The sequence below is a fragment of the Lolium perenne genome, chromosome 1 (assembly GCF_019359855.2).
Source record: "Lolium perenne isolate Kyuss_39 chromosome 1, Kyuss_2.0, whole genome shotgun sequence".
NCBI lineage: Eukaryota > Viridiplantae > Streptophyta > Magnoliopsida > Poales > Poaceae > Lolium > Lolium perenne.
In genome coordinates this window covers 141,835,769-141,900,386 of record NC_067244.2, presented here as the reverse complement: position 1 = coordinate 141,900,386, position 64,618 = coordinate 141,835,769, and the positions used below count along the sequence as shown (strand labels likewise).

The following is a 64,618-nucleotide window of genomic DNA, read 5'->3' as shown; positions in this document are numbered from 1 at the left end:
GAGCTTATCGAAGCTACAAAAAACGGGGTGAGGCTGGTCTTATCCACCGGCCTGACAGAGTAGCAAGAGCAAAGTCAATGGACGTACGTGGCAAGGCCAATCCCTGCGATCGGCCCCAAAAAATAAAAGCAATGATCTCACCTCAAGCATGTCACGTAGTCGTAGTAGGGAGATTCCCTCCCGTAGTAGAGCACAAATAAGTTGTAGACCTTTATTGAGCAATGCAATCGAAAAGGGGGCCGATCCCAGCAATCGGCCCAAATTATCTTCACCATACGTTTTACCTGCGTTCAGCATCGATCTAGCAGGCGACGGAAAGCTAGGATACGGATTTACATCGGCTGATGAGCTAGAAGAAATTGATATTGGTCCTGGGGATAAGCCACGACCCACATTTATCAGCAAAAAGTTAGATCCGCATCTGAGGGGCCTGATGATAGCTTTGTTGAAAGAATACCCAGATTGTTTTGCCTGGGATTACACAGAGATGCCCGGTTTAGACAGGAGCATCATTGAACATCGGCTCCCTCTTAAGAAAGGATTTCGGCCGTTCTAGCAGCGAGCACGACAGATGAAAGCCGAAATTCTACAAGAAGTCAAGAAAGAGATCGAGAAAATGTTGAACGCCGGTTTCATCAGGCCATGCAGGTACGCTGAGTGGATTTCTAGTATCGTACCTGTAGAGAAAAAGGACGGCCGATGGGGCGTCGCCATAGATTTTCGGGATCTCAATAGAGCCACTCCAAAGGATGAGTATCCGATGCCGGTAGCAGAAACATTGATCAATGCAGCTGCTGGTCATAAGGTTTTAAGTTTCATGGATGGCAATGCCGGTTACAACCAAATTTTTATGGCTCCGTAAGATATACACAAGACTGCATTCAGAGTACCAGGTTCGGTGGGCTTGTTTGAATATGTAGTCATGACATTTGGACTGAAAAATGCCGGCGCAACGTACGAAAGAGCCATGAATTATATCTTTCACGATCTGATCGGCAAGTTGGTGGAGATTTACATCGATGACGTGGTAGTCAAGTCTGTGTCAGTAGAGGGACACTTGGAAGATCTGCGACGCATCCTGGATCGAACTAGAAAGTTCGGGCTAAGAATGAATCCAAAGAAGTGTGCTTTTGGTGTAACGGCCGGTCAATTCTTGGGTTTCTTGGTTCATGAACGCGGAATTGAGATCGGCCTGAAGAGTCTGGAGGCAGTGCGAACAATGAAGCCACCTACCACGAAGAAGTAACTCCAGTGTCTCATCGGCAAAATCAACTTCGTCAGAAGGTTCATCTCTAATCTGTCAGGGCGAATCGAGCCGTTCATGGGACTGGTGAAAATTAAATCTGATGAGGAGTTTCGCTGGGGGGCAGAGCAACAGCGAGCATTTGACGAGATTAAAGAGTATCTAACGAAGCCACCTGTGTTGGTTCCGCCCCAGCAAGACAGACCATTCTATATTTACTTGTCAATAGCTGACACTTCCATCGCCTCAGTGGTGGTGCAACTTTATGATGGTCTGGAGAGGGTCGCTTTCTACCTCAGCAGAAGGATGTTGGATGCAGAAACTAGGTACCCTGAGATCGAGAAGTTGTGCCTCTGCCTATTTTTTACCTGCACCAAGCTCTGTCACATCTTGCTGTGAGCGGAAATTGTCATCATATGCAAATCAGACGTCATCAAACATATGCTGTCAGCTCCTGTGTTGAAAGGCTGACTCGGTAAGTGGATGTTTGCATTATCGGAATTTGATCTCCGGTATCAGCCTGCGAAAGCGGTCAAGGGACAAGCGTTGGCCGATCTTATTGCTGAACGAATCAACACTGATATAGCAACACTGTCTGTGCGTGCATGGGCCATGTTTTTCGATGGATCGGCTTGTGATGATGGTTGCGGCATCGACATTCTGCTCGTGTCGCCCCGGGGGCAACATATTCCTTCTCCATCAGGCTACCTACCCCTTGCACCAACAATGTCGCTGAGTATGAAGCAATACGCAAGGGAATGGAGTTGCTTTTGGAAGCCGGGGCAGAAGCAGTGGAACTTTTTGGAGACTCAAAGTTGGTGATTTCCCAGCTCACGGAAGAAAACAAATGCGAGAGCGAGTCGCTATTCCCATTATGGATGCAATGCCGTGAGCTGATGACACAATTTAGGTACATAAACTTCAGTTGGATCCCGAGGTCGCAAAATACCTAGGCCAACGATCTCGCACAGATGGCGTCAGGCTACAAGGACGTAGCAGGTGGAGCCGATGTCTGTGCAGCGCTCTGGAACCGGATGACTGGAGAGCCGATATCTTCAATTACTTGAAAGATCCGGCTCGGGGGGCACCTAAACGGATAAGGTACAAGGCCGTGAAGTATGTCCTTATAGGTGATGACATGTTCTACAGGACTCTGGAGGGGTTACTTCTGAAATGTCTGGGATCAGCCGAGTCAAATCGGCTCTTACACGAGGTACACGAAGGCGCATGTGGAACTCACCAATCGGCTCATAAGATGAAATGGTTGATCAGGCGATCGGGGTTTTATTGGCCCACCATGCTTGAGGATTGCTTTAAGTACTATAAAGGGTGTCAAGCGTGTCAGATGTTTGGGAAGATTCAGACGGTACCCGCATCAGCAATGAACCCCATCATCAAGCCTTGGCCATTTCGAGGTTGGGGCATGGATATGATCGGCAAAATCAATCCTCCATTGAGCAAAGGCCATAATTGGATTTTGGCCATTACGGATTATTTCACTAAATGGGTCGAAGCCGTCCCTATGAAGTCAGTGGCATCACAAGATGTCATCAATTTCGTGAAGGAACATGTCATTCATAGATTCGGGATTCCCCAGACTATCACGACCGATGGAGGTTCGGTCTTCATTTCTCGCGAGTTTAGAAAGTTTTGCGAGGACATGGGAATTAAGTTGATCCGATCATCTCCATACTATGCTCAAGCAAATGGGCAAGCTGAAGCGTCCAACCAGAGCCTTATCAAGCTGATTAAGAGGAAAGTCGACGAGCACCCTAGACGTTGGCACGAGGTTTTGTAAGAGGCTTTGTGGGCTTATCGCATGTCATGTCATGGAGCGATAAAAACCTCGCCATACCTTCTGGTCTATGGACAAGAAGCCGTATTGCCCTGGGAAATTACGGCTGGGTCGAGACGCGTTACGTTTCAGAATGATCTCACAACTGAAGAATATGCGGCCCTGATGAGTGATAGCATTGAGGATCTAACGGAACTTAGACTTTGGTCGCTGGAGAAAATTAAAGAGAACAAAGCCAAGGTGGCTCGCGCATATAATAAGAAGGTGAGACCAAAGGAGTTCCACGTTGGTGATCTGGTATGGGAAGCGGTATTGCCATTGGGGACTAAGGATGCAGTATATGGTAAATGGTCTCCAAATTGGCACGAGCCGTACAGGGTCGACCAAGTTTTAAAGGGCAACGCATACATGCTTGAAGAGCTGGGTGGTGTGAAGTTCCCAGTGGCTGTCAATGGTCAGCATCTCAAGAAATATTTCCCAAGTATGTGGGATGATGGAAAGTGAAGTATGGGGGCCGACGCATGAAATCGGCCGGTAAGAAATGAATATATAAAGTAGAGCCGATGCATAGACATCGACTTTAGGAAAAAATATACAAAGCAGCAGGACATAAAGTACAGCCGATGCAAGACATCGACTTTAGATTAAAAAAGCCGATGTGCAACCATCGACTCTAGAAGTACAAGCAGTTATCAGGTTACGTGGACAGGCTCTATGGAAGGAATGCCTCGAAGGCACGGAGGGCGTCAGCACGGACACGATCCACCTCGGCAATCTCGGCCTCATCATCTTCGTCCTTGCCCGTCACTAGCTGCTTGTGCAGGTCACGTATTTCTGCCAGATCAGCTTTCAGTTGAGCTTTGAGGCCTTCTGCTTCTTCTTGGGAGCGGGCAATAAGAGCTTCCTTATCAGAAATAAGTTGTTTGGTCGCCCGGACCCTCTCTTCAAGGTCCTCCAATTCCTTCCGCAAGGTCTCAAGTTCGGCGGTGCTGACAGAGGTGTCAGTTTTGGCATCCAAGGCCGCCTTTTTCTCGTTGAGCCGCTGACATTTGTCTGCAATATCAGCTTTCAACGGAAGTTGGGCGTGGCGTAGGTCAATTCTCTGACGAGCTAACTTCACCCTCGACCTGTAGGCAGATAGAGTCACAACTGGCCAAAGTTTCACCTGCAACGTTACTGGGAGGTGGTGCTGGATATCTTCAAGAACACTCTTCACTTCCTCAGGGTCTTCGACCAACGTCTCGATCGGGGAAGAAAGCAGGGCTTTGAGGCGCTGAAATTGACTTTGGACGGCGTTGGGTCGTGGTTCATCGCGTGCCGAAGAAGGAGCGGGTTCGACGGATTCAGGATCGAACGTTAGTAAGCCCAAGAGGTCGCAACCCTGGCAAACATAAGCAGCGTCAGTATGCAGCGAAAGGGAAGAGCAAGCCAAACGAAAGGAGTATACCTCTCCTGAGACCAGAGAGACTGCCGATGATGAGGCAATCGGCTCTTGTATTTCTGCTGGGGGCTTAGCCAAACTGGCGACCTTGTCAACAGCACTTATAGGGGTTGCTAGATCTAGGTTGGTGGTGGGCATCAGTACCTCCTCGACTTCCCCACTAGAAGTGTCATCAGTCTGCAAAGGAGATGGTTAGCCGGTGCGAGCAGCAACAGATTATGGAGAAATACATTTGAGGAAGATGAGCCGGGGAGAGTATGGAGGGTAATTACATTTGAGGCCTCTTGGTTTGATGAAGGGGCTTGCGGTTCCTTTCGAGCCCTCTTGATGCATCGGCTCTTTGTGCGTTGACTGCTCTGTCCCGCTCTGACTGGAGCTTGGGGGGCAACAGGTTCAGGAACTGGCCGTTTCCTGGAAGCCGATGGTGGCAAATCTGGCTGGCTCTGCATGGTGATTCTCCCAGAGTTGCCTGAGCTCGATTCTCCTCAGCTGGATTGTGTTGCCTCGCTGGAGTTGTCTTCGGTGGAGGCCTATAGAAGAAGAGTTAGTAAGCACAAATATGTTTGCAGAAGCCCATAAGGATAGATGAAACCAGTCAGTGCATAGGTCAACGTACGTGCAAGATCTCTTGATCTGGAGAAGGGTTCCGGCGCTTCAAAGTCTTCCTGGCGGCTACTTTCCTCACTGCCGTTCTCGCCTTGGTTGGGGCTCGGGGGGCAGCTGTAGCTGGAGAGACTCTGCTCTTGGAAGACGATTTTGGTGAAATCGGCTGGCTCTGCATCACGACCTTTTTCAAGGGTGGCGAGCTTTTGCAGAAGAGGACCACCGGAGCTGGTGGGAGGAATTCAAAGGGGGATCCGTCCTCATGTGTAGGTGCTGGACCATCTTGTTGCTGCAAGGAGACAGGGCAAGGTTATAAAGATCATTGCAAGCCACTTCAAGAAAATTGGCAAGTGGTAGTACCTGTTCTGCGGAGATATCATGTTCAGCATCGAGTTGTCTCAGCAACGGTCCCAGAGCTCTCCTGAAGGCATGAGTTTTCCACATGGACCACCAAGTCTCAAAACCGTCGGTTGATGAGGTGAAAGAGAGGTTATTGGGGATAGGGATGGCTAGAGCGTCAAAGAAAGAATAACACCTCTGACCGGTGAGGACATCGGGCAAATTAGCTCTGCTCTCTGTCAAGTGGTGGAGGAAGAAGTGAGGAGACACCTGCCCAAGACCAAACTGCCGGGCTGTTACGACCAGCTGGTAGGACTCATAACCAGGTTTGATTATCCTGTTTGATGTGCTCATGCCAACTGGAAGGAAGCAGGGACGTATCATGATGGAATACAATTGCCGGGTGCTGGTGTCATCGGCAAAGCTATCTAGCCTGAAGGAGACTGGATTTTCAAAATTTTCAGACTCCGTGTAAGGGAAGAAGAGAGGATTGTCCAGGCCTTGGAAGAAAATCCTGAACCACTTTGATGCTTCTTTGGGTATCAGTTTGCTACCTGGAAGGCTATACAAGGCTTGACCGTAGCTAGTGCATCGGATTTGCTTCCCGTTAGCATCTGGAAAGGTGCAATTGGCCAAAAGGGGGAAGTCTGGGATATGATTTTGGAAATACAGCTGAGCCCATAGCTGAATAAACCACCAGGGACCTCCTGTTTTGACTGTCTGTTGGGAAGACAATTTGACAGACATTAGTTGGAGATATCTATAAACCTCTCCAAGGAACAGTTTGCCGATGCCAAGCTGGGTGCCTTTGGCAAGTTCATAGGCCAAGGGAAGATAATTCTTGGTCGGAGCAAGTGAAGGGCCACAAAATATAAAGTGTTCCAACCAGAAATTCAGGAAAGCCGTGTGTTCTTTCTCTGTCACAGGACCTTTGTTTTTCATGTGGTGTCGAAGGTAAGCACTCCAGTTTGTGCACTCTGTTTTGGAAGAGAGTTTGAAAGGAACCCTTGGCAGCATAAAAGCAGAGGGGCTGGGGGATGTGATGTCCAGGCCAGTGATCATTACCACATCTAGCAGAGTTGGTGTCATGGGACCATGGCCAAACATGAAGCAGTTTAGGGCATCAGACCAGAAGTAGCCGATGGTTTTTAGAAGATTTTCATGCTTCTCAAGGGGAGACAATGATAAAGACAGAGCATCGGCTATTCCTGTGGTTTCCCATTTGGATTGATGGGTTTTGGATACTCTATTGTACCAGGAAATCCAGTCTTCAGGAGGGTTAGGCCAGGCTCGTAAGCAGTCAGCCCAAGAAGTTAGATCTAAGTTCTGGTTCACGAAGGGAATCCTATTGGCCTGGCAAGAAATCAGATGGGCAGGACTCTCGACAGTCCGGGGGCCAAGACAAAGAGATTTTGGAAGAGAAGGATGCGGCAACAGGATGTCTGATACCTAAAATTAATGATGAAATAAGGCATTAATTCAGGTGTTTACTATTAATTCTAACACTAGGTTCGGATGGCGAGGGGCAGTTAAAGATTACCTTCAGACCAGAGACTGTTGCGTTGGTGTTGGATGATTCCGCCATCTGATTTGCTGGTGAACATGAATCTGCGCGGTTGGAGATCTGGATTTCGCGTCGCCGCGAGTTGAATCTGTCGATGAGCAATTGGGGATCTGAATTTGGTCCTTCAGACGAGGGTCGCAGGTTACCGTTTGAAGTCTGGCCCTATTGGTGTTTTATGGTCAAAGACTGATGCGTTGCCATCGGCTCGTTGCGTGTTGACCTACTTTGACAATCGGTGATGCGTTGTTATCGGCTCTTCGCGTGTTGACTTACTTTGACAATCGGAAAAATTAACATAAAGCATTCTTCATTGATAAAGAGGGTTTTTTACAAGAAGAGCCGATTGCTCACAAAAGGAAGATCTACTACCTAATGTGCTACTACTAGCCCTATTCTAGTAGTCCCTAGTCTAGGGGCCGGCGCCGTCGTCGCCGTCGCTGCCCTCGTCGTCGCCGTCGTAGCTGCCATCGGCGCTGCTACCGGCGACGTCCTCGTCGCTGCTGTCGAAGCCACTGGCGAGGGCTTCTTCGTCTTTGTCGTCGTCCTCGTCGTCGTCCTCTGACCCAGCGTGGAAGCGCTTCGCCGGCGGGTACTCGTCGGAGGAGGTGTCGTCCCCCGCTTCGTCCTCCTCGTCGGAGGAGATGTCCTCGCCCCAGCAGAAGGCGTCGTCGGCGCTCTCCTCCTCCAGCTCCCCGTCGATGAGGAAATGGAGGTTGTCTTCCCCGTCGGTCAAGGATTCGTCATCCACTGACCAAACGGAGAAATCCCAGTCTGCCTCGTCCCAATGCGGTGGGGCGAGGGCCTCGTATGCCACTATCGGGTCATACTCCGGCGTCGGCTCACGGGAGGGGGAAGATTGGAAGGAAAGACCCGAGGAGGCGGAGGAGGAGTCCGAATCCATGGCTGCAAAGAAGGAGGGTTTTCGATTGCTAATGTGGAGCAAGAGGATGAGGAGGTGAACTGCTTGGGTGCGGTTAAATAAAGGGGATATAGTGGAGGATGATTCAATGCCGTGGCGGTTTCCGAGGGTGCGAGGCCAAAACTGTCAAATCGTGCAGTGCGGAGAAGTTGAGAAGGCAAGGTATCATGATGAAAGGGCACTGTAGCGGTTCTGCTCTGCAACGCGTAACCTGATGAAGAAAAACAGAGTGGTTTTGGAATTATTATTGCCAAAACCAGGGGGCATGTGTTATCACCAGATTTTAGCCGCACTGGGAGTTGGGCCGTGATCGAGATGAGCTTAGAAGATATGCGCACGAAGTGTTTATGAATCGGCCTCCTACGAGAATTTGGGCTAGGTTGCCCGTGTATCTGTATATTATGGTAGATTACGTTTCAGTTAAAATTAAGAGATAGAGTTTAGCTCGTATACAACTAGATTTATTCCAAAGATAGAAAGTCCACGGACTATAAATATGTACCTAGGGTTATTGAGGAAAAGGGACGATCACGTTCACAAAAAACACAATCTAGGCGCATCGCCACCCCTTGTTTCGAGGGTTTCTTCCGGGTAAGCGCCATGCTACCTAGATCGCATCTTGCGATCTAGGTAGTATCAGTTTATTCGTTGTTTTGTGTTGCTCGTACTGAAGCTTTGTTGATGGCGAGTAACACCGTTATCTTGGATGTGTTGCGGCTAGCATCAATACTTTTACATGTTTGCTTAGCTAGGCTACCTCTACATATCTAGCTGCCTTTGCACCTATCTTAGGTGTAAAGGCAGCAGCTTGCTTGGTCTTTATTTAGTAGATCTGATCTGTTATGGTTGTTCCTTGATCTCCAAGGATTAGTTTGATATCCGCATGATTAGGCCTTGCAAACGGGTTGAATGATCCAGTAGTGCGTAAGGTATGGTTTGCCGATCCTAGAGGAGTTGTTCCGGAAATTGACTCTGTGTTGGTTTTTAGGCCTTTTCTAAGACTAGCTTGCCATTATCTTCTGTGTCTGCCAGGCTCAACTACGTGTAGGACGTTCCAATTATGTGGTGAAAACCCTAGACTGTCGTAGAATTTAACTTAATTTTGATAAAGCAGGACCCCCATGTTATTGTAGATCCAATACGAACCATGGGTCGATCGGCTCCTTGAGCCGATTCACAGGGCAACCTGAGAGCCGATCGAGGCTCGGATTTAATGTTTACGTGTCTGCCATGCAGGAAACTAATTGAAGCAATCCATCACCTTCCTGACCAGGTATAGGTCAGGTGGCATGCCCTCGCAACAGCCAGGACGTGTGCCGGAGTTTTGCGGGCCGTTGCCCGAGGGACCAGGGCCCACCAGCAGTTCTAGGAGCCTCCCGGCTCTTCGTGTTGCTCGTCGCTGCTCGCCGGTGGGTTTTGGCAGGCAACACCTTGTTATTAATAACATCCAATGTTCATGATTATGAAACTAATCATCTATTAATCAACAAGCTAGTTAAGAGGCTATACTAGGGACTCATTGTTGTTTACATAACACACATGTACTAATGTTTCGGTTAATACAATTATAGCATGGTATATAAACATTTATCATAAACACAAAGATATATAATAACCACTTTTATTATTGCCTCTTGGGCATATCTCCAACAGTCTCCCACTTGCACTAGAGTCAATAATCTAGATTACATTGTAAGGTACCTAACACCCATGGCATTCTGGTGTTGGTCATGCTTTGCCCTAGGGAGAGCTTTAGTTAACGGATCTGCTACATTTAGATCAGTGTGTACTTTGCAAATCTTTACTTCTCCATCTTCGATGTACTCGCGAATCGAATGATAACGCAGCTTGATATGCTTCAGCCTCTTGTGTGACCTTGGTTCTTGTGCATTGGCGATGGCACCCATGTTGTCACAGTAGATGACTAATGGGTCCAATGCACTAGGAACCACACCGAGCTCTACAATGAACCTCTTCATCCATACCGCTTCTGATGAAGCCTCTGAAGCCGCTATGTATTCTGATTCTGTTGAAGACTTCGCCACCGTGCACTGCTTCGAGCTTGCCCAGCTTACTGCAGCACCATTCAATATAAACACGTACCCAGATTGTGACTTAGAGTCATCAGGATCAATGTTCCAACTTGCATCGGTGTAACTGGTTACAACGAGCTCTTGGTCACCTCCATAACAAAGAAACATATCCTTAGTTCTTTTCAAGTACTTTAGGATATTCTTGACCGCTGTCCAGTGTTCCATTCCTGGATCACTTTGATATCTGCTAGTCAAACTGATAGCATGTGCTATATCCGGTCTAGTACATAGCATGGCATACATGATAGAGCCTACTGCCGAGGCATAGGGGATCTGACTCATCCTTTCTCTTTCTTCTGCCGTAGCCGGTCCTTGAGTCTTACTCAAGACCTTGCCTGGTAACATAGGTAAGAATCCTTTCTTACTTTCTTCCATTCTAAACTTCTTTAGAATCTTGTCCAGGTATGTACTTTGTGATAGCCCTATTAGGCGTCTTGATCTATCTCTATAAATCTTGATGCCTAATATATACGATGCTTCACCAAGGTCTTTCATTGAAAAACTATTATTCAAATAACCTTTTACATCGTTTAATAGTTCTATATCATTCCCAATCAATAATATGTCATCTACATATAATATCAGGAATGCTACAGAGCTCCCACTCACTTTCTTGTAAATACAGGCCTCTCCATGACACTGTATAAACCCGAAGTCTTTGATCACCTTATCAAAGCATCGGTTCCAACTTCTCGATGCTTGCTTCAGTCCATAAATTGAACGCTGAAGTTTGCATACTTTGTCAGCATTTTTAGGATCGACAAAACCTTTGGGTTGTACCATATACAACTCTTCCTCAATGTCTCCATTAAGGAACGCCGTTTTGACATCCATCTGCCAAATCTCATAATCGAAAAATGCAGCTATTGCTAACAAAATCCTCACAGATTTTAGCTTCGCTACAAGTGAGAAAGTCTCATCGTAGTCAACACCTTGAATTTGTCGGAAACCCTTTGCGACAAGTCGAGCTTTATAGACAGTAATATTACCATCAGCATCTGTTTTTCTCTTGAAGATCCATTTATTCTCGACAGCCTTTCGGCTATCAGGTAAGTTTACCAAAGTCCACACTTTGTTATCATACATGGATCCCATTTCGGATTTCATGGCTTCTTGCCATTTGTTGGAATCTGGGCTCATCATCGCTTCTTCATACGTTGCAGGGTCCTCATCATTGTTATCCACAATCATGACATTTAGACAAGGATCATACCAATCAGGAGTGGCACGTTCCCTTGTCGATCTGCGAGGTTCAGTAGCTATCTCGTTTGAAGTTTCATGATCATTATCATTAGCTTCCTCTGTTGTCGGTGTAGGCGGCACAGGAACAACTTCTGGTACTGCGCTAATCTGATCAACTATTGAAGATTCATCAATCTCATCGAGTTCTACTTTTCTTCCAGTCACTTCTTTAGTGAGAAATTCTTTCTCAAGAAAGGTTCCGTTCTTAGCAACAAAGATTTTGCCTTCGGATCTGTGATAGAAAGTGTACCCTATAGTTTCCTTAGGGTATCCTATGAAGACGCATTTCTCCGCTTTGGGTTCTAGCTTGTCCGGTTGTAACTTCTTTACATAGGCTTCACAACCCCAAACTTTAAGGAACGACAGCTTAGGTTTCTTATTAAACCATAATTCATACGGTGTCGTTTCAACGGATTTTGATGGTGCTCTATTTAAAGTGAATGCGGCTGTCTCTAATGCATAACTCCAAAATGATAACGGAAAATCAGTAAGAGACATCATAGAACGAACCATATCTAAGAGAGTTCGATTACGACATTCGGACACACCGTTTCGTTGTGGTGTTCCCGGCAGTGTCAATTGTGAAAGTATTCCGCATTTCTTTAAATGCATGCCAAACTCATAACTCAGATATTCACCTCCACGATCAGATCGTAGAAATTTAATCTTCTTATTACGTTGATTTTCTACTTCACTTTGGAATTCCTTAAACTTCTCGAAAGTTTCGGATTTATGTTTCATGAAATAGATATACCCATATCTACTCAGATCATCTGTGAAGGCTAGAACATAACGATAATCACCGCGCGAGGCTACACTCATTGGTCCACACACATCGGTATGTATGATTTCCAATAAGTCTGTAGCTCGCTCCATAATACCAGAGAATGGAGTCTTAGTCATTTTTCCCATTAGACATGCTTCGCATCTATCAAGTGACTCAAAGTCAAGTGATTCAAGTAATCCATCGGTATGGAGTTTCTTCATGCGTTTTACTCCAATATGACCAAGACGACAGTGCCACATATAAGTAGAATTATCATTCAATTTAATTTGCTTAGCATCAATGTTATGAATATGTGTATCACTACTATCGAGATCTAACAGAAATAAACCATTCTTTTCAGGTGCTCGACCATAAAAGATATTATTCATAAAAATAGAACAACCATTATTCTCAGACTTGAATGAATAACCGTCTTGCATTAAACAAGATCCAGATATAATGTTCATGCTCAACGCAGGTACAAAATAACAATTATTGAGGTTTAAAACTAATCCCGAAGGTAGATGTAGAGGAAGTGTGCCGACAGCGATCACATCGACTTTGGATCCATTTCCAACGCGCATCGTCACTTCATCCTTTAGTAGTCTTCGTTTATTCTTTAGTTCCTGTTTCGAGTTACAAATATGAGCAACCGAACCAGTATCAAATACCCAGGTACTAGTACGAGAACCAGTAAGATAAACATCTATAACATGTATATCAGATATACCTTCTTTCTTCTTCTTGACAAGGCCGCTCTTCAGATCCGCCAAATACTTGGAGCAATTACACTTCCAGTGTCCCTTCTCCTTGCGATAATAGCACTCAAGATCGTGCTTAGGGCCAGTCTTAGGTTTCACAGGAGGCGTGGCAGCTTTCTTACCACCCTTCTTGAATTTTCCTTTAGACTTGCCCTGTTTCTTGAAACTGGTGGTCTTGTTGACCATCAACACTTGGTGCTCTTTCTTGATCTCAATCTCAGCAGCTTTAAGCATGGAGAAGAGTTCAGGTAACTCTTTGTTCATGTTCTGAATATTCTAGTTCATCACAAAGTTCTTGTAACTAGGTGGCAGTGATTGAAGGATACGATTAATCCCCAGTCTGTTAGGAATAACTATTTCCAAGTCACTGAGTTTCTTCGCATGCCCGGTCATAACGAGCATGTGCTCACTAACGGAGGTACCTTCTTCCATCATGCAACTGAAGAAGTGTTTCGATGCTTCATAGCATTCCACGGCCGCATGAGTTTCAAAAATAGTCTTCAACTCTTTTATCAACTCATGTGGATCGTGGTGCTCAAAACGTTTTTGAAGATCGACTTCCAGACTGCATAGGATGGCACACTGAACTTGAGAGTACCGAGTTTTCCGAGTCGCGTAAACATTCTTTACTTCATCGGTTTCAGTTTCTGCAGGAGGGTCACCTAGCGGTGCATCAAGCACATATTGCAGATTTCCGCCAGCGAGGAAAATCCTCACATGACGGAACCAGTCGGTGAAATTGCTACCGTTGCTCTTAAGCTTTTCTTTCTCTAGGAACTGGTTAAAATTGATTGGGGACTGATAACCCACAAGTATAGGGGATCGCAGCAGTCTTCACGGGTAGTAAAACCCAATTTATTGATTCGACACAAGGGGAGACAAAGAATACTTGAAAGCCTTAACAGCGGAGTTGTCAATTCAGCTGCACCTGGAAACAGACTTGCTCGCAAGAGTTTATCAGTAGTAACAGTTTTATAGCAGTAGCAGTAGTAGAATAACAGCAGCAGAGTAACAAAGACAGCAGTAGTAATTATAGTAAACATCAGGATTAAAATACTGTAGGCACGGGGACGGATAATGGGCGTTGCATGGATGAGAGAAACTCATGTAACAATCATAGCAGGGCATTTGCAGATAATAATAAAACGGTGTCGAAGTACAAAGCAATCAATAGGCATGTGTTCCAATTATAGTCGTACGTGCTCACAATGAGAAACTTGCACAACATCTTTTGTCCTACCAGCCGGTGGCAGCCGGGCCTCAAGGGAATCTACTGGATATTAAGGTACTCCTTTTAATAGAGTACCGGAGCAAAGCATTAACACTCCGTGAACACATGTGATCCTCACGTCACTACCATCCCCTCCGGTTGTCCCGATTTCTATCACTTCGGGGCCATTGGTTCCGGACAGCGACATGTGTATACAACTTGCAGGTAAGATCATAAACAATAAATATCACGATGAAACAATAACATGTTCAGATCTGAGATCATGGCACTCGGGCCCTAGTGACAAGCATTAAGCATAACAAGTTGCAACAATATCATCAAAGTACCAATTACGGACACTAGGCACTATGCCCTAACAATCTAATGCTATTACATGACCAATCTCATCCAATCCCTACCATCCCCTTCAGCCTACAGTGGGGGAATTACTCACACATGGATGGGGGAAACATTGCTGGTTGATGGAGAGGCGTCGGTGGTGATGGCGGTGATGATCTCCTCCAATTCCCCGTCCCGGCGGAGTGCCAGAACGGAGACTTCTGGCTCCCGAGACGGAGTTTCGCGATGTGGCGGCGTTCTGGAGGGTTTCTGGCGACTTCGACTTCTCCCCGTGCGTTTTTAGGTCGAAGGCAATAAGTAGTCCGAAGGAGGGCGTCGGAGGCCGACCGAGGGGGCCACACCACATGGCCGCGCGGGCCCCCCTGGGCCGCGCCGCCCTATGGTGTGGGGCCCTCGGGCCTCCACCTGACTTGTCCTTCTGGCTCCGTTAGTATTCTGGGAAAATAGGGCCTTCTGCATAAATTCCGAGGATTTTCCTGAAAGTTGGATTTCTGCACAAAAACGAGACACCAGAGCAGTTCTGTTGAAAACAGCGTTAGTCCGTGTTAGTTGCATCCAAAATACACAAATTAGAGGCAAAACAATAGCAAAAGTGTTCGGGAAAGTAGATACGTTTTGGACGTATCAACTCCCCCCAAGCTTAGCTTATTGCTTGTCCTCAAGCAATTCAGTTAACAACTGAGCGATAAAAGAACTTTCACGGACACGTTTGTTCATATGATGTAAATATTCTCATGCTATGGCTAACACTTAGGTAGTTCATAATAAGATACATGCAAATAAGATCATCTAACAGCCATGTCAATCATGGAGAGGTACCAACAATTAATAATAAGCATCATGAATCATGTCTATAAGCAGGATTGCAATGTTCATAAAAGAGTATGATAAAGTGGTATCTCGCTTGCCTGTATTTGAATAGCAAAACATAAATGCTCAGGCACCTCTGAGGTTCATAGAAAGACTAGAAATAGAGATTGTCAAAGATAAAAGCATCAAAATTATACCACAATCAATAATATTTTGAGACAAGCATATTGTACTAAGAATGACAGATGTGCTCTCAAGAAAGTGCTCAAAGAAAGGATGGAGACACCACATAAAAATAAAAGATTGACCCTTCGCAGAGGGAAGCAGGGATTAACATGCGCTAGAGCTTTTCATTTTTAAAGCAGGAGTAAAATTATTTTGAGAGGTGTTTGTTGTTGTCAACGAATGGTAATGGGTACACCAACTACCTTGCCAACCAGACTTTCAAGAGCGGCTCCCATGAAGGACGTTATCTCTACCAGCAAGGTAGATCACCCCTCTTCTCTTTTGTTTACACACGTATTTTAGTTTTATTATGGGTGACACTCCCCCCCAACCTTTGCTTACACAAGCCATGGCTAACCGAATCCTCGGGTGCCTTCCATCAATCACATACCATGGAGGAGTGTCTATTTGCAAAATTAAGTTGCTTACTGATGAATCAGAGCAAAACATGTGAAGAGAATTATTAATGAAGTTTGATTAATCGGGGCTGGGAACCCCATTGCCAGCTCTTTTTGCAAAATTATTGGATAAGCGGATGTGCCACTAGTCCATAATGAAAGTCCGTCAAGAGTAAATGACAAGGTTGAAAGTTAAACACCACATACTTTCTCATGAGCTATAAAACATTAACACAAATTGAGAAGCATTTTGAAGGTTTTAAAGGTAGCGCATGAGAATTTACTTGGAATGGTTTGAAATGCCATGCATAGGTATTTATGGTGGACACTTTGGAACAACTTGGTTTTCAGGTGTTTGGAAGCACGAGCGGTGTTCCCGCTCAGTACAAGTGAAGGCTAGCAATAGACTGGGGAGCGACAAATCAAGAGAGCAATAACTGTCATAATCATGCTTGTGGCAAAATAAATTAACTGAGGCATAAAAGTGATACAAGAACTCTGAAGCAAATTAAATCATCGAGGCTTACTTGACTTTTGTTCAGTCATATGCATGCGTGAGCACGTGCCAAGTCGATATAAATGAATTATTCCGAGGAGGATACCACAATGCCATACCTACTTATGAATAAAATAATGCAAGCAAACATCCATGACATGCTACTCATATTAATAAATTGGAGCTAAACATGAGAGATCATGAACTACTAGACTTTCTCAAATGACATACACCTCACATGAACCAACTAAGCATGCTCACATGGATGAGTATATGTACAAAAATGAAAACAAATAGAGTTCATACCAGCCTCTCACCACAATCCAATTGTCGTAGATCGTCATTATTGCCTTTCACTTGTGTAGCTTGGATAATATGAAATGAAAACCACGCTCCAGCCACCGAAGACCATTGAACTCAAAATGAACTTTACAAACCAAAGAAGAACAGCAAATATTTTTGGTGTTTTTGAATTGGAAACAAGAACAAGAGGAAACAAGCGAACAAAGCAAAATCTTTTTGGATTTTCTTATAGCAAACCAACTATAGCAAATAAAGCAAAGTAAAAGCAAGAAACCAAAATAAACAAATGGTGAAGAGAAACAACATAAATATTTTTGGTCTTTTTGTGTTTTAGGAAAGAAACAAAGCAAAAACAAGAAATGGCAAACTAGAAGACTCACATAAACATAAAGCAGCAGAAATTCGTCAAACTTGACAGCAGTACAATACTCGATTTTTAAGAAATTCTTCCACTGCTCAAATTGAAAAGTGTTCAACTAATAAAAGTTAGATAACAACCTGGGGAACATGCTCAAAAATTGGCTTCGCAAAATAACGTTCTGACTATTTTTGAGAATTTTTATGGTGACAGCTCAGAATCTGTTTTCAATCAGCACTTCCCCAAATATCATCTTTCTCTCATTAGAAAACCACTCAAACAAACTAAACAAGTATATACAAGTATCCAGCAATCATAATATGCATAGAATGAGTGATGCCGGTATACCTCCCCCCAAGCTTAGGCTTTTGGCCTAAGTGGAGTTCAACCCCAGCGAGGGTCGCTGTTCCTTGCCGATGGATAATGCATGGCGTAGTCATAGTAAGGTTCCTGTGCAGAAGAAAAGCGTGGAGTCTCCACATGCCCAAAATGTTGATGCGAGGAACTTGCTGCATCGGATGATGAGTCGAGGTGTTCCTCGGCCTCCTCCGTGTTGTCTCTTGCATGATGGCCTCCTTCCTCTATGTGTGCATTCAGTGCACCTTCTGTGACCGACCAATCCTCCCTGGAATCAAGGTTAAATAGAACAGGCGCAGGCAATCTTACTAGTTTCTCAGTTTTCTTAGTTATTCTCCAGACTTTCTTATAAAATGTAATCTTGTAAAACAGGTTACCCAAGTTAGATGAATCAAAAACAAATTCATGTCTAATCATAGAGACTATGTCAAGTTTTTCTATGGACAGTGGAATATCAAGATGATGAGGTTCTACATTATGCAAAGCTAGTAAACGAGAGGCGATGAGACCTCCACAAATTCCGCCCTTCTCACGGTTGGTAGCAAGTATATAAGCTATCAATGCCCCCAAATTATAAGTCCTACTACCTTGCAATGCAGCAGCTAGAAAAGCTAAATCCTGGATAGAGATTTTACCACCACTCTTTCTAGCAAGAACGCATTTAGTAACGAAATAAGCAAAGTAGCGGATAGCTGGGAGTTGAATGCTAGTAATTTTACCACCATCCTCTGAGAAACTCCTTCCATGACAAATCATCTCGAAGAGGCTTAAGAGCTCTCGCGGCGATCCCCTTATCTTCTCGCATGATCCCCATTGCGGTACTCTAATTGCTGCACAAAAATCACTGAATGGCAAGTTGACAGCTTTATTATAAATCTTATACTGAACCGTGGGGTTAGATCGCGACCAATTGAACTTAAAGTCCTGCACAACAGACATAGTTAACTTTGCATATTGGCTTGGTTCTTCATCAACAAAATCACTCAACCCTGCACGAGAAATTAGACTCTGAATATCTTCCAATATTCCAGTGCTTCTCATGAAATCTGCGCACGGGTAGTAAGAGGGGTATACTCCCTCTTCGCGGTTCACTCTCATGACTTGTTGCACCTCCAATTCTTGTTGGTTCAGTTGATATCTACTCCACTCCATTTTCTGAAATTTTTCAACAAGTGATATAAAACTTGATTTGGTGACATATAATCAAGGGGAACCACTATAGGAACTTGCTAGAGTACTAATCATGCATCAAAACTAGTTTTTACATCATAGAACAAGCATGCAAGCTCACTAAACATGTTACCTACAGCAGCAAAATATTCAAGATATACTCAACCAAACAAAATTCTACTTGGATCATTGGAGGAGTCACATACCGGAGAGCAAATGTGCCAAATTTCAGACAGAAATCTGGGCTGAGCAAAGAGATCTAAAAATCCTGAGCTCTTGAGCAAAAACGCGAGTGAGAGAAAGCTGGTTCGAGTTTTTTCGGGAGAGAGAAGATTCTGGGAGAAAGAGATGAAGTAGTGGGGCAAGGAGGGGCCCACACCACAGGGTGGCGCGCCCCCCTCCTTGGCCGCGCCGGCTGGTGGGGTGGCCCCCTGGGGTGCCCCTCTGGTCATCCCCAGGTGCTCTCAGGTGCCTCTTCGAAAAATAGGACCAACGGTATAATTTTTGTGAATTTTTGAAAACTTTGAAAAATGCACAATTCCGGGTATTAAGTTTATTATTACTGGCCAGGAAAATTTTTGAAATCTCTAATTAACTAAGGAGCTTTGCAAATCAAAAGTGCTACAGCAAATAAAACAAGTGGAGGAAGAAAGAGATGTTGTTTACCCCCTCTATGCATATAAAAAGTATTTGTTAACAAGGTTGATCAAGTCTTGCCACCAAATAAATTTTACATAGCATAAGAAGAAATAAACCTCAAATCAATCATGTTACCTTGAATTGTATTGATATGGATCCAATCATAAGAGTTTGATATTCTTCTTTAGGCTCATATATAGGACAATCAATTGTTCCAATTTTGATAGTTCTCACATTAGAAATAGTATTGACTCCACATACTTTATCAATCCTCTTGGGGAAATAAACGGTATGCTCCTTATCATCAATATTGAAAGTAACCTTTCCTTTATTGCAATCAATAACAGCCCCTGCGGTGTTAAGAAAAGGTCTCCCAAGAATAATAGACATATTATCATCTTCAGGCATTTCCAATACAACAAAATCAGTTAATATCAAGCAGTTATTAGTAACTTGAACAGGAACATCCTCACATATACCAACAGGAATAGCAGTAGATTTATCAGCCATTTGCAAAGATATATCAGTAGGTATCAACTTATCTAAATAAAGTCTCTTATAAAGAGAAAAAGGCATAACACTAACACCGGCTCCCAAGTCACATAGAGCAGTTTTAACATAATTATTCTTAATAGAACAAGGAATAGTAGGTATACCTGGGTCGCCCAACTTCTTTGGAACTTTGCCATTGAAAGAGTAATTAGCAAGCATGGTGGAAATTTCCTCATTGGGGATTTTCCTTTTGTTAGTAACAATATCTTTCATATACTTTGAATAAGGAGGCAATTTAATAGCATCAGTCAAAGGGATTTGCAAGAATAAAGGTTTCATCCAATCACAAAATTTATTATAGTGTTCTTCTTCCTTTGATTTTAGTTTCTTAGCAGGAAAAGGCATTTGCTTTTGCACCCAAGGTTCTCTTTCATTACCATGTTTCTTAGCAATAAAATCTTCTTTAGTATACTTTTTATTTTTATCTTGCTTTCCAGGTTCATCTTCAACTTCTTCTTTATCAGAAACATCATTCTTATCATTACCATTATTATTATTATGTTCATTACCACTTTCAGTTTCAGCATCGGAAATAGAAATACTATTAGGATCATTAACAGGTTCAGAGGATTCTACAACATTTTTATGTTTCTTCTTCTTTTTCTTAGAAGGAGCACTAGGTTCAATTCATTGAGAATCTTGTTCAATTCTTTTGGGATGCCCTTCAGGATATAGAGGATCCTGGGTAGAGACACCACCTCTAGTTGTTACTTCATAAGCATGTTTCTCTTTGGAATTATTTTTTAACAAGTCATTTTGAACTTTAGTGAGTTGATCAATTTGAGTTTGAACCATTTGAAAATGTTTAACAAGCATCTTAACATCATTGGAGGTTCTCTCCACAATATCATGCAAATTGCTAATAGCTTGAGAATTTTCCATTAGATGATTCTCTACTCTCATATTAAAATTTTCTTGCTTAACAATATAATTATCAAACTCATCTAAGCATTGAGCAGGAGGTTTTGAATACGGAATATCTTCCCTAGTAAAGCGTTGAAGGGAGTTTACCTCGATCATGGATGAAGGGGGAATTATCTCACATATATCTTCTATTGGAGGTAGATTCTTCACATCTTCGGTTTTAATACCTTTTTCCTTGAGAGACTTCTTAGCTTCCCTCATATCTTCATCATTCAATTCAATTAAACCCCTCTTCTTCAATATTGGCGTTGGAGTTGGTTCAGGTATATTCCAATCATCATAATTCCGGCTTATTCTAGCCAATAATTCTTCAGCTTCGTCTGGAGTTCTTTTCCTGAAAACACAACCAGCACAACTATCCAAATATGCTCTAGATTCAATGGTTAGTCCACTATAAAATATATCAAGTAGATCATTCTTTTCTAAATCATGTCCAGGTCGAGCTCTGATAAGAGAACAAAATCTTGCCCAAGCCGCAGGCAATTTCTCTTCATCTCCCTGGTCAAACCTATAAATTTTCTGTAAAGCAATATGTTGAGCACTAGCAGGGAAGTATTTTCGAAAGAAAACATCACGCAACTCAGTTGGACTTTTAATAGAACCAGGAGGCAAATTATTATACCAAGTTTTAGCATCATCCTTTAGTGAGAAAGGAAAAATTTTAGCAACAAAGTAAGTACGCATCTTGACATCATCAGAAAACAAGCTACTCATAGAAGAAAGTTCAATCATGTGTTCTACAGCACTTTCTTTTTCAGTACCACAAAAGGGTGCTTTCTCTACAATAGCTATATGAGATAGATCAAGAGAAAAATCATAATCTTTATCCTTAATGCATATAGGAGATGTGGCAAATTTAGGATCAGGAGATAACTTATGTCTAACAGTATATTGTGTGAGAAACTTTTTAATTTTTCTTGCATCAGCAGTAGCATTGCATCTATTAATAAAATCATCATTAAGCTCCACATAATCCTCATCAGGATCATCACTAGAATAATCAAGTTCAGGTGAATTAACAGGTGTAGCAGCATTAGGAGTTTCAGTATTTTCAATTTGTCTAGACCTAGCAATTGTAGCATCTAGAAAAGATCCCAATGAACCACTATCATCAAGCACAACAGAAACATTATCAATATTATGAGAGTTTTCAGATTCAGCAGAAGTACCAGCAAGTGAAGCTTGCGGCGGTGAAACAAGTTGACTTATCACAGATGGTGAATCAAGTGTAGCAGAGGTACCCAGAGTTGTACCTTTTCTTGTAGTGGATGGTAATATGGCGACTTTAGGATCGCGAGTTTTACCCATGATGGAGAATTTGCAGCGAACAATATCAATCCAAGTGAACTTCCAAATAAAGCTATGCTCCCCGGCAACGGCGCCAGAAAACAGTCTTGATAACCCACAAGTATAGGGGATCGCAGCAGTCTTCGCGGGTAGTAAAACCCAATTTATTGATTCGACACAAGGGGAGACAAAGAATACTTGAAAGCCTTAACAGCGGAGTTGTCAATTCAGCTGCACCTGGAAACAAACTTGCTCGCAAGAGTTTATCGATATTAACAGTTTTATAGCAATGGCATAGTAGAATAACAAAGAGAGTAACAAAGACAGCAGTAGTAATTATAGTAAACATCAGGATTAAAATACTGTAGGCACGGGGACGGATAACGGGCGTTGCATGGATGAGAGAAACTCATGTAACAATCATAGCAGGGCATTTGCAGATAATAATAAAACGGTGTCGAAGTACAAAGCAATCAATAGGCATGTGTTCCAATTATAGTCGTACGTGCTCGCAATGAGAAACTTGCACAACATCTTTTGTCCTACCAGCCGGTGGCAGCCGGGCCTCAAGGGAATCTACTGGATATTAAGGTACTCCTTTTAATAGAGTACCGGAGCAAAGCATTAACACTCCGTGAACACATGTGATCCTCACGTCACTACCATCCCCTCCGGTTGTCCCGATTTCTGTCACTTCGGGGCCATTGGTTCCGGACAGCGACATGTGTATACAACTTGCAGGTAAGATCATAAACAATAAATATCACGATGAAACAATAACATGTTCAGATCTGAGATCATGGCACTCGGGCCCTAGTGACAAGCATTAAGCATAACAAGTTGCAACAATATCATCAAAGTACCAATTACGGACACTAGGCACTATGCCCTAACAATCTAATGCTATTACATGACCAATCTCATCCAATCCCTACCATCCCCTTCAGCCTACAGCGGGGGAATTACTCACACATGGATGAGGGAAACATTGCTGGTTGATGGAGAGGCGTCGGTGGTGATGGCGGCGATGATCTCCTCCAATTCCCCGTCCCGGCGGAGTGCCAGAACGGAGACTTCTGGCTTCCGAGACGGAGTTTCGCGATGTGGCGGCGTTCTGGAGGGTTTCTGGCGACTTCGACTTCTCCCCGTGCGTTTTTAGGTCGAAGGAAATAAGTAGTCCGAAGGAGGGCGTCGGAGGCCGACCGAGGGGGCCACACCACATGGCCGCGCGGGCCCCCCTGGGCCGCGCCGCCCTATGGTGTGGGGCCCTCGGGCCTCCACCTGACTTGTCCTTCTGGCTCCGTTAGTATTCTGGGAAAATAGGGCCTTCTGCATAAATTTCGAGGATTTTCCTGAAAGTTGGATTTCTGCACAAAAACGAGACACCAGAGCAGTTCTGCTGAAAACAGCGTTAGTCCGTGTTAGTTGCATCCAAAATACACAAATTAGAGGCAAAACAATAGCAAAAGTGTTCGGGAAAGTAGATACGTTTTGGACGTATCAGGGACGCCATATCTACAACATATATTTGCAATAGTTTAGACTAAGTTTATGACAAATTGAGTTCAAATTTAATTCAACATAATTAAAAACTAGGTGAACTCCCACTCAAAACAATATCTCTCGAATTGTCTTAGTGATCACACGAACCAAATCCACCACACCTAAGTCCGATCATCACGTGACAAGATGTAATTTCAATGGCGAACACTCAAAGTGTTCATCATATCAATCATATGATTCATGCTCTACCTTTCGGTATCACGTGTTCCGAGACCATGTATGTACATGCTAGGCTCGTCAAGGCCACCTTAGTATCTGCATGTGCAAAACTGGCTTGCACCCGTTGTATGCACTTGTTGATTCTATCACACCCGATCATCACGAGATGCTTCGAAACGACAAGTCTTGGCAACGGTGCTACTAAGGATGAACACTTTATTATCTTGATATTTTAGTGAGAGGGATCATCTTATAATGCGCCAATGATGAAATAGAATTTATGGCTACACAAACCGTTGAAGATCATCGCGATCTAAGCAAAATAAGATGCATAAAAGGATTAACATCACATGCAGTTCATATGTGATATGATATGGCCCTTTTGTCTTTGCGCCTTTGATCTTCATCTCCAAAGCACGGACATGATCTCCATCATCAATGGGCATGATGTCCATCATCGTCGGCGTAGCGTCAAGGTCAATGGCGCCGTCTTCATGATTGTTCTCCCATGTAGCAACTATTACAACTTCTTTGAAATACTACTTAACATGAAATTTAAAGACAACCATAAGGCTCCTGCCGGTTGCCACAATACAATAATGATCATCTCATACATATTCATCATCACATTATGGCCATATCACATCACCAAACCCTGCAAAAACAAGTTAGACGTCTCTAATTTGGTTTGCATATTTTACGTGGTTTAGGGTTTTTGAGAGAGATCTAATCTACCTACGAACATGAATCACAACGGTGATACTAGTGTTGTCAATAGAAGAGTAAATTGAATCTTCACTATAGTAGGAGAGACAGACACCCGCAAAGCCACTTATGCAATACAAGTTGCATGTCGAGCGTGGAGCAAATCTCATGAACGCGGTCATGTAAAGTTAGCCCGAGCCGCTTCATCCCACTATGCCACAAAGATGCAAAGTACTCAAACTAAAGATAACATAAGCATCAACGCCCACAAACCATTGTGTTCTACTCGTGCAACCATCTATGCATAGACACAGCTCTGATACCACTGTAGGGATTCGTTGCATAGAAAACAAAAAATTTCCTACCGCGAGAATGCAATCCAAGCCAAGATGCAATCTAGAAGACGGGAACAACGAGGAGATGATCGAGACTCACCCTTGAAGATTTCCAAAGCCTACAAGATGAGGCTCTTGTTTCTGCGGTAGATGATCACTTGCCGCTTGCAAAAGCGCGTAGAAGATCTTGACCACGGTGCCACGATCGGGCAACACCTCCGTACTCGGTCACACGTTCGGTGTTGATGAAGACGACGTCCTTCTCCCCGTTCCAGCGGGCAGCGGAAGTAGTAGCTCCTCCTTGAATCCGGCAGCACGACGGCGTGGTGGCGGTGGTGATGGAGATCTCCGGCGGAGCTTCGCTAAGCGTTGCGGGAGAGAGGGAGGAGGTGGGGCGGCTAGGGTTTGGGAGAGGGGGTGGCCGGCCACTTGAGGGGTGCGGCCAAGCTATGGCTTTGTGGTGGCCGGACCCCTCCCCTATGCCCCTCATTATATAGGTGGAACCCCAAGTGTTGGACTACAAGTCTTCGAATAAGACCCCAAACCAAAACCTTCCATGTAGTAGGGAAACCTACCCAAGGTGGGACTCCCACCCAAGTGGGATTCCCACCCTTCCATGAGGGGGAGGTGGCCGGCTACCTTAGGTGGAGTCCACCTGGGACTCCACCCCTAGGGTTGGCCGGCCATGGGTGGTGGAGTCCCTTCGGGACTCCGCCTTCCAAAGTGATTTCTTCCGGACTTTTCTAGAACCTTCTAGAACCTTCCATAAATGCACCGGATCATTTCCAAACTTGGAATATGACTTCCTATATATGAATCTTATTCTCCGGACCATTCCAGAACTCCTCGTGATGTCCGGGATCCCATCCGAGACTTCGAACAATACTTCGAACTCCATTCCATATTCAAGTTCTACTATTACAACATCAAACCTTAAGTGTGTCACCCTACGGTTCGCGAACTATGTGGACATGGGTGAGAACTCTCTCCGACCAATAACCAATAGCGGGATCTGGAGATCCATAATGGCTCCCACATATTCAACGATGACTTTAGTGATCGAATGAACCATTCACATAAAATACCAATTCCCTTTGTCACGCGATATTTTACTTGTCCGAGGTTTGATCATCGGTATCTCTCTATACCTTGTTCAACCTCGTCTCCTGACAAGTACTCTTTACTCGTACCGTGGTATGTGGTCTCTTATAAACTTATTCATATGCTTGCAAGACATTAGACGACATTCCACCGAGAGGGCCCAGAGTATATCTATCCGTCATCGGGATGGACAAATCCCACTGTTGATCCATATGCCTCAACTCATACTTTCCGGATACTTAATCCCACCTTTATAACCACCCATTTACGCAGTGGCGTTTGATGTAATCAAAGTACCTTTCCAGTATAAGTGATTTACATGATCTCATGGTCATAAGGACTAGGTAACTATGTATCGAAAGCTTATAGCAAAAAACTTAATGACGTGATCTTATGCTACGCTTAATTGGGTGTGTCCATTACATCATTCATATAATGATATAACATTGTTATTAATAACATCCAATGTTCATGATTATGAAACTAATCATCTATTAATCAACAAGCTAGTTAAGAGGCTATACTAGGGACTCATTGTTGTTTACATAACACACATGTACTAATGTTTCGGTTAATACAATTATAGCATGGTATATAAACATTTATCATAAACATAAAGATATATAATAACCACTTTTATTATTGCCTCTTGGGCATATCTCCAACACATGGAGCTCCATGCGCCATAGAAATACTTAGAATTGGTCAACCCAATAAACTGGTATGCCATAGAAATGTCAAATTCTGTGGCGCATGGAGCGTTGGTGCACCACCGAAATGCAATAATTTAGTGGCGCACGTACCTGGGTGCGCCATAGATTTTTTTTTGTGGCACATGGTTATTTGGTGCTGTAAGGATATATTGCCCCTATGTGTGGTTTTGGTAATTAGTGACAACCCCTATGGACTAATGTTTTCATTGAGTTTATATGAATGAATATTCCATAGGTACTACTTGTATTCCATGTGTTGGATTCAAGTATGGATGCCATGAAGATAAATATATATCTTGTGTATTGGCATCAAAATAATCGATTTGAAGATATATATGTGATATGATCAAGAAGAAGAAATGAAGATGGAGTTCTTATGTGGAACTCAATATTAGCCATGCTCTAACTTATGTGATAAGCAATGAATGATCAAGATCTTGAGTGCTTGATTCCAAGTGAAGAATTCAAGATATGGTTGTAAGTCGGTGTCATGATAGTCTCATGAGTTGAGCTATGGTTGATTAAGATTTAGAGCATGCAAACAAATGAAGAATTCTTTATACACCTCAAGGTAGTATGATAGAGCATGAGAAGATACAAGGTTGACCAATACAAAGAGTGAAGAATAGATTCAAGTTTGGTCAACACATGAAGCATGAAGAATGTGCCACAGAGAAGTCATGTGGTATGGTAAGCCGTGTCAATTATGCTTTATGAACTAACCCATCATATATGTTTCATTGTGTTGTCTATGTGGGTTAGGTATCTTTCCATGGGCATGCATCAAAAGTGAGATCTCATATAGCCCATGAGAGGATGACGTCAAGTGGTGATCGTCATCAAGGTTGAGTTGGGCAAGTTCAAGTTGAGCATCTCAAGAGGATCATATGCTTGAAGTTTGCCGTCCATTTGGTGATAATGGACATGTGAAGATGTGCATCAATGGAGGTTTCCCATCATAGTGTATGGGGGAGCATTTATGAGTCTTCACGAAGCAACAATGATCAAGTGAGGCATTCCGGCTTGAGTGGAGCTTGAAGAGTTATCATTAAGATCAAGCGGGATGCACAAGGCAAAGGTATGGCCTTGATAGGTTTTCCTTTTACGGTCTCAAGGTGGTTGATGGGAGACCGGATTATAGGATAGATAGCCGCACTATCAAGAGGGGCTTTCGGTTGGGTAACTTGATCACATCGTCTTAGGGAGCTCAACCCTTTGCATACTTGCATATCCCTATTCTTCTTGGTGTTTCTCTGTGAGAGGTTCTTGAGCTTGTTGCTAGCTTTACAACAAGCCCAAGTTCATCAAAAACGGAATCTGCATGCATCTTCTATTGAGTTTTCGAGTTTGGACGTCTTCACCGTTTCTTGACGGTGGGAGACTCCCTCTATAAAATCATCTAAAATTATCCTGTGAGGAGTCTCCATATTTATCGTTATCTTTCCAACAAAATTGGTTTCACGTCAATCGGAGTTCGGGAGCATTTTCTGTTTAAAATATAGAAAAGCTGTTTAGCCCCTGGCTGGTCTGTGGTCCGGTTGGACCAGCTGTGGCGCCGGCTGGCCCGACGCCGACTGGCCCCTGGACCGGTGCCATCCGGGGGCATGTTCTGTGAGTCCCTGATCCGTCCCGGTCACGGTCCGGCGCCGGGTCCGGTTTGGACCGGCCGGGTACGACCTGTGGCCCGGTCTGACCGGCCCTGAACCGGCCGGCCCGGCCCCTGGCCCGATTGACCGGCCTCCTCGACTATGCTGAGCTGAAACTCACCCAGCGGTTATATTTCTTCCTAGACTATAAATAGGCCTTCTTCCACCTTGGGCTGCACAAGTTCTTCCACTCTCTCTCCTCCATTGTTGACTTTGAAGAACTTGCCCTATCTCTTAATTTCCCCCATGATTTTTTGCTCATTCTTGAGGGGTCTAAGAGAGGAGATCTAGATCTACAATCTCCACCAATTATTTTCTCCTCTTTGTGAGGGGAACCCTTTGGATCTAGATCTTGGAGTCATTTGTTGATTTCCTCTTTGTTCTTCCTCTCTAATCTCATCCTAGCATTTGTTGCTTTGGTGGGATTTGAGTGTGAAGGATTTGAACACCTCTAGTGTTCCTGCTTTGCATCATTGCATAGTGTTGAGCTCTCCACCACGATTAGTTCAAGTGAGAGACCGTGAGCTTGTTACTCTTGGAGGGATACCTCCTAGTTGGCTTGTCGGTTGGTGCTCCGGTGATCTCTTCAAGGAAGATTTTGAAGAGGCACGGGCTTCTCCTTCGTGGAGCTTGTTTTTTTAACAACGGAAGGGTCGGGAAGGCCCTGAAAGATGCATTACGTCACACGTGGCGGATACAAGATTACAAGGAGGTCCTCTGGCTTCTTTTGCACAGAAAAACCAGGATTTGAGGAAAGGCCCTCCAAAATTGCAAAAAGCACCCTGAGATTAAAAGTAAAAAAGCAATCAGGTCCCTGGGCGCAACCACCACCAGTCGCCAGCGACCTCAAGGCGTTGCCGCCGAGATGCGCTGCCAAGCTGCTCGATAGCATACTTCCGGCGACACTGCTGATCCACCGGTCGCTTCTCCTCCTCCGGGGACGAACCACTTGGCGATGGAGAGACGACGAGCTCCGACGAATCGAGCACGTAGGAACCTCCAGCATGGAGGTTGAAGAAGAGCCGCTTTTCCGGCCAAAGATCGCAGCGCTGCTGAGAAGCGCCACGTGATTCGCTTGAGGGAGTTCCTGCACAGAGACTCCATAGCACCCTTGAGGTAGAAGTCGATGAAGACGATCCAGGGGAGGCTTGCTGACGAGGCGGTTCCTCGGCAATGCCCACCATGATGGGCTTGGGTTTTAGAGAAAGGCGACGACGGAAGTTCCGGGAGCGAGGTGGTACACGACGTACCCAGGTTCACGTCCCCGCGGTGGAGGATCGCTACGTCCTGCTAGCAATCCAGTATATGTAAATATGAGTACAGGGGGCCGCCATAGGCGGAGTTGTTGGATCTAGTCTAGTTCTAGTTCGCGGGTTGCGAGGTCTAGGCGTGTCGCCTCTATGATCTATGTTTTTTAATATGTCCCCTAAGGGGTGCCCCTGCCTGGCTTTATATATCAGCCATGCTAGGGTTTACAAGAGTCCTAGTAGGATTCGTGTTGGAGTCTTCTTTCCTTGTAGTCCAAGTTGAGGCGCGGCAGGTCCAGCTTGTCGAGTCCTCGTGTTGGTCCAGCTTCATAATTTGCACCGGGTATGGCAATGTCGAGTACCCGAAGGGTTATGCCCACTTCAGTAGCCCCCGAGTGCCTGGCCAAAGTGAAACTTCGGGCAGGGACTAAAGTTGTCTTCGCCGAATGTCTTGATCATCTGTTGAATCTTGTGCTTGATGTAGAGTCGAAGTTGCTTTCTGTCGGGTGCGCGAAGCGCTCCCGATGGGAGTAGCCCCCGAGTCTATGGGAGGGTGCTTCCAGCCACGCATAGACTCAAGTTGTAGTACTCGAAAATCTTGATGTTGATTGTCTTCGGGTTCATTTTTTTTATATCGGGTGCGCGACTAGCGCTCCCGATGGGAGTAGCCCCCGAGCCTGTAGATAAATATGAAATAGTTATGTACATGGTGTAAAAAATGCTAAGTCAAATACCGTAGATGTCTTGGAGGATCCAATGATTTGGATGACGGCCCAGAGGAGCCGATGATTTGGATGATGGCCCAGAGGAGCCGATGATTTGGATGATACCTAGGAGGAGCCGATAATTCAGATGATACCCAGGAGGAGCCGATGATTCGGATGATGGCCCAGAGGAGCCGATGATTTGGATGATGGCCCAGAGGAGCCGATGATTTGGATGATGGCCTAGAGGAGCCGATAATTTTATCGGGTGCGCGTCCAGCGCTCCCGATGGAAGTAGCCCCCGAGCCTGGGCACTGATGCTTGCAACCGTGAATAGACTCAAGTTGAGCAACCCGATGTTTTTAGTTTTCTTCAGGTGCCGTTGACACATTGTTTGTTTATTTCAAGGGGCAATTCTTAATTTATTGTCGAGGGCGGCTGAGTGATCAATTCAACCTGCTCTCCCGACGACTTTGTTGTAATTTGCAAATTTATTGCGAAGTCGATATGTAAGTTTTGTAGGAGCGATACCCGTCGACTTAATCGAGGGAATTAAACGCTTGGCTTCGTCACGCGGTGCACCGGTTTGAGCCTTATTTTGTGATAGTATAACCATCGACTGCAGCACTCGCGTATTTTCTCGAGGCTTGGATTGGTTGTTTTGTATGTCATTAATCTTAGCTCCCGCTGAGAGTATTTAATTAATGACACCTTGAGCATCGTTGATGCCATTGTTTGTATTCGTTGGTCAGCAAATTATTTAAGTGATCAGCTCGTGTTGCGGGTCTTGCTAAACCCGTTGTATGTGCAACTTTGCTTTCAACCGAAGCATGTCTTGACAGCAGCTCCCGAATAGATCGGTGACACTAGATCTGCCGATGACTCCGTTGCTTTTTGATACTTCTGTAATGTAAAGCATGGGTCGTTTTCGTACGTGTTTCATGATCCTTGCTATCTGCGGCACTCTTTGAGGCATCTATAGCAAAGGAAAAGAGCAAGGTCCCCGTTGTTTCATGATCCTTGCTATCTGCGGCACTCTTTGAGGCATCTATAGCGAAGGAAAAGAACAAGGTTCCCGAAATAATCTTCAGGGGACCGTGAGCCCAGTCGAATCTTCAAGGGACCGTGAGCACAGTCAAATCTTGAAGGGACCGTGAGTCCAGTCGAATCTTCAAGGGACTGTGAGCCCAATCGAATCTTCAAGGGACCGTGAGCACAGTCGAATCTTCAAGGGACTGTGAGCACAGTCAAATCTTCAAGGGGCCGTGAGCACAGTCGAATCTTCAAGGGACCATGAGCACAATCAAATCTTCAAGGGACCGTGAGCCCCGAGGTTCGTTGTAATATACGAACAAGGTTCCTGACGATGCAGTTCGGGTGTCCCGAATTACTGCAATTCTTCAAAACTTGAGTCTTCATATCTTCTCGGGTTCCAGCGAACCGGCGCTCCCGATGGGAGTAATAGTCTTCATATCTTCTCGGGTTCCAGCGAACCGGCGCTCCCGATGGGAGTAATAGTCTTCATATCTTCTCGGGTTCCAGCGAACCCGGCGCTCCCGATGGGCCAAAGATAGTCCATGCGACGGGCGCAACTGAAGTAATTGCGCCATCCAAGATAGTCGGTGCGGCGGCCGCAGTTGAAGTAATTGCGCCATCCAAAATAGCCCATGCGGCGCCTTGGCTGACGTGGCCGATGAAGAGGACGCAGTTGATGTGGCCAATCCGCGACGGGTGAGCATCCGAATATATCGGGTCCGTAATGTCGGGTCCGCGGCAGGCGAGCCCCAGTATAACGAGTGCGTGACGGTGGGCGCGGTCAGCCAAGCAGAGCAGTTGACGGGGCGAGCACCCGAATATATCGGGTCCGCGATGTTGGGTCCATGGCCGGCGAACTCCCGAGTAAGATGGGTGCGCCATGACGGGCGCGGTCGACCGAGCAGAGCAGTTGACGGGGCGAGCACCCGAATATATCGGGTCCGCGATGTCGGGTCCATGGCAGGCGAGCCCCCAAGCGTGGCGACTATGCATGGTGAAGCAGTCGAAGCTTGTTCCGATCTGCAGTCATATTATGGCGCAAAAACCTGGTCCTTGTATCGGATGAACGATGGGCGGACTCGCGAATCACGTCTTCCGATCGACTCGGCATGTGTAATTTTCTTCAGAATTATCCCTCACACGTTGCTTTCCCTTGAAACTTGTACTCTCGCTTTAGACCAGATAATTCCTGCATGCCTCATGCATCAGATTGATTCATCTTGATAGTCCTGATTCATTTTTTCCTTGGGAGCGTTAAGCACTAGTGGTGAATGACTGCCATCTGGTTCGTATCTTGGAGTCAAATTGTATTCGGCTGGCGGCCAAATTATTGTGTTGTTCCCGTATCACCTCTGCATACATAGATTCAATGGCCGGGAATGATCTTCTTGTCTTCCTGGGACGTGGCCTTGGGACTTGATCCGCCTGCTTTTTCTTCTCTTTATTTCTTCCAATACGAAGCTGCTGTCGCCTGATCGCTGAGATTTGATCCGGGCACGGATACCAATTGTATGCTAGCCATGGTTGGAGCGCAGACACGGGATAACTGCTGTTGTTGGAATCTGTCGACGGCGAAACTGATTCAGCTGAGGAGCAGCACAAGCTAGATGTGATCTGGTCTGGTCGTGGATCGTAGATGTAGAACTTGAAGACGATGTAGATGGATCCGGCCCGGATAACGAAATCCAGCGTCGCGTTTCCCACAGACGGCGCCAATTGACGAGGCGGTTCCTCAGCAATGGCCACCATGAGGGGCTTGGGGTTTAGAGAAAGGCGATGACGGAAGTTCCGGGAGCGAGGCGGTACACGACGTACCCAGGTTCACGTCCCCGCGGTGGAGGATCGCTACGTCCTGCTAGCAATCCAGTATATGTAAATATGAGTACAGGGGGCCGCCATAGGCGGTGTTGTTGGATCTAGTCTAGTTCTAGTTCGCGGGTTGCGAGGTCTAGGCATGTCGCCTCTATGATCTATGCTTTTTAATATGTCCCCTAAGGGGTGCCCCTGCCTGGCTTTATATATCAGCCAGGCTAGGGTTTACAAGAGTCCTAGTAGGATTCGTGTTGGAGTCTTCTTTCCTTGTAGTCCAAGTTGAGGCGCGGCAGGTCCAGCTTGTCGAGTCCTCGTGTTGGTCCAGCTTCATAATTTGCACCGGGTATGGCAATGTCGAGTACCCGAAGGGTTATGCCCACGTCACTTGCGGTCGCCGTTCCTCTTACCACCATGGCAAGGAAGAAGACGTCTCAGCATAGCAACCTTCAGGCATCGGCCGCATCGACAGAGTTGACAGGGTCCTGCCCCTCGAGTCAACGTCGGCACGCCGTGCTTTCGCTCCTCCTCGCCACCGAGGCCGGCCAGGAGCAAAGCAGGAGTGTACCTTTCAGCTCCGTGAAGAGACCCCACCTCGCCTCCACGGCCGGCCAGGGGAACTTCAGCAGTGCTGCCAAGGTCGAGAGAAGAAGCTGTCGCCGCAAATTCGATGAAGAAGATGGTGCCGCTTCTTGCCCTTCGTCCCTCCGACCACCGGAGCAGAGAAAGGCATAGAAGCAGCCCTAGACTGGCCGAGATCTGGTGGCTCAGATCTAGACCACCGCCTCCACTACAAGGCTTCTTATTTTTGGAGTAGCCGTCGTACACCACCCTCGCCCCTCTGACGAGAACGGCGAGGACGAAGAGCAGCAGCCGATGCCAGATCTGGCCCAAGTCGACCGACGAACTCCACTCGGCATTAAGCTAACAAGCGGCACAGAGGCCAAACCTACACCTAGTATTTACACTACGAAGGCCGCGGCTTTCCCTTAGCGCATCTCGACCGGCGGCGCCGGCGAGAATAGCCTCGGGTCGGCCCGGCGGAAGAGAAGCTCCTCTCAAAGTACTGTAGCGCTAGGAGAGCTGGGGAGGGGGGAAGTACGCGGGGCCCGTGGAGCTTGTGATGTGGTTGTGGAGCTTGCCATCTCCGGAGTGGAGGAAAAGCTAACCATAAGGAAAGTGCTATTATCCTTCGTGGGTTTGGCTTAGAGAATATGATGAGCCTTCGTGGCGTTGGGAAATCCTTCGTGGGACCTCCACCCCTCTAAACGTGACGTACCTTCTTGCAAAAGAAGTGAACACGGGAATACATCCTCGTCTCCGCGTGCCTCGGTTATTTCCATACCCAAGATTACTTTCCTTGTGATAGCCATCGTGCTTGAAGTACATATATTTTGCTATCACTGGTGCTACATATATCTTATGCCTATCTTGCTTAGCTCTAGTTGTTGTTGTTGCACTTAGTTGAGCCTAGCATATTTAGGGTTTGTGCTTGTAGAATAAACATAATTTAATTCCGTATTCTTACAAGCCAAATCCGTAAGAGTTTTTAAACGCCTATTCACCCCCCTCTAGGCGACATCTAGTCCTTTTAGGTGCGCCACAAAAAGGCATTCCATCCATAGCTAGTTTCCTACTAGTGCGTGTTTCTCCCATTGAAGGACGAGTGGGTTATCTTTGAGCTGCATTTCATGCCAAACCGCGAAAATAGGCGGTAGGACATGGGTACTCGTGAACCCTACAACTTGCCGGTCCCAAAATTTGTATTTCTGGGGCTCCAAAAATTCTTCTTTTCTGCAGGTAGAGGAGGCACGTATGTATGTGTGTGCTAATTTTCATACCAAATTCAAAAGTATGTAGCTTAGACAAAAAATCATAAGTTTCAAATGAACAGGTTAAAAAAAAACTCTCCCTCCCGAAATTTCTATAACTTGGGGACCAGATAACTACACAACTTAGTATGGAGTAAGTTTAATCAGATTCAGAAATACCCATGTTCAAAAAGTTTTCTTTATCCATGGATGCATAGTAGTAAAAAACGCAAAACGCTTTGTCAAACCGTCCAGGACACGCGATAACGAGGCGGACACGGCGGTTCCCAGCCGCCTCCCGTCGGTGCCACCGATTTGCCTGGAGTCTGTGGCCTTCGTGCCATGAAGGAGGGGTTGAAGACAAAGGATGTTTGTCTGAATGGTAAAGAGCATCCCAGCCGTTGGGGCCCCCCAGGCCAAAATCCGGCGTTATTTAGCGCCAGATGGATGTATTTTGTGGCCTGGGGAGGCCCATTTTTCCAGCCGCGAGCCCATGGTCGCCTTCTGACCGCGTGCATAGCGACGGTGCAGTCACCGGGAAGGGCAATCGTCGGAGTGCCCTCGACGCATTGAACCGTCGCGAAGTGGTCTGGAGAGCCCAAACGACTCGTCGGGAACGGCCGAAGTGGCCTCGATGCGAGAACCGCCGTAATGGAGCACGAACTCCGCGGAAGAGCAACCGCCGCTCTCTTCGTCGAGAGACCTACATATACGGTTTACGACGGCCGACGCCATTCATCTGTTCTCTCCTCACCATCCTCCGTCAACCATGAGCGATCTCTCTTGGCCATCGGACACCGACAACGAGGGGAAGCCGCCTGGATGGCGCCATTGGTGGGATAAAGCTGCATCGTCCAGCAGCGACGATTCCCCCCCGCCGGCCAGCGAGGACGAATGGGATGACGACGAGGAGGAGGACGCATGGGATGACGACGAGGAGGAGGACGAAGAGGCCAAGGAGGAGGCCGAGGAAGAGGCCGAGGAAGAGGAGGAGGAGCAGCAGGAGGAGGACGACCAAGAGGCTGAGGACACTGACGAGGAGGAGGACTCAACTTCCTCCGACGAGGAGGTGACGAGCCGGAAGCGTCGCCGCCCCGACGATGAGGTGGGGCCATGTAGGAAGAAGAAGTAGTTTAAGTTTGTTTTAAAGTTTTTATATGTAATTTTTATGTTTATTCGAATTATATTCGAAATATATGTAATCTATCTATGTTGCACCACTTGAGAGTTCAAAGCTTTCGTTCGACGAGGGTATTGCCGTAGATCGGGAAGACGAGGGTATTGCCGTACAAACCCAGGCCATTGTCGCCGACAAGTTGGGGCCACTCGCGCTTTCGTTTCGTCCGGACTCCCCGAGCGCTCCCCGGGGGGCCGGGGATGGCGTGGTATCGCCGGATGAATTTAGGCCCAAATCCGAACGAAAACGAGGAACCGGGGGCGCGACTGGACCGAATTACGCCGCCTGGATGGAAAAAACGTCGTTCGGGGGCCTCGTCGGGGAGACGAGTGGAGATGCTCTAAGGTTTTTGTTCGCAATTTTTTTTTTTAGCCGATGCAGCCGAGACAAGCAAAGACGCGTTTTTTGTTTACCACTGGAGCCAAAGGAAGTCCTTCGCCGTGGGCAACCAAACACGCCCGACCTGTCACGTGCACGACCGATGCGAGCTCAGCTGTCTCGCAGTCGCAGGTCGCAGCAATAAAACCCTCCTTTCCTCCCCACTCTCCCCTCTAACCTTCTTCTCCCCTCCCCTCCCCGGTCAACCGGACGCGCCGCCTGAACCCTAGCCTCCGCCGCGCAGGTGAGTCAGCCGACCGCCGCCACGACGCCCTTCTTCTCTCGCCCTTTCGCTTTCCTTCCACCCCTCTCATCGATCAGCGCTGATCCGTTCGTGTCGTCCGTGCGGCGCAGGCAAGCCGAGGATGGAGAAGGGGGCGTCCGAGCCGTCGCCGCTCGACTGCGCTCGCTGCGGCAAGCCCGCGTCCCTCCAGTACGTCTCCTCCCTCCCTCCCCGCCGCCGCCCCACTTCACTCTGCTGCAGCCATGCCAAAATTTTAACAGCACCTGGCAGATTAAACGCTCTAGATAGAATATGGTCAATCTCGCGTGCGCAATCCATTTCGACGCCAACTTTCTTGTGGTGCTATAAATTAGAAAGCTATGCCAACTTAATCAATTTTTTCTTCTTTTGGTTTGCTATAAGGGGCAGCTATTCCCAGTGTTCATTCAATGTCTTGCCGTGCAGTGCATTGTTGAAGCTGTGGCTAACGCTTAGTTATTTTTCAGATGCCCCAAGTGCGCGCAACTGAAGCTTCCCCGTGAAGCTGCCGCTTTCTGGTGAGTCGTAAATGCATTTCTGCCCTCTGTTCTGTATTTGGATAGCATCAATGGGGATCTACAGTGCCCTATAGGTGCTGCTCATAGCTAGAGTGTCCGTGGAATGAGTTAAGAGACTTGCCCTGGAGCCTTGTAGGTCAATATTTCTAAGTTCAGTTCGCAATTGTAGGATATCTCAATAATACTTTCTAGATGTTTCAAATACTGATGTGCTATCTAGTTCAACACCAATAAGTAGAAAGTTGGTACGATGTACCTGTGTCCAACAAACCTTTAGGGTGACATTTATTAGTAGTGAGGATAATAGAGTTCACTGCCTATCCTTCTTCTTATTGTGAACAAAATGTATCTTTTGGTAATGAATCATCTTTTGAAGGTGATTACATACCACTATACCAGCATAGTGTAGAATTATGCTTCTGATTACAAAAAACATATGCTTATGCACAATGCATCTGCAGCTCACAGGATTGTTTCAAGGCAGCATGGGCCTCTCACAAGTCTGTCCACACAAAGATAGATGCACTGGCATCCCAGCTGTCTCTAGAAGGCTGGAAATATTGTCTCAAAAAAGGGCGTACCCGGACACTGGAGCTTCCTCGTTTTGATTGGACTGGGTAAAGTTATTGCCACATATTTACATATGCACTGTTAGGTGTATGCTGATGCTTCTGTTTCTAATAACCAACACGATATGAACCATCTTGCTGGTGATTTTTTTTAAAATCTTTTTTTAATAATTCATTTGCAAAAATGAGCCGTTATTTGATGAATTGTGCTTTATTTGTATCTCTAGAGCAAACTACTTAAATATGCCTGCAAAAAAAAAAACTACTTAAATTCGTGGATTTTGTGACATTGGAACTCTCTAGCATACAACTAACTTTTTTTTTACCCCTTTGTATTTATTACTATGTAGTCCATTGAGACCATTCCCTATATCAAAGATGCGTTTGGTACCAGACGAAATTGAGAAACCCGATTGGGCGCTTGATGTGAGTATTAACTCTGCCTAAGTTTTATTTCCTCCCGTCATGTACATGTATTTCCGACATTACCATTTGAGCTGATATAGCGATACAGATCTCTTTATCAAAAGAGTGGATCATTAATTTGGCAGAAGTGCATTGTTTATCTAATCTGCTGTAGTACATTTTCCCTGACGTTAAACTTTTACAGGGAATCCCCAAGATTGAACCAGATAGCGATTTGCAGAAAAGAGTAGAGGTAGAGCTTTCCAGAGCTTTGCAAGCATGATATATGTCTGACAAACAGATATCTGATGTTTTATTTGCTGGTTTTGCTTCTGCTATTTTTGTAGGTCAAGACCCCTGAGCAGATTGAAAGGATGAGGGAAACATGCCGAGTAAGTTCTCACAGTATCTAGTTTGGTAATAAAACAACAAAATGTTACGGTGGCACTTTGCTGACAGTTTTCCTTTGCTCCCAACTTTGCTTTTAGATTGCAAGAGAGGTTTTAGACGCTGGTGCTCGTATAATCAAGCCAGGAATTACAACAGATGAAATTGATAGAGTGATTCACGAGGAGACTATTGCTAGAGGTTTGATTAACCTTCTTTAAGATTTTAGATGCAGCAAATTGATCACTAGTTGATTTAGTGATGAATATATCTGTTCAATCACTATTTTGTCTCCTGAAATCTTATACTTACTAGTTTGTAATGTGTTGACATTTGTTGTGAATTTGTTGTATATAGGAGAAATTAAATATCCCTGAGCTATTTTTATGCACCTTATCTAGCTATATATATTCTTAATTTCCATTCTTGATCCTCAGGTGGATACCCGTCTCCATTGAATTACCATTTCTTCCCGAAGTCATGCTGCACGTAGGTTGTTTATTTTTGGTACTTGTATAGCATCAAATCTGGAACACTGTAAAGTGATATTTCTCATTGCTGTCATTTGTATTCAGGTCAGTTAATGAAGTCATTTGCCACGGAATTCCTGATGCCAGGTCAGATTGAATTTACAGATCAAGCTACTCATTTGTTTAATTCTTGTTTGAACCTGATGGTTGTTTGTATCATTTTATTTACATTTGTAAATTTGCCCTTTGGTTCTATCTAAATATTTCTAACAGGAAACTTGAAGACGGTGACATAGTAAATGTTGACGTAACTGTATACTATAAGGGTGTTCACGGTAAAGTCTCAGCAGCCTGATGCACTATCAACATAAATTTATTATATTTGGTTTTGACTGGACATATGACTTATAAGATGCAACTTTTCACTGCAGGTGATTTGAACGATACATATTTTGTTGGAAATGTTGATGAAGCTTCGAAACAACTTGTCCGTGTTACCTACGAGTGCTTGGAAAAAGCTATTGCAATAGGTGATGCTCCAGTTTTTGTGTTGTACAGTACTCTTTAGTAATCTCATTCCTTTGCTCCTTTTCTTTTTGCGGTTATTATGTCTTACTTGAAGATATATAATTTCCTTCTGTTTAAATACACCTTTTTGAAACATCAATTTTTGTGTGGAAGTGAGATATACCGCTTGAATTTGCAATTTTGATGCACAGTTAAACCTGGAGTCAGGTTTCGGGAAGTCGGAGAAATCATAAGTAGACATGCATCCATGTCAGGTTTATCTGTGGTCAGTATCGTATTGCACCAAACTTAATCCTAAAATTAGATTAGCTCTATCATTACTATTTGTCTGTTTTGTTCTATATTTGCGCCTTTACTCTAGTAACTATCCTTTTTATTTCAGGTGAAATCTTATTGTGGTCATGGCATAGGAGAACTGTTCCACTGTGCCCCAAACATCCCTCATTATTCAAGTAGGGCATGTCATCCTGCTTTTCATATTTGCATTTTTTTCTTGTATTGATGTTGCAAGCTGCGTACTACCTTAGTATTTATGTCCTAATGCTATACAATCCATTTAATAAAGTGTATGGTTGCTTTATAATGTAGGAAACAAGGCTGTTGGTATCATGAAAGCTGGGCAAACATTTACGATTGAGCCAATGATAAATACAGGCAAGTGTGTAACAGTGGCAAACACAATGTACAGTTGAACACTTTCATACGACTTTTGGTCTTGGTCTGCAGCATTATTTATAGAAGTTCTTATATGTTGTAGGAATTTGGCGTGACCGTCTATGGCCTGATGAGTGGACTGCAGTGACTGCAGATGGTAAACGGAGTGCTCAATTTGAGCACACCCTTTTGGTAAGTATGTTGTTTAGAGGACTACTCCATTTGCTGATGTTGTCATGCGGTTGTGGCCACGTAGGTTCGTCTCCGAGCATAGTTTTTTGCACTGCAAGTTAATCGATGCTTTGTCAAATTTTCACTGCTAAGCACCAATACATTTAGACAAAACAGAGTTCTATTTTTATTTTTTTCACCTAGGTCTATCAACGAGCTGAGCTTGAGCGACCCCAAGATGGTCATCTGTAAACCAGGCTCGAGCCTGGTTTGGTTGACCCGCTCGTTAAAAAAATTACCCAACTCTGATCAAAACAAAACCAAACAATATGATTTAAGAAGGATTTGTTATCCCCAGAAAACTCCTGTTCTTCCATGCCTTACGAACTAAACGAGCAGGCCTTGTTGCTGGCCCTTGATGGCCTCCTGCGGTTTTGCAAAGAACTAAATAAGAACACAAACACCCATGGAATGCTGGATATAAATATGTAGAGCGTAACGGGCTATTAGAGCTCGCTTGAAAAACTCACAAGCCTAGACGGAAGCTCGACCTCGGCTTGAATTCCACATGAGCCAAGCTCGAATCGAGCTTCCATGGGCTGAGTTCAAACAGCTTATCGTACTCAAACGTTTTTGACGGCCCTCCAACTTGATAGTTATCTGACTTCTTTCTCCTTTACTAGTTCTGTGTACAACCTCGCTACAAAGAAAACTCTCATTGATGTATATGCAAACTTACTCTCTTTTTTCTCCTATGCCCTTCAGGTGACGGAAACCGGAGTTGAAGTTTTGACAGCACGGCTGCCCTCATCACCCGACGTCTACCCATGGCTGAAGCCCTCATCAGCAACTAGCAAGTGACAATGAGACTGCACAACTTTTTGATCTACTTGCCAGTGAGATGGTGTCAACTCTCTGTAGTCCAAATCATCTGGATTTTCTTCGAGTCACAAGCTGCTACAATCATTGTGTTTTTTTCACCGAGTGTTAATCATTATGTACTTACATGAGGCTGAGACACATGAGCTATAGCGGGATTTCCTTGGTGGTCCATTTGTGTCTGCTACCATTATTATTATTTTCGGGAGAACACAAGACTTGTCGTTTCTTTTCACTGAAAAGGAGAAGTTATGTTTACAAGCCTCCTGTGAGGCAGATTACAGCGTGCTCCCATTATGGTAGGTCACAAGAGTTAATGAAGTATGTGCCATTTAAATAATTTTGATCAGTCTTGACTAATAATAATGGGTGACATGGCTTTCTTGCGGTATCCAGGGTTAGTGAATCTGAATTGGGTATTTAGTTGTTTCTGTAACTTCTTACAAGACTTCTTGATCAAAATGTCTGCTGTTGTCTGTGGGGAAGTTCATTTGAAACATGTCTAAAGCCTTATATCCAAAAATGAAACACAAAGCATAACGGAAACAGTAAGGAATTTCAACCAGTGAAGAATAAGAAGTATTCTCATCAATTGAATTCTGAACAAACCAAAATTCCTAGTACGCTTTGAAGAGGCGAAAAAAAGCGGTGCGATCTCAATACGCTTTTTCCCCTCAAGCCAAGGAGCAAACCAAAACGGTGTTTTGGACCCATTGCCAACCGTGATTGTGGTGACGGCGTAGAAGAGCTCCATATCATGGTCGGAGCATGGGTTACCGGAGCCAATCCAAATTTTGTTGGGGTCTTTCCATTCCAACCAAGGCCACCGGAAACGTAGTGCCGTTGCGAATTTTCCGGTATGGAGGATGCCAAGGCCACCAAACTTCTTTGGGCGACATACAATATCCCAATTTACTTTGCATTTTGCGCCCGTAGTGTGTTCTTTGGCCGACCAAAGGAAGGCTCATTCAATCTTGTTGATGAAGGAGATGGTTTCCACCGGGATGGATAGAGGTGTCAAGTGGTAGATGGCTTGGGAGGCGATGACGGATTTGATCAACGCGGAACGGCCGGCCATAGATATGTACTTCCCATTCCAAGTAGGTAGTTTGCCGGCGCACTTATCCTCAAGGTGTTGGATATCCTTCCTCTTAAGGCATCTAACCGAAAGGGGCAACCCAAGGTATCTCATTGGGAAGGATTCTCTCTTAGCCGGTATGTCAAGGAGGATGTCATCGAGGTTGAGATCTCCGCAACGTATTGGGACAACGGAGCTTTTGTGAAAGTTTGTACAAAGACCGGTAACTTTCCCGAAGTCATAGAGGATGTGGGCAAGATTTTGGACATCTTCCTTTAATGGCGCAACAAAAATAGCCGCATCATCCGCATATAGTGATGTGCGGAGGATGTGGCCTCTACCCCGGAGCTTGTGAAGAATGTCGTGGCTAGTCGCTTTCTCCAAAATTTGGGCTAAGGTGTCTATGTCAAGAACAAAAAGTAGTGGCGAAAGGGGGTCTCCTTGCCGTAGCCCGCGGCCAAGCCTAAAAGGAGGGCTGGCCACCCCATTAAGAAGTACACTAGAGGTGGCGGTATTAAGTAGAGCAACAATCCAATTCCGGAAGCGAGCCGGGAAGCCCCTTTTTGCAAGAAGATCAATAAGGTACCCCCATCGGATGGAGTCAAAAGCTTTCCGTATGTCAAGCTTGAAAAGTAGGGCCGGGGTCTTGTTCTTGTGAAATCTTGTGGCAAGGTTCTTAACATAGAGGAAGTTGTCGTGTATGCTTCTCTTCTTGATAAAGGCACTTTGAGCATTGGAAACAAGCTCATCCATCAAAGGCCCCAAACGGTTTGCCATGATCTTCGAGATGATCTTTGCAATGGCATGGATCAAACTAATAGGTCGATAGTCGGCAATCTCCTCGGCCCCCTCCTTCTTAGGAAGAAGGGCTATGTTTGCGGAGTTTAGCCAATGAAAATTTTCGGCATGTAGGTTCCCAAAAAGATGAATGACTTTCATCACGTCCACTCTAATTGTGCTCCAACATCTCTTGAAAAAGTTGGCGGTAAATCCATCCGGCCCCGGGGCCTTGTCACCGGGCATTTGCTTGATTGCCTCCTTGACCTCATCCTCGGTGAAAGTTTCCCCAAGAGAGTGTAGGTACGGAGAAGTGAAGTTAAGCTCCTCCCAATTGAAGTCATGTGTACTAGGTTCTCCTCTACCCGCGATTGCCTTGAAATGATCATAAACGATTTTTTCCTTGTTGCCGTGCTCCGTCACCCACCCATTGTTTTTCTTGAGCCGGTGTATGTGATTTTTTCTTCTTCTAGCATTGACCCGTAAATGAAAAAACTTGGTGTTGGCGTCTCCCTCTTTGATGTTTGCCACGCGAGCACATTGCTTTTTTCTAGCCCTTTCCACGACGGCAAGCGTGATGACCTTCCTCTTCAACTTTGCGCGGAGATCAACCTCTTCCGGAAAAAGTTGTCGATGATCTTGTGCCACATCTAGTTGGAGAATAACTAGGAGGGCCGCATGCAACATGACCTTAGTGTTGGAGTATATGCCCTTCCCCCACTTGTGGAGACATTTCCCGGTTTCCTTCAACTTGTGAAATAGTATTTGATACGGTTCGGTGTGAGTTGTTGTTCTCGTCCAAGCTTCTTTTACAACGTCGTCGAAACCCGGAAGCTTGAGCCAAAAGTTCTTGAATCTAAAAGACTGTGTCCTTTTCGGTCCACAAGCATCCGCAAGAAGGAGTGGACAGTGGTCCGAAAGCGAGGAGGAAAGCGCATAGAGGACATGAGTCCCGAAGCGAAGGTCCCATTCCGCATTACAGTAGAAAGCATCAAGCTTACATAGAGTGGGGCTCACTCTTTCATTTGACCAAGTGAAGCGTCGGTTTTGAAGGTGGACCTCTCTTAGCTCACAAGTTTGGAGCGCATCTCTAAAACGCACCAAGCGGCTCCTGTCGACATTCCCTTTATTCTTGTCGCGAGCCCTTCTAATTTGGTTGAAGTCCCCAAGGACAAGCCAACGGACACCGGAGGTAGGCTTTAGGGCAACGAGCTCGACGAAGAATTGGTCCTTAAGAGCACGGTCCGTTGGCCCATAGACGGTGGTGAGTTTGAAGGATCCATTCTCCGTGACATTGATCAAAACGGATCCCTACATGACAATGCTTGGGTGAATAAAGTGGCGCTAGGGGAAGACTTTACTTTCGAGCACCTTGCACAATTCATTGAGCTTTGGACTCTCATTCAAAATTTCAACCTCAATGAAAACGTTGATGATGAGATCTCTTGGAAACTCACCGAGAGTGGGCATTACACCACCAAGTCCGCCTACAATTTGCAATTCATGGGACTCACTTACTCAAGCTTATACAAGTCAATGTGGAAGATGTGGGCTCCTCCCAAGATTAAGTTGTTCATTTGGCTTGTCTACCAAAATAGAATTTGGACCGCCGACCGTTTGGCCAAGCGGGGTTGGCCAAATTGTGGAGCTTGTCCACTTTGCAACCAAGGCCTCGAATCCGTCGACCATCTTCTTGTCCATTGCCGTGTCTCCTTACGTCTTTGGGACAAGGCTAAAGAGAGATTTGATATTCATTCTATTCATACAAACTCTTGGGCAGGTCTAACCTTCACGGAGTGGTGGACTTTGATATCCTCAGGACAAAGCCGCAAGGGGATGACATCACTTGCCATGCTAATTATTTGGGAAATTTGGAATGAGAGAAATGATAGGGTCTTCAAGAACAAGCGTGCCACATCGCAAGTCATCTTCGAGAGGATCACAAAAGAGGCAAAGCTTTGGGTTCTAGCCGGTGCTAAGAATTTGAGTCAATTGATGCCGCGAGAGTGATTGTAATATTTTATTTAAACCTTTTACTCTCTTGTAAACTCCTTCTTAATCAATGAATGGGCAAAGCTTTTGCCCTCGTTCAAATTTTTTTTTTCCTAGTACCCACTAAATTCAACCAATGAAGAATAAGAAGTATTCTCATCAGTTGAATTCTGAACATCAGGTGTTCGCCTTGTTTCTTGCCGATTCTCGGACTTCTGTGAATTGGTGACACCAAACCCTGCCATCTCATTCAGTTCTGACCTCTTACGCCTCGCTTCCTCCACATCTCCTTCCCAGCATGTCTCCGCGAGTACATCCTGAGCTTTATCCATATTTTCTGCCGAGATCAAATTATCATTTTGCAGCAGTACAAGGTACACCTGATCAGCTGCAGCCTTCCGGATCTGTGAGTTGGCAGCAAGTATTTTAGCTCAATTTATCACTGTGTGGCGTCAAATAGCAAGGGTGGACAAATGTAGGCGAAGCTACATGTAGCTCTTTATTTTCAACCACTTAAATTTGTATTTCAAAATATCAAAAAAAATGAAACAAAACTCTATAGGTAGGGAATGATGTATACTACAAACCTATAAATCTCAATATAAACTACTTTGTATTCTAGGCTACACGAAAATGACAAAATCTGACACATTATATAGTGTTGAAGTGTGCACTATTCACTGTAAAATTTGTCAGTTTTTCTCATTTTTGTGTAGTCTAGGATACAAAGTAGTTCGTATTGAGATTTTGCACGTTTGTACTATAATCATGGGCTACCCGTAGATTTTTTTTTGAAACTTTTGAAATATGAATTCTGAGTGTTAAAAAATAAAGGCCTACGTGTAGCTCCTCCGTTTCAAGTTTCCCATATTACCTTTGGGTATCTATGGCCTAGGAACGTTAGGAGTTGAGAGAATGCCTTGGTGCCAGTTATATCTAGTTGTGAAGAAATATATCCGAGGATTGAGAGGCCTGCACATAACTTCGTGAAGTCCTTTGATCCCTTCAGTTCAGAGCCTAGTAAATTTACCAGTTCACAGTAGAAGTCGCCATGCCCCTGTTACAAGACATAGATATATAACTCGTCAACATGCCTAAGATAGCAAAAATAACTATCATCAACATCATATAATGTGGAAGTGTGGAGTTTGTAAATTCATTTCCTACTATATAAGTTTTGAAAATGCTGACTTACAAAAACGTGTGGTACAAGTAGTTCTGATTTTCTCATCAAGTTCCACCTCTTACTATGTCTCTAAATCTTAATGGCCTAACAAAATGTGTAATTCTTTTCTGCCACTACGAAGGTACTACAGGCGCTTTTACACATGAAGGGCATCAGCATAAAAATTTAGCATTCAAGCTCAGTGTCTCGTAATGCTCAAAAACAAAATTAACTCACCTCCTTGTTCAAGAAAACCTTTTTACTGAGTAGAGTTTCAATAGTCTGCAAAGGGACCTTGTTAGATTTACTAAAAAGAGTAAAGAAATATGGCAATGCACAAACGTCAGAACAAGAACATAGAGACACATGAATTTTCACAGATTAAAATAGTAGAATCAAAACTAAATTGCTAGAACTGATGATAATAATATCAGTCTAAATTGAAGACACCTGATTAAACATAGAATTCTTCTGCATAAAATGTTGCTGACAGAAATCACATCTATAAAGAAGACTACACGACAATACAAGAAAACAATGATGATAAATAACTACTCAAATAAAAGTATCATCAGTGAATGAAAACAATACAAAGTTCATAATAAGCCCAATCATATGTTATGAAGAACAATAACACGCGACATATCTTATACTGTTGGACGTACAAAATGAAGCATTTAGGGCACGCACTATTGTTTACCTTCAATGTGGGTGTAATTACACGGTCACACTTCTGGTAACGCTGGAGAACCCACAGAATGTCATGACTCAGTAGACACTCTCTACTTTTCCCTTCATCAATTGTATTGATATTTGAATCTTGCAAGTATCCTACTAAAGCTGATGTTGAAACTTTCCTCAAAGACTCCTGCAACCCACCAGTAGAAATCACAAGCCCTGAAAGCACAGGCTTGCTGTAACAGGTGGCCTGAAGAATCTTCACCAATCGTGGATATGATACTGCAGGAACCTAATCAAGGCAAAGATCTATCAGTTGTGGCCTCAGTACTACCACCTAGCAAAATATGATGCACACATTGGTACCAAATGAATTGGCTATACAAACTATTAGTGAGGCACTATTATCAAAATGGCACTAAATGTGTTGTATCAATTACTGAGGAACCAGAGAGGTTTATGGATCACATATGTTACAAAACCTAACCCGAACAAACTTATTTCCAAAATGATTAGGATCTTGGGAGAAAGAAAGTTGGTGAGCAACTGAGCACTAAAAGAAAAGAGTTGAGGGCAGCAGAGCTAGTTGTACAACATATCACACCACAATAATTAGACATGGTAGTGCCTAGTTGGCTTGGCAGTTAACAGAAGAGAAACCGGTGATCAATTACTTACTGCCCACTCCAAATCTGCATTGTTGGGAATAATTTCTTCCAACAGCTCCCTGTAAGGTATAAATGGGATGAACTGCTCCTGGTTGTACAGAATCCTATGCAGAATCCTGACCGCAATTTCTCTTATCTTATCAATTTTCTCAACTGCCTGTTTTGCAATTCCTGCAACCAGATCCTGTGCAATGGTAGAATCAAATAATTTGTGAGTGGTAGTAGTTGCATTTGCATCCATGTCGCTTGGCTCAGATTTATCCTCAGCAACTGGTGGCGTTCTCACGGAAACACCATCTCTCCTGCAGAGGATGAACGTGCACCGTCGTAGTGCATCCATTGCTGCTTCACGTACCCAAGAACCCACATCTCCTCTATTATCTACAGCATAATCATCAAGTGCTCCAAATAAAGCTTGCATGACCGTAACTTTTATGAACGCATATATAGGTTCTCCAATATTAGAGGCCTGTTCAACATTAGATGTTAATGTTTCACAAACCGAAACTAGCCCCCTAACAGAGTTCACACGTGCTTCAGCATCAGGATCATCAGCCTTATCCTGCATATTGTAGAGTTTCAGCTCCAGCATTCAAGAAGTACATCAACAGCACGAGTTATTGTTATAAATGTTTTGCTGCTGAAATGTAGTGGAAATTTCACTACCTCTATTGTGCATGAGCTACAGAGCTTACTCATGACTGGCATCCATTTTATTAACAAGAACTCATACGGTAATATTCCAAGGGCCAGTGCTCCACCTCGTCTTGCAGCTACATTTGGGTCATCGAGAAGCGCCACATACTTTGAAACAACATCATTACCAATCTTCTCACCAGCAGAAACCAGATAGGTTGGAATAAAATGCTTCAACGCTTCAACAGCAGCACACTGGATAATATTGCGAATAGTACTCAGTACATAATGCAGGACATTAATATCATGCTTATAAAGTATTTGAGAATACAAGCACACCAGCTGATCAAACAAGAAAAAGGAAAATTCACCTGTATTTGAGAATTGGGATGCCTCAGATTTTCATTAAGGGTTTCCATCAAACTTCTCTTTGTCTTCTCATTCAAGGATATTGCAGCCATAGAAATACATGCAATGAATCGGGAAACAGCAGAGCGCATAATTTCTCCTCCTTTACCTCGATAAAGGCGTGCCTTTTCAATTCCAGGGACAATGGCTGACAAAGCTCTCTGCATGTCTACAGAAATACACAGATGCAAAGCCCACCTTTAGAGCAAGCAGTTCAATGAAAAATATTGCACCACATAATCCAGATACGGACACTTACCTGTGGTAAAAGCAAAACCAAGCTGATGCAGCTTCAAAGTAATTTCGCCAGCAGCTAGAGTGGCCCCATGTCTAGTGCACAAGTCTGATGACAGAGTGCAGGGAACTAACTTCTCAAGGGCATGCCCAGCAAAGTAATCCATATCATATTGCACAAGCAATGCCAGGGCCTGCGCCGCCAACTCTCTCAAGCTTTTTTCCTAGGAAAGAAAGAAAAAACAGCCAAATCACGTTGTCAATTAACAGGGAAACAGGAGGAAAAACAAGAGGAAAAACATGGCAGAACAGGATAGAAAAATTAGTCATGAAAAGTGGTATAGATTTGAATCATAAGCAACGATTATTTAAAACATTGAGTATTACTGTTACAATAATATTCAGAAGAAAATAAGACCTTTGCATATTTAGTTTGTATAAATGATTCTACCAGAAGCTAATAGGATTGAAGCGCAAGAAGTCAGGAAACAGGCAAACAGTACTCCCTCCGATCCATATTAATTGACTTCAATATGGATGTATCTAGAACTAAAATGTGTCTATATACATCCATATTAGAGTCAATTAATATGAACCGGAGGGAGTAGGATATTTTACTCAACCAAAAAAACTTGCAGAGAACTACAGTACCCAGTGGGATATTTTATTGCACAGCAGCTCTTCTCCAAAGGGATAAAGATACCCCTCATACTTAGCAACAGAAACAGCGACAGTCAGATAAGAGTTTGACCGCGAAGCCAGAGCGAAGTAGTCTGTTGTATTCACAATATCAATGCCATGCGGATATGTCCCCTGTCTTCCAACATTCTCTTGAAAGGCAGCAGAAGCAGCTCTTCTACAATTAACCTGAAATCAGACAGGCAAAGGATACATGAGATACAGTTAACAAAATATCACTCCACCAGTGAAAAAAGCACACAATGAACCTTGCCTCTCGATCATAACAAGCAACCGTTAGAAGGTGGGGAGCAAGTTGTTCCAAGACCGCCTTCATATCAAAGTTGGTATAGGCTCGACCAAACGCCCAACAAACATATGCTGCAGCATCTCTTACATGTGAGCCAATGCTATGTGGACCTCTTCGCACATCATAGTGTAAAGCCTGCAAAGCAATATGTCATGATGTTGACTGGGATACTAGTGCAGCTGGATTATAATCATACAAGGGTGCCAATACTTAAGTATCTCAAATATTTTATCAGCATATGGGTGGGACCATGTGGGCATGCAACAGGATGGCTACATTGCAATTCATGCCAGAAAAATGAACATCATAGGGTACACGAAGGCGGTATTGGGGATTATTCTATTATGTACCTTTATTATAACAGGAATTACATCAGGGAAGCTAGAAGGCAGCAACAGCCCTCTCCGAGCAAGTTCAGCCAAAGCCAAGCACCCACCATGCCAGGAACCATCACCCTTCAGTATCCAAAAGGCATGAGTTATTTAGTTGTGTAATTCACTAAGAAAACTTGCATTTTGGAAAGCTGAAAAGATGAAACTGCAAACATATTTAACAAATGAATGATATTTTAAAGTTCATATGTTATAGACGGACCTCACCAGGAGAAAAAAGCTGCAAGATTGAGGATAGAACTTCTTCAGACAGTGCAGGTGTTAAACGTGCAGTTATCCTACCAACTCCTTTGGCAGCAGACCATCTCACAATTGTATCCTGGGCAGAGGAATAAATGTTCACTTTTTAGTTCGAGGGTGAAAATATTCATGATAAATGAATAGAAGAATAGTTCACAAAGTGCCCTTTACTACATAAACTTCATCAGAGACAACATGGTTACTCATTGTATTAAGAATTTAAGATCCAGACAACAAACTCAAATCTTTACAGAAAAATATTAAGATGAGAACTTACAGAATCCCTCAAACCAGTCAGTAGTAAGTCAATAATCTCTTCCACAGTTTCTGGAACATCCATATCTTCTTCCAATAAACATGTGTCTGTTTGATCGATGTTCACTTGTTGGGTTGATCCGCTTGAAGACCCAGAAGTAGAACTTGAAAGGTTTGCACCGAGTGAACTACTTACTGACTGCACAATTGGAACCAGTAAGCAGTACGTTAAAACAAGGAAACAAGAACAGACTGGTGAACTGGTGCAAGGGGCATTTTCTTACAGATTTCATCCGATGAAAGATACATGTAAAGTATGTCATCAATTATTAAAATTACTGTACTTCATTAACCATCTTGGAAACTAATAAGAAAATCACTGCCAGCAATTTAAGAAGCAGGAGATGTAGCATCAAAGTGTACATGTTGCTTCTTTGATGCAGCTAACCTATATGCCCTTAACTGAACCGATTAATTTGACAGTCTTTGTCTCAGAAAGAACTTCCAGATTCAATCCCAAGTAGTAAACCATATTTTTAATAAAAAGTAAATCAACACACATTACCATAACCTGTTAACTACTCAGAGTTCAACAGAACCTCAAAAAGTTAGTGGCCTTAGTATATCAAGCTATGTCTTGACTGATAGATGTTGAAGTTCCAGTATCAGTATGTTAGACAAGTCCTTACCCAACTGCTACCACATGAATGCTTCACATATCTATATTGGTTTCATGAGCAAGATATGATCTCTGCAACGATGGTAGATTACATCAAGTAAATGGCTAGAGGATGCAGATTGGCAGTTTGTGGCACTTTGATGTGATATTTGTTTCGTTTATATTTTGTGGAACCGTTACTTTTTTATTTATTTTATTAAGTATATTTCCAGTCAGGCTGTCCCCTACCATTTCCATACAAAACAGAAGTGCTCTGGAGTTCTGCATAATGCATGTAGTTTTTCAGCTTGTGCGTCCATATCAGAAGGTGTTTTATTGAATTTAACATTGAATCAGGTAACGGAATGTTGAAACATAAGAGTACTAGGTACTACAACAGTAAACTAGTTTTGTAGAAAGAACCAGTACGCACACGAAACCATCTATATATTCAAATGCACTTAATCAAGAAAGCAGTGCTAAAACCCATACAATCAATGGTTTAAGGCAAAAGGTCAACACTTGAAGACTTCAAACCTGATAACGCCATGATGGGGTACGTGGAGGTAAGCTAATGAGAGCAACTCGCTGCGCCAGTTTGACAAGATATTTCCTAAGTAGGGGACTTCTGATGGCAATATTAGTTTTCATCACAACTGAACAATCGTTCCAAATACCAGAAACAGCATCATGTAGCACTCTCCGGTTACCAATCTGCAACACGGGAACCAAGAGGAAGACATCAAAGACGATTGAGATGTTAACTTCGCGTGAAGGACATATTCAGATTCATTCCCTTTTGACAGCAGCAACAAATAATAACAGATGTAAACATAACATCTTAATTCCTACGAGAAAACAGAGATGGGCTATATTGTTTATAAATTTGTTAGGCAACAACGGAAAAGATAACTCTACACAAGAGTAGTATGCAGTTACAAGTATGAACAAAAATGACGAAGCAAACCTTAAATATTGATGCTAAAGCTTCCACTATACCGATGGACCTAAATTGATCCACAAAGTCATCTGTGACGGACAACAAGATCTTGTGTGCCCATTCCATAAAACTGGAAACAGAACAGAGACAACTCAATAAATTGTTCTCTAATATATGGCATTAATAACAAAGAATTGTTAGCTAAATAGAAATGATTAACATTTTTTCATTTATTTCAGACAATAAACCTTCCTAGTAGTGACAGAAACATGACAATTCTCCAGTCATGAATACTTTTGAAGGTAATCTAGCACTTTGAAATGTCTATGCATGCTAGGTGTAAGTTTTAACGAAATAATTGCAAGAATGACCTGCTGAAAGCCTTCGACATGTCTGGACGAGTCAAGAGCCTTGCAAGCAGCAACCCAGACATCCTTCTCATTGGACCAGAATTGGAGAGATAATCCTTACAGATGTCCAATATCCTTGTCACAAGCGGAACGACCTCAGACCCACCCATGTGATCAGCGGCAGCAATGCTCGTGTCCACAGAGGAGATATCGAACGGAATTAAGATTAGTATATAAAGCCACAACAGAACGACACACTTTGTCTCCATTTCTCCTGTGCTCTCTTGCCGAAGAGTCGTCGCTGAGCTCATTGTATGGCACTTCTCAAGGAGAGCAACCGCAAGCTCTAGATCTGAAACCTGATGAGGGAAGAACTTGATGACGCTCTTATACCCGCAGACTGTTACCAGAGTGTAGATGATTATACACAGAGGCTTGATGATTTCAAGGAGCTCATCAGTGCCAGCACCAAGCTCCATTATCTTCGATCGAACCAATGTCATAAGTGGTGAGATGATTTCCTCTAGGTATGGCTCCAGAAGTTGACCCTCTTCTTGATATTTGTCCATCTATTTTACCACAAAGAAAATGGCATTTATTCATCAAGTTTTTGAACATGACGGGTAAAGGTAGTTCCCTTTCACAGATTGACAAAACCTAGCGACTTGTCACAAAATAAATCCTACCAATTTCAATGCAAGTTCATTAGCCAGTCGACCAAGCAGCTTAAATTTGCATCATATACTATCCAACACACATCCAGTATTAGCGAATGGGGGTTGTCGAGAACATGAAGATTGTAGTTAATTTTGTACTCTAGTGCAATGAGTAATCGACACTGAAACAGATTGCTAATCTCTTCCGTAACCCACACCAACCAAACAAAATCTAGCATTGCTGTAAGGGCTAGACATTATTATCCTCCTAGGGATCTATGGTTTAGCGACAGGTAACAAGGGGTGGGGGAAAAGAGAGCTTACGATGGAGCGGATCCTGTGGACGTCGGCGGGCTCGGCGACGCCGCCAGCTGCGACGATGCGACGGAGGATGGCGGAGACCAGCTCCCATTCCTGCAGGAAGTACCTGCGCAGGACGACCTCCTTCGAGTCGTGCACGTCGTCGGCGACCGCAGCGGCAGTAGGATCAGCTGAGGCATCCCCGGTAGCAGTGGCTTCCGAGTGGCCGGATGGGGCAGACATGGACACACTCGATGTCGGAATGGCGGCTGTTTCCTCCGTCGCCGGAGCTCGAGGCGGCGGTCGACTGGTGGTCGCGGCTTGCGAGTGTGCCGGAGACTGCGCCGCCGTGTTTGGTGCCCCCGGATCGCGCGTCTGACACGGTTAGCTGCATTACAAGCGTATCCGCAGGTTTACGTTTCTAGAGCCAAGAAGCGTATTTTCTATCTAGAAACTCCCGTAGCCAGAGAGGCGCCTCCTGCCTGGACAGACCTCTCGATTTCCTCCGCCGCGAGCCCCGTCGTCGTCGTCGTCGTCGCCGTTCCCGATGCAGCAGCGGCGCGGCCGGCCGTCCGGCACGGATGGCTCCGACTTCTCCTACCGCATGGTCGTCGACTCCCGTAAGCATCCGCCGCCCCAAAACCCCAAACGCCGCACCATCTTCTCCTTCGCTTCGGGAATCCTAACCCAAACCCGAAAATATCCGCGAATTTCGCGCGCCATTGCAGGGTACCAGAGGGTCGCCGACGGAAGATCCCGCCTCGCCCGCCTCATCCTCGTGCAGGTACGGACTGGCGCGCTCTCTTGTCATCGCTGCGGCTCTTGATCTGATAACTGCTCCTGTAGATACTGCACCAAGTCGCTGGGGGCGCGCTGCTGTTGCTATCTCTGTCGAAGGGGGCGGAGATGAACAAGTTCGCGGTGCTGTCCGTGGCTGCCGGGTTGCTGGCCATTCTGCTGGGGGAATTAGGTGATGTTCCTGAGTGAATTACAGCTGTTCTGAACTTCTGTTTCCAGATTTCCTTGCCTTTAATAGTTTCAGTAAATAAAGAGTGTGATAGTTCAGTGAAATTCTCAAAGAGAATAGAGTTGATGTCACTGAGGTAGAAAGGGGAAATTACAAGTATGTAAGCGTAGAAGGAACCAGCATAGGCAATCCAGTGAAATCATGGCCAGCAATGGTCACAGGTCACTCTGCCTGTCTAGGGGAGTAGCGAACTAGGATACTTCATCAATTCAATTGTTCTAGTGATTCGTTTGATTCATGAGCTTGTTTCTTATAGCTTTCGAGATATAATTAGACATCCATAGCTTGAAACCCTGCCTAGTGAATAGCAGGTAGTACTACTCCCAGCCCTGCTTGAACGCTTCAAAGATGATCGTGTTAGGATAAGCAACGATGGTATTATTAGAGCATGTTATTTTAAGACATCCATAGTGACCAGCAAATTGCACCACCACACGGGCTGTTGGTCCATCTACAATCTGAACCTTCTCTAAACATATGGAATAAATTGTCAAGGGAATGTAGGTATTAAAAGTTTACTCCCACCAAATTGCAACTGTACTTTTCAGAGTACTTCTAAAGAAATAATCTTCTACACTACATCCGTGCTTGTGCAGTAGGCATCCTTTCTGTGGCATCGTTTTCAAACTACCCCCCGTCAGATTGTTGATTGCATTCTACCTGATCTTGTGGTTGATTATGTTTGAGCTGACCATGTTGTTTGGTGCTGTGGTTTTTTATGTTTACAGGGCGGAGGTGGACTATGGCCGTGCTTCTTCGGTTGTACACGAGCCTATCATCAATTGCTGTTGCATTCTCCGTCACATGCATTATCCGTTCAGAGTTGTTCGGGAAGGTTTGAACTTTGGACTATGAAATTTCTTACCTATATGTTTCTCTAAGTAATGTGTGAAGTTGTATCTCATGTAAGACCCCTTTTTTGCATGCTTTGGTACCTGTAAAACCTTAAGCTTAGTCTTCTTCAACTTTGTTGACATAGCAACCTATTTCGTCAAGACGGTTTCTCACTGTAGTCTAGTCCCACCTAATAGATGATTAGGCGCTATACTTAAATCCAAAGAATATGTCGTGAAGCTGAATACTTAGGGTGTGTTTGGTAGCCCGGGTCACCTGAGAATCGCTTTCCCATCTCAGCATTGCTCACCTCATACTAGCTGGGCTGAGATTTTGGTGTATGTTTGTTAGCTCGTATGCATTGAAACAGGGTGAATAGAGAGTGTGTTTGGAAAGACTTCTCGTCAGGGCACTGCCCAGCTCCAACTTTTTACAAAATGAACCTTAAGAAAAAAGAAAAAAAGCAATCGGGTCCTATCTGAGCTCCACGCCATGGATCTTCCCGAGCAATTCATCGTCCTGGAGTCAACGGCCGCACGTTGCGGCCTCACCTGGCCCGGTAGGTGTCGACCCTCAGCTGCAGAAGGTCCAAGGAAGCGAGCTCCCGTCGGGCGCCGAGGGAGAGGCAGCGAGGGAGCTCGTCCGTGGCGGCGGCACAGCTCGGCGTCGGGAAGGCGAGCGTCGACGAGGCGGCGGTGTAGGCGAGCGTCGACGAGGCGGCGGCGGAGCTGGTCCGTGGCTTGGCGGAGGCGCGATGAAGGAAAGGCAGAGACGCAGCGAGGGAGAGGTGGAGCTCGTCCGTGGCGGCGATGCAGGCCGACTTCGAGGCGGCGGGGCGTAGCTCGTCTTCGAGAAGGTGGCGGCGGAGGCCTGCATCGACTAGGCGGCGGCGGAGCTCGAGATCCGGCAGGTTGCAGCAGAGTTGATAGAGAGAAGAAGATGGGGGAAAATGAGGAGAGAAAGAGGTGGGGGTGAGGGTCTGGGGGGTGGACGGGGCCGGTAACAGTGTTTTGCGGGACGAGTCGAGCTCGGGCGAGTTGCGAAGCTCGATTTGAGCTTCACAACTCAGCCTGGCTGAGAGGCCTTTTTCGTAGCAACTGGGCAGTGCTGAGATGAACCGAGCCGACCTAACAAACAACAAAAAGCTAGCTAGGCTGGGCTGAGATAAGAATATCTGAGGTAGGCTGGTCTACCAAACACACCCTTAATGGTCTAACGATTCCATATACTCCCTCCGATCCATTATGGATCAGAGGGAGTAGAAATGTTAGTTACATGCTAGAAGCTGGACAATTGGGGGGAATTTAAGTCTTTGAGATGACTCAGCTACAAAGAAGATGCACTATCCTCAATAAGGACTGACTATATAAAGCGTATAAATAACAGCAGCGGTTTTCAGAAGTTTTAAGTAGTTTCTTTTTTCTTTGCGAAACTGTTTTGTAGAAGTGAGTCATTGACCTCATCCATGTAAAAGGTGACTCTGCCACTCTTCATATGGCTGACCTATTTTAAAAGAATATCGTCTTACACATATCTCGATTCCTATAAGGACAAGCAACAGTAACACTGCACATGTATTGATCTGTGATTTCACTTCTGTTTCACCTGTTAGCTAGGTATTCATGTCAGTTAAACCTGAGTTTGTTTTGGAATTTGAATGTTAGTAAAATGTAGGATCCAATCTAAGAAGAGTCATAAAGAACAGAATTATGTTTCCACTTCATCAATTTCATGCTGATGTTGCTGCCACTGGGATTATAAATGCATCCCATATACACCTTGCAGATCCATTTTCACAATTTGCTGCATGAGTTTGTCTTGTTTATTGAGTTGTTATCAAATTCTATCTCCAGAATGCATGTACATACATCAACTAATTCACATCCGGTTGTTGCTAGATCATGAAGCATGACACCTCAGCCATTACAAGCTACGAACTGTTTGATGTGGTCCGTGTTGTACTTGGTAAGTTCTACATCGCTGTTTTTATCTGTTGACAGAATATGTGATGCTAACTTGTGCCTTTCATCACCCTTCACTATCTGGCTAGGTGTCCTGCTTCAGATGGTGGTTATCGCGACGACTACCAGACTCCTGCAGAATATGTCTCCTCCCAAGAGAGCTTCGTAACATTGTAGCTGTGCTCTACCGGTAAAGGAACGGAATACTTTCTGGTTTTTGTACTTGTGGAATGCTAGAGATCTAAAGAAACGACAGTTGTTGCACAATCACCCTGCCTATCATGAGTTAACTTGTTTCTAGCCCCTATTTTCTTCTTCTTTTGCATCTTCCCTTTACAGAACCTGTTGGGAACATATATATAGTGGCTATTAGGCTAATTAACAACTTTTATGTATCATTTTAGCGTTTTGCGTTTCTACCATGTTAGTGGCGCCGGTGGTTCCTACTGCTCCCGGACGATGACTGAAATAGCAGCCGAAGGCGCGAGTTAACCGCCGTGTGGATGACTCTGAATGTGACATGCAACTAACTTGCCCATTCTTTGCACTGTGCTTTCATACCCTGTTGGATTAGAAGTCCATTGGCATTATTACTGCCTGGAAAATGCACAAAGGAGCATTTGCTTGCACGCAAGTAAAATTCTTGCTCTCGGCAACAAGTCATCGTAAAATGCCATCGGCTGCATAGTACTCGAGTGGACTAGATGAGTTTTGGCCGGCTGCATCACATGCAGGAACGTAATCTTCTTCGCTGGCTGGATCTTTCTGCACGCGGACTCGGCTCGAGTTGATGACTGGTCATGCACGACACGAAGAGCTGGACCAGCTGCAGCTGGGCCCACATTTCCATGATGCAATCTGCAATGTATCCCTCGTCGGCCTCACCCTCAACTTCACTCTCTGCTCAACATGGGGTGGAGTGGAGGGCTGGGAGAAGAGATATCTCCAAGTTCATAGCTAGGAAGTTGTCGTCTTGGACGTTGTCCACTGACAAGGTTCAGCAAAGCGGAAAGTGTAATCGGTGCGGTGGCCTTCCGCTTAGAGCTTATGCATTTAGTGCGTGCTTAAGCGGTGCTAAAGCATTCTTGACTTAGTCAACGGTAGGACCAAAAACTAGCGAAAATCAGGAATTTCAGGCCAAAGAACAAGTATTATTTGAACAGAACAGTAGAATAAAGATAGCTTACCCAATCATATCAGTACACAACAACACAAGTACACAGTAGATCGTATCATACAATCAGATATCAATTGTTCATACTTTCAGTTTTAGACTTTTAGTCCAGCATAACGATTCAGAATTCAGGAATCATATCATATTAGGTATATCATAGAATTCAGAATTCGGAAATCAGATCAATACACAACAAGTTCACAACATAAATTCAGAAATCATAGTAGGTGTATCACCATCAGAATTCAGAAATCATACTAGGAAAAAGGAATATCACAAGATTAGGCGCGCTAAACCCCGCGCTCGCGCCAAAAGTTACCGTGTCCTGACAATTTCCCATGGGCCCAAAAGTTACCGCACATAACGCTTTGGGATTGCTTTTTCAACGCTATTGCGTGCCTAATCATGATTTTTTTAAAAGCGTAATGATTAATCGCGCCTAGGGCTTAATTAGCCGCTTTGGCCCTAATCGATGCGGTACCCCTCCGCTTCACGCTTCATCGCGCTTAAGCGACCGCTTTTTTCCGCATTCCCGAACCTTGTCCACTGATACCGTAATCTGGCGCGCATGAGGTCACCATGTCTATGGCTGTGGATAGAGCGTATGAGACTGCTCATAGTGGGAGTAACATAGCTAGTAACATCACACATCTCAAGGCATTTTTGGTGACATGACATGCGAATAAATGAAGAAAGAGAGTGAGGTGGTAACTAGCTATGTTACCATAACATCACACACCTCAAGGAAAAATGAGTCTACAACATAATAAATGACACAATGCATGACACCACATATAAGTACTACCCACTATGAAGGTAGTAACCTAGACTAGTAACATGGCATATGTTACTAGTCTAAGTTACTCTCCACCCCGCTATGAGCAGCCTAGGTTGCAATGACCATGGGTAGATGGACCATGCGCGCGAGGGCGCTGTTGACCACGTCATTGAAGTGTTCGTCCTTCTTTCATAAGCGTTCATCATCGATGATTCCATCTTTGTACCCAAACGTGAAATTTAGCTTGTTAAGGATAACGAGCTTAGCATTCATGAGTTTTGATGAAACGAGTTGCCTGTTAGCCCCTCCCTAGCTAGGAAGCCGTTGTCACTACTAGGAAAAGGTCTATAGACCCAGGGTTACCAGCTACGCACCAGAAAAAGGTGCATGCCAGTGGTATTTGCAGCCGGTGCACCTATTTTATGGGCTCCGGTAGTGTCCAAATACCGTCGGCGCAGTAAAAAATTTGTGCGCCGGGGATAAGGGTTGGCTAGGTCCGGGCCAACCCAAAAATCGGAGCCTATGCCAGCGCACCAAGATGATGGTGCGCCGGTGGTAAGGTAGGCACCGATTTTTCCTCCACCCCCCGCCCCTTCCCCCTCCCTCGATCGCCTTTTCAGTTTTCGAAACAATAAAAGAAAATGATAGAAATTTTTTAAAATAAAAGAGGTAATAACATCGCACATACAACAACTTGCATGGTGGGAGCAATTTCATACAACAACTTGAAAAACGTGGTGAGGTAGTACACGAACTTGTAATTAAGGTGCAAATCAGTACAAAACTGTTCTAGACATGACACTTGGTAGCGTATTTTTGCGAAAAAACCCTGGTACAATTATCCATTGAACTCATGATTAACATATTAATTGCATAATACTAGTCTAATCACATATCCTAAAATGACTACGCTGTAGTATGAGTTCTTTGCCCTTTTCCAGTTTTCCAAGACGCGAGACCGTGAAGGGCTTGGCCTGTACTTATCTTTCTTCTACCCCTTCACAACTTGGCCAACGGAGAAGTAGCACCACGCCTGCCGATCTGTCCATGTCATTCGTCGCACATGAAACATCCATCCATGCTGCCCGCCACACCTGGCCGATGCAGCCGACGGAGTCGCTGCACCCAAGAAGTCGACGTGCCTGACCGCTCCGCTCATGATCATCGGAGACTTGGCCGTCGGAGCCGCTGTGCTGGCATCGTCTGCTACTCTGCTGCACATGGCCGTGGGAGAGAGGAGCCCTAGAGAATGGAACCGCTGCCGGAATGGAGAGGCACCGCCGACCAACAGCTTCCCACGCAGGCAAGATGTGGGTGAGGCACTCCGTCGTGGCCGCCTGTCAGCTGTGTCGCAGGCCGGCGAGCCGAGCGCATGTAGCAGAAGCCTACGGCGCTGCGAGACTCCAATTTAGCGCCTGCTCTTTCATGTGTTCCTTTAACATACTGTGAATTACGTAGTAGAATGGTATACGTCGCCGGGGCGCGCATCGGCAGCAACGACAACCTATCCCGGTGCCGTTTGACAGGACAAACATTAGTACATGACGATGGTTGTCCTCAGTCCTCAGCGACGCCCTTCCGGTTCTACGGCGCAACGGGGTACCTCTTGAGGCATACCGCCTACGAGCTGCTCCACGCGGGCGGCGAGGGCCAATGTGTCGTCGGAGCTCTCATGGGGGAGGATCAGAACGATGCGGTCGCCATGTAGAGTTGTTCCGCGTACTCCTCCCAGATCCTCCGTGTTCCCTATGGCCTTCCAGTTCCTCCGTGCCCTGCTCTCGGTTGCCCTCCTTTTTCCCGGCGTTCCGGGAGGCGTCGTCAATCAGAGCAGGGCGCCCTCGCTGGAGTTCCGCCATCGGTCCTCTGCGCCCGTACGACAGTTGGCGGACGCCTGCATCTACGAGCTCCCCGGCGGTTTTCTGGCACCTTGCGGAAATGTGTATGTCGCTGCCCTCGCAGGGCATGACCGCCACCGCGCGCTGTGGACAGCCACCGGAGCCGGCCAGCCGAGGATCATCCGCCGTACTTGTCGCTGCCCTGTCCGATGTCAGGCACCACCGCCCCTGCATGTCCCCGCAGACATGGAGGCAGAGAACAACGACGTGGTGGCGTAGAGCCGGCTCGTGTGCTAGTCCGCAGCCGACACGTTGGATGTGAGCCGCGCGCCGTGCAAGAGTGACTGCCCGATGAAGGGAAAAAAGAGGAAAGGGTCACAATTACGAGAGAAAAATATGCAAACGTTATTTGTAAAATTAGTGTTGCCACGTGTCATGTCTATTACAGTTTTGTACTGATTTGCACCTCAATGACTAGTTTGTGTACTGCCTGACCACATTTTTCAAGTTTTTGTATGAATTCGCTCCCACCACGCAAGTTGTTGTATGGCTGGTGCTATTACCTCAAAATAAAATCCTTGGACATGCCTATGTGTTATGTCATCTAGTTTTAATGAAAATTAACAAACATGGATTTCGATTTTTTGTGTGCAAAATGGCTCCATGTTTCAGTAAAACGGTTTTTCTGGTTGCATACGACCTCCAATGAAAATGTTCTCATTCCCTTCCACTTCTACCTTCTTCTTCTTCTTCTTCCTCCTCCTTCTCCATCTTGGTGCGCCGATGGTAACCTAGGGTATATAATGTGGACAGCCGACTGACCTTCTCCTTTCCTTCCACTTTTACCTTCTCCTCCTCCATCTCCTCATCCTCCTCCTCCCCTCCTCCTTCTTCCTCCCTTCAGCTCACCTTCTCTCTTCTATTCTCTTCTCTTTCACTTCTCCTCCTCCTCCTCCTCCTCCTCCGTCCCTCCGTCCCACCTTCTCTCCTCTTTCACTTCTCCTCCTCCTTCGTCCCCCCGTCCCACCTTCTCTCCTCTTTCACTTCTCGTGTCCTCCTTCTCGTCCTTCTTCCTTCCTCTGGCCACCTCCTCCTTCATCTCCCTCCTCCGTCCTCCGGTGAGCTACTCATCGGTGACCACCTACGGCGAGCTACTTCGCGACCACCTCCTCTACCTCCTTCATGTGCGACGCCCACGGTGATGACCTCGACCACGGTGATGAACAAGGTGATAGAGATGCATGGTTGTAGCACATGAGTTGGTCGCCATCGCCATGACGTGCACGAGATCACAGCCATAAGCGGACCCAGAAATTTGTTGAAGCCTGGGCAAAATAAGCTTAGTGTGCTAATTTTGTATCAAATACATATGAAATAGGAGCAAAAGTAAGCCTGCCGGTCGGCCGGAAGCCTGGACGGCTGCCCGGGCAATAGGGGTGCTAGATCCGCCTATGATCACAGCCAATCACACCAAGTGTACATCCATGTGTTTGCAACTTTGCGTGAGTTTGATTTTAATGATGCCATCTTCGTTGCAACACACAAATATTACGCTAGAATTGGGTACATCTGGACCCGATCATGGGAGAATATGGAGTTATGCACATACCAAGAAATTATATTTCTAAGCTTAAAATGTTAGGAATGAAACCAAGCATGTAGATAATGGATACATGCATGTGCATGTGAGTTGAAGCTTAAACATGAATATTCGCGATGTATAAAAACCGACAAAATAACTATGTTTGCGTACCAACTTTTAATTGTGATATTGTGATTTTGCACGGTACGCAATTTTTTGTAATTTTGTTCTTAAAATTTGCAACATGATTTTCGTGCAGGAACCTAGGATCATATATATAGTGTGCAAAACGAGAAATGACACGTCCACATAGATACATGCTCGTACGGTGCGAAAAAGGAACATACCGATCGATGGAGGTACTAAAGTACTGTATACATGATGTTCACCCAATGACACAGGGCACGACTCAGGTGCGGGCGTCATGGCGGCGCTTGGTTGGCCATGGCGTTGACAATGCACAGCGCATTGGCGCTGAGGTGCACGAGGCCCAGGACGTGGCGACGCACGGCCTTCCTGACGCCGCCGTGGCCGGCCGCCTGGCCCTTGAACCCGTCCATGCACACGTCGCCGTCGGTGAGCGCCGCGCTGGCCCACGTCAGCACGCTGTCGACGCGGAACCTCGCCATCCTCCTCGACGGCTGCGGCGCCTGCCCCTCCTCCTCCGCCGCCGCCTCCTCCATCGCCTCCACCGACTGCCCCAGCAGGCCCACCGCGTCCCCGAGCATGCTGACGCAGTCCCGCGCCGCCTCCGCCGCCGCGGGCGCCAGCTGGCCTCCCGACGCCATCCCCTTCATGGCCTTGGTCGCGTTCCGCGCGCCGCCGAGGGTCACGTTCAGCGCGGCGCACGCCAGCCGCGTCGGGCTGTCCCCCACGGCGGCCGCGTACGGGGAGAGCGTCTCGTTGCACAGAGCAGGGTACTCTGTCCCTGCGCACCATGCGGTCACGAAGCTCGCGTTTCCGCCGCCACGGATGTCCGGTGGCACAGGCCGCGCCGCGCCGGCAATGCCGCACCAGCACGAGAGGAGCACGGCGGAGAGAAGCGGCAACACCAAATGGAGGCTACCCGCCATGGCTCCGGCAACGTGCGCGCGTAGCTAGGTGGCTCCGTGCCGCCTACGTGCGTGGTGTACACGAGTTCTTTTGTGGAGCGCGCGTGTGGCATTATATAGTGCCGGAGATCGATGGAGGGGATAGGGCTTGGCCTGCACGTATGGCCATGTGTGCGCGCACTAAAGATCGCGGGCTTCGTGTGGCTATGTGGCGCGACTCATATAGGGCCTCTCATCCTTTGTCGACGCAAGCTTGGGAAGACGTCGCTCCAGCCTCCGGCAGGGGCTCATGGCCGCCATGCACGTAACCCAAGCCATCGTCTTCTCTAGCTCTATTTCTGTGCAACAATTTGCTGTTGGAAGTCGACACTGTGTCGTGCGTCCCTTCAGGTGCAGATCGCCGGGGACAGAATCTTTTAGCGTGATGACACCTCCGGCCACGGGTCACCTAGTGTCGGATTCGATGGGGACGAAATATATCACAACGGAAATATTGGCAGCATGGCGAGCCCGGACCCTCCTTGCACCGGTGATAGGGAGCAGCGAGTTAACGACAGCTTCGTCCGTTTCTTGCGCGTAAGATTTGCCCCGGCAAGTGGCGCGGGGAGGGAGAACAATTGTTTGAGTGTAGCGCGTCGACATATATATGTCTCACAATGAAATGTTTTTTCTGGATGAGTAGCGTGTTTTAGGGTAGAAGTGTTGCCACTAAAGTTAATTAATAGGGAAGTTAATAATGGTGTTGGTAAACACCTTCAGATCAAAAGGAGGCTTAAGCAAGGTGACCTGTTGTCGTAATGCTTACCGTCATGATTGAGCGTGCAAAAGGTGTGATTCCTCATCTGGTTGATGGTGCATTATCCATTTTTAATATGCCGA

General features: G+C 45.3%; 4 protein-coding genes across 4 annotated transcripts; 2 read left to right on the top strand and 2 right to left on the bottom strand.

The window, feature by feature from the left end:
* The first annotated feature begins 36,348 nt into the window (after positions 1 to 36,348).
* On the top strand, positions 36,349 to 41,211 carry LOC127306328 (methionine aminopeptidase 1A). The gene is made up of 17 exons (XM_051336947.2): positions 36,349 to 36,482; positions 36,593 to 36,671; positions 36,968 to 37,018; positions 37,480 to 37,635; positions 37,938 to 38,013; positions 38,198 to 38,245; positions 38,340 to 38,384; positions 38,481 to 38,580; positions 38,817 to 38,868; positions 38,955 to 38,996; positions 39,123 to 39,184; positions 39,281 to 39,379; positions 39,569 to 39,642; positions 39,760 to 39,829; positions 39,966 to 40,031; positions 40,135 to 40,223; positions 40,968 to 41,211. Exons 2-17 carry the CDS (start codon positions 36,604 to 36,606, stop codon positions 41,061 to 41,063), a joined length of 1,194 nt encoding a protein of 397 aa, XP_051192907.1. The 5' UTR covers positions 36,349 to 36,482; positions 36,593 to 36,603; the 3' UTR covers positions 41,064 to 41,211.
* Positions 41,212 to 44,932: 3,721 nt separating this feature from the next.
* On the bottom strand, positions 44,933 to 53,884 carry LOC127306309 (tubulin-folding cofactor D). The gene is made up of 17 exons (XM_051336930.2): positions 53,521 to 53,884; positions 52,562 to 53,109; positions 52,218 to 52,320; positions 51,788 to 51,964; positions 50,615 to 50,791; positions 50,300 to 50,416; positions 50,056 to 50,160; positions 49,670 to 49,840; positions 49,369 to 49,584; positions 48,743 to 48,941; positions 48,447 to 48,652; positions 48,106 to 48,330; positions 47,450 to 48,001; positions 46,794 to 47,063; positions 46,331 to 46,375; positions 45,803 to 45,985; positions 44,933 to 45,332 (listed from the first exon to the last, which is right to left on the bottom strand). Exons 1-17 carry the CDS (start codon positions 53,737 to 53,739, stop codon positions 45,042 to 45,044), a joined length of 3,804 nt encoding a protein of 1,267 aa, XP_051192890.1. The 5' UTR covers positions 53,740 to 53,884; the 3' UTR covers positions 44,933 to 45,041.
* Positions 53,885 to 53,941: 57 nt separating this feature from the next.
* Positions 53,942 to 57,716, top strand: LOC127306320 (uncharacterized). The gene is made up of 6 exons (XM_051336939.2): positions 53,942 to 54,116; positions 54,225 to 54,280; positions 54,343 to 54,466; positions 55,252 to 55,358; positions 57,256 to 57,322; positions 57,408 to 57,716. The coding sequence occupies exons 1-6, from the start codon at positions 54,044 to 54,046 to the stop codon at positions 57,485 to 57,487; spliced, it is 507 nt and encodes a 168-aa protein (XP_051192899.1). The 5' UTR covers positions 53,942 to 54,043; the 3' UTR covers positions 57,488 to 57,716.
* A 5,219-nt stretch (positions 57,717 to 62,935) lies between these two features.
* Positions 62,936 to 63,896, bottom strand: LOC127306298 (pectinesterase inhibitor 7-like). The gene has a single exon (XM_051336924.2). It carries the CDS (start codon positions 63,758 to 63,760, stop codon positions 63,110 to 63,112), a length of 651 nt encoding a protein of 216 aa, XP_051192884.1. The 5' UTR covers positions 63,761 to 63,896; the 3' UTR covers positions 62,936 to 63,109.
* Positions 63,897 to 64,618: the final 722 nt, after the last annotated feature.

Excerpts from the sequence above, each read along its gene's own strand:
- LOC127306328 (XM_051336947.2), top strand. The coding sequence starts at position 36,604 with ATGGAGAAGGGGGCGTCCGAGCCGTCGCCGCTCGACTGCGCTCGCTGC. Across the intron at positions 38,385-38,480 it reads GGATGAGGGAAACATGCCGA|ATTGCAAGAGAGGTTTTAGA; the intron begins GTAAGTTCTCAC and ends CTTTGCTTTTAG. Across the intron at positions 39,185-39,280 it reads ATACTATAAGGGTGTTCACG|GTGATTTGAACGATACATAT; the intron begins GTAAAGTCTCAG and ends TTTTCACTGCAG.
- LOC127306320 (XM_051336939.2), top strand. The coding sequence starts at position 54,044 with ATGCAGCAGCGGCGCGGCCGGCCGTCCGGCACGGATGGCTCCGACTTC. Across the intron at positions 54,281-54,342 it reads CCCGCCTCATCCTCGTGCAG|ATACTGCACCAAGTCGCTGG; the intron begins GTACGGACTGGC and ends CTGCTCCTGTAG. Across the intron at positions 55,359-57,255 it reads GTTCAGAGTTGTTCGGGAAG|ATCATGAAGCATGACACCTC; the intron begins GTTTGAACTTTG and ends GGTTGTTGCTAG.
- LOC127306309 (XM_051336930.2), bottom strand. The coding sequence starts at position 53,739 with ATGTCTGCCCCATCCGGCCACTCGGAAGCCACTGCTACCGGGGATGCC. Across the intron at positions 50,161-50,299 it reads AGCTTTTTTCTCCTGGTGAG|GGTGATGGTTCCTGGCATGG; the intron begins GTCCGTCTATAA and ends TGGATACTGAAG. Across the intron at positions 46,376-46,793 it reads TAATTACACCCACATTGAAG|ACTATTGAAACTCTACTCAG; the intron begins GTAAACAATAGT and ends GTCCCTTTGCAG.
- LOC127306298 (XM_051336924.2), bottom strand. The coding sequence starts at position 63,760 with ATGGCGGGTAGCCTCCATTTGGTGTTGCCGCTTCTCTCCGCCGTGCTC.